At 41.7% G+C, this 72,089-nt stretch overlaps 1 protein-coding gene across 4 annotated transcripts; it reads left to right on the top strand.

The window, feature by feature from the left end:
• Window positions 1-13,643: 13,643 nt before the first annotated feature.
• fmr1 (fragile X messenger ribonucleoprotein 1) lies at window positions 13,644-59,982 on the top strand. Of its 4 annotated transcripts, none has more exons than XM_067997317.1 (16): window positions 13,644-13,967; window positions 19,884-19,936; window positions 23,872-23,965; window positions 24,937-25,008; window positions 27,106-27,254; window positions 27,414-27,507; window positions 27,611-27,727; window positions 34,283-34,354; window positions 34,631-34,801; window positions 40,059-40,137; window positions 40,228-40,337; window positions 44,781-44,867; window positions 52,728-52,923; window positions 53,742-53,942; window positions 54,518-54,597; window positions 58,938-59,025. In XM_067997317.1, the coding sequence occupies exons 1-16, from the start codon at window positions 13,917-13,919 to the stop codon at window positions 58,941-58,943; spliced, it is 1,632 nt and encodes a 543-aa protein (XP_067853418.1). In that variant the 5' UTR covers window positions 13,644-13,916; the 3' UTR covers window positions 58,944-59,025. The 4 variants fall into 4 exon arrangements, with proteins under 4 accessions (XP_067853418.1, XP_067853416.1, XP_067853415.1 ...); XM_067997315.1 differs by having other exon boundaries at window positions 13,653-13,967; window positions 34,286-34,354; window positions 58,933-59,982; XM_067997314.1 differs by having other exon boundaries at window positions 13,654-13,967; window positions 58,933-59,982.
• The last annotated feature ends 12,107 nt before the right edge of the window (window positions 59,983-72,089 follow it).

Genomic DNA, 72,089 nt, shown 5'->3' with positions numbered 1-72,089 from the left:
TGTCTCTTCGATGCTGACATACCTGCTGCGTGTTTTCAATATTTGAGGGCGGATTTTTACTTTTGCATCAGCCACCCGTCATACACCCGATTTTCCTTTCCATTGAAGTCAATGGCGGCTGGGGTTGCTGTATTCCTGGAGGTTTCATCACATAACCTCCCTTCTCCCACTGCTCTGCCTCTACCATTGGTCTACCAATACGTCCATCCTCACGGTGCACCGCCTTCCCAAGCCAATCGAGAACCGAACAGACTCTTCGTTACCTGACGAGGTGATTCTCATCAGTCAAACAGCCCTTTTTCCTATCTTTTTTATAACTAGTAAGCAAAAGTGTTCAAAGAAAATTTTTTAAAAGCACGCAATTTGTTTAATGTCCTGATGATTTTACTCCTGGGTAGCTCGCAGCAGTGCCCTGGAGATTAATCTTCAATTCCTGGAGACTCCAGGAGGGTTGGCAACCCTAAAGGCAGACGATCGACTACAGTCCATTTTCCCTCACCGCTAAAAGTTAAAATCAGCCCTTTGGTGTTTTTGTTTCTGCACGCTCTTATTTGAAATAGAAAATATTTAGAAGGGAATTGTGGGGGGGGGGAGGGTCATTACAAACATCGCAATATTTCGCAAAAGCTGAAGTTGGAGTAAGCTAAGCAGAAAATGACTGAGGGCCTTTGCTCCATGTTAACAGCATTCACTACGATTTAACTGATGTGAAGATCCCATACAATACATATAGCATGACTTTGTCAATTAATACCATAGCTTGGAAATTACTGTTGGCTGTGTTGATGGACAAATGCTCAACAGGTTCACACAACGTTGCTGTTGCTATCTTAATGGAGAGATTAGCATTCGTCTGCTAATTTTGCCAAGGCTAATTTCTAGCCTCATACCTTACTAGTGTTGTCACTTCAAAGCAGCACAGTGAAACCTGTAGTTACAGATGTGGTGCAATGCTGCAATTTTTCATGATGTGGAGATGCCGGTGATGGACTGGGGTTGACAATTGTAAACAATTTTACAACACCAAGTTATAGTCCAACAATTTTATTTGAAATTCACAAGCTTTCGGAGGCTTCCTCCTTCCCCAGGTGAATCTTGTGGAAATGAAATCCTCGAACCCTTCGCATTTATAAATCACAGAACAATACCTGGAGATTACAGATAGTCTTTCCAACTGCCTGTTGCCATGGCAATCACAGTGTGCAGACAGAGAGGTGTTACCTAAAAGGCCACTGAATATACAAACCACCAAAAAAAAACAGAGGCAGAAACATAGAAAAGACAGCAAATGACCCGTTATATTAAAAACAGATAACATATGTTCGCTGGTGGGGTTACGTGTAGCGTGACATGAACCCAAGATCCCGGTTGAGGCCGTCCTCATGGGTGCGGAACTTGGCTATCAATTTCTGCTCGACGATTTTGCGTTGTCGTGTGTCTCGAAGGCCGCCTTGGAGTACGCTTACCCGAAGGTCGGTGGCTGAATGTTCTTGACTGCTGAAGTGTTCCCCGATTGGGAGGGAACCCTCCTGTCTGGCGATTGTTGCGCGGTGTCCGTTCATCCGTTGTCGCAGCGTCTGCATGGTCTCGCCAATGTACCATGCTCTGGGGCATCCTTTCCTGCAACGTATGAGGTAGACAACGTTGGCCGAGTCACAGGAGTATGAACCATGCACCTGGTGGGTGGTGTCCTCTCGTGTGATGGTGGTATCTGTGTCGATGATCTGGCATGTCTTGCAGAGGTTACCGTGGCAGGGTTGTGTGGTGTCGTGGACGCTGTTCTCCTGAAAGCTGGGTAATTTGCTGCGAACGATGGTCTGTTCAAGCAGCACAAATGTTTGGTGCAAGTCATGTACGTACTGCTGTTTTTCGTGTGTGTATATATATATATATAAAAGGAAGTTATTACCTAGTTACAATAAAATTGTTTCATTCTTTGTCATTTCTAGGAGTTATAGGTTGAATTTTACAGGTCAGTGGGAAATGCCCCCAGTTAAAAAAATTCTGAGGGCTTTGTTTTTATCACTTTAGTAAAGCTGCAAAATCAAACTTTGTCAGGCACAAGCAAAAGTGAGATTTTAATGGTGATGTCAAAACTTCATACCGGTTGCCTGCGCTTTGCATTGCAATTGGTATGGTTCAAGCAGGAGAGTGTGCAGTGAGCTGTGGAGATGGGGGTGCAAAAACAAGTTTATATTTACAAAATTACTGGTCTGTGTGCGTACGTGCGTGTGTGTGCGTGTGTGTTTTTTAAAATTTTAATGATTTTTCTTTTCAATGTGGATCTGTCCCTCAACATATAAGATTGCAATCTTTCTCAAGATCATTTATTAGAAAAAAAACAGGAAAATCTCCTTGGGCTTATAGTGTTCACATCTATTCCTCGCTTGAAAACCACTCAAAATGCTGGCTTTGTTGTCTCTCACCGCTGAAAGGTACATTTGCATTTAATTTGCATACGGCACTTGTACCATCAGAATTGAACAGCTAATAATGAAACAATTGCATTTTTAAAAGTACAAGCAATACCTTGGTATAGACAGTGCCAAAATTGTGCCAATGCAAAATATATAAAGGTGGTTCTTTTAGCTCACATCTGCTCCAAGAAGCTTAGTTTCCGCTTCCATGACAAGCACTTCTTTTCCCCTCAACAGTTCATAATTCTTAGTTCCTAGATCCCATTGGCGGAAGGATCAAGGACCAGAGAACATAGATTTAAGGTGATTGACAAAAGAACCAAAGGTGACATGAGGGGAAAACTTTTTTACACAGCGAGTGGTTAGGATCTGGAATGCACTGCCCGAGGGGGTGGTGGAGGCAGATTCAATCATGGCCTTCAAAAGGGAACTGGATAAGTACTTGAAAGGAAAAAAATTGCAGTGTTACAGGAAAGGGCGGGGGAGTGGGACTAGCTGGATTGCCCTTGCATAGAGCCGGCGCGGACTCGATGGGCCAAATGGCCTCCTTCCATGCTGTAACCTTTCTATGATTCTGCATATACCCAAGTCCATGCAAGACTTAAATGCTGCTTCCATATTTGAAGGGGCTCCTGCAGCATGTCTCACACTACTGTACAGAGTACAATTAAAAGCTTGTTTGACAGGGGATCCCTCTCCCTCTTTACCCCAGCACCTCCTCTTTAGAACCTTTGTGCACCCCAAACATAGCCCCCCTCCATGTTAAGAGCAGACAGGTCTTGGTTGGGGGGGGGGGTGCGGGGGGGAACTCTGGGAGTTCCTATGTGACCAGCCTCAGTAGGAACCCGATGTAAGATTGGAGTTAGTATGATTTGAGGCATACCAACTTACAGGAGGGCGCAAGTGTGCCCGACCAGGGGAGTTCCAGGCCAGGACAATACCCTCTCACCCGTTGGATGGTAACAGGCACTGGAGTTTGCGGCTTGTGTGGTCTATCAGGCACCCAATGAACCCATGCAAATGTGGTGCCCTCCCACTGACTCCACATATTCAACAACTTGCATTTATATAGCACCTTTAACATCGTAAAGTGTCCCAAGGCGCTTCACAGGAGCGATTATCAAACAAAATTTGACACCGAGCCATATGAGGAGATATTAGGACAGGTGAGGTAGGTTTTTAAGGAGCGACTTAAAGAAGGAGAGGGGGCTAGAGATGCAGAGAGGTTTAGGGAGCGAAATCCAGAGATTAGTGCCTAGGCAGCTGAAGGAACGGCCGCCAATGGTGGAGCGATTAAAATCGGGGATGCTCAAGAGGTCAGAATTGGAGCAGTGCAGAGATCTTGGAGGGTTGTAGGACTGGAGGAGGTTACAGAGATAGGGAGGAGCGAAGCCATGGAGGGATTTGGAAACAAGGATGAGAATTTTAAAATCGAGGCATTGCTGGACCAGGAGCCAATGTATGTCAGCGAGCACAGGGGTGATGGTGGATGGGACTTGGTGTGAGTTAGGATATGGGAAGCAGAGTTTTGGATGAGCCTCAAGTTTAAGGAGGGTGGAAGATGGGAGGCTAGCCAGGAGAGCATTGGAATAGTCAAGTCTAGAGGAATCAGTGCTGAAAGGCACTGGCGGGAGTGATAGGATACTTTCTTAAATATGAAATCCAGAATTATATGAATATTTTAAAATACTGGAGTTCAGGTGGTTTTAATTGTATCACATTACAAAAAAGTTCCACACAGTGACTCAGACGCTCTTGCAAATTATTTTAATTAGATGCAAAGAAAACAGAATTCTTTAACAACTAAACAAATAGCAAATGACTGGCAATCAGTCAGACAGTGTGGCGTCTTTGACCATCTGGTATTTAAAAGAATACAGTACATAGCACAGATTAAGTTTGTTACATTAGATTTTTTAAATATATGCAAAATTCCAATTACTATCACATGTCAGTGCTTTGTGAACAGTATCTGTGGATCTTCTGACTCAGAGGTGAGAGTGTTATCACTGAGTCAAAGCAGATACCTTGGCTCAGTGGTAGTAATCTCACCCATGAGTCAGAAGGTTGCGGGTTCAAGCCCCAACAAAAGCAAGTTGCATTTATATAATGCCTTTAATGTAGACAATTCCCAAGGCACTTCACAGAGGTGTTATCAGACAAAAATGGATGCTGAGCCAAAGAAGATGGGAATGATCAAAAATCTTGGTCAACGAGGTGGGTTTTAAGGAAGGTCTTGAAACGGAGGGGTAGAGGGGGTGAATTCCAGACTATGTGTCCTAAACAGCCGAAAGCACGGCCGCCAATGGTAGGGTAAAGGGAGGTGAAATGGACAACAGGTCAGAGTTGGCAAAAAGGAGAGCTCTGGGGGGTTGTAGAGCTGGAGGAAGTTACAGAGAGAGGGAGAAGTGAGGCCATGAAATTTGGGGGGCTGGGAGCCAATGTAGGTCAGCAAGGCTATGGGGGACTTGGTGCAGGATAGGACATGGGCAGCAGAGTTTTGGATGAACTGAAGTTCACAGAGCATGGAGGCTGGGTGGCCAGCCAGGAGAGCATTGAAATAGTTGAGTATGGAGGTGACAAATACATGGATCATAGTTTCAGCAGCAATTGGACGCAGGCAAGCAATGTTACAGAAGTGGAAGTTGGCAGTCTTTGTGATGGAGGAGATAAAGGGTCGGAAGTTCAGCTCAGGGTCGATTATGACACCAAGGTTGTGAACAGTCTGGTTCAACCTGAGACAGTGGCCATTTAGAGAGGGATTGAATCAGTGCCATGGGCTTGGAGATTGTGGCAGGAGCCGAAGACGATGGCTTTGGTTTTCCCAATATTTAACTGGAGGAAATTGTGGCTGATCAAAGACTGGAAGTCAGACCAACAGTCTAACAGCACAGAGGCAGTGGAGGATTTGTGAGAGGTGGTGGAGAAGTACAGCTGGGTGCCGTAACGTACCTATAGAAGCTGACCCCATGTCTTTGGATGATGTCGCTAAGGGGAAGCATGTAAATGAGGAAGAGGAGGAGACCGATGATAGATCCTTGGGGAACTCCAGAGGTAATGGTGCAGGAGTTGAAAATCCACTGATGGAGATGTTGTGTTATATTATGACAGTGACTGCAATTCAGAAGTACTTATTGGCTATTATTTGATAGGTAAGAGTAGAATGAAGTGGGGACAGTCCCACCGAGCTGGACAATGGAAGATAGGCATTGGAGGAGGATGATGTGGTCGACTGTGTCAGATGCTGCAGAGAGGTTGAGGAGGGAAAATGCACCATGGTTAGAGTTACAGAGGATGTCATTTGTGACTTTGATTAGGGTTGTTTCAGTGCTGTGACAGAGGCAGAAATCCAATTGGAGAGATTCAAATATGGAGTTTCAGGCACATATTTGGGAGATGACAACACATTCAAGGAAAGGGAGGTTGGAGATGGAGTGGTAGTTTGCAAGGACAAAGGGTTTGTTGAGGAGCTGATAACAGCAGTTTTGAAAGGAGGAGGACAGTACCTGAGTAGAGGGAACCATTTACAGTGGCAGCTAGCATGGGGGCTAGGAAGGGAAATTGGTTGGACAGTAGTTTAGTGGGAATGGAGTCAAGGGATCAGGAGATGGGGCTCATGGACAAGATGAGCTCGGAGAGGGCAAGAGGGACGATCAGAAATTAAAGCCTGGAGTGGCAGCAGGAGAGTAGGAAGACAGAGGGGTAGTGATTCCCCTGATGCAGAGCATTAAACTACATCAATAACCCTCAGTGAGCCTTAAGGGGTAGAGAGCTGAGGAGGAGTCGTCAGAATAAAGGATCAGACAGCTTGAATACATGGTCACCTGCTCGCCAAAGGATTGAGGGAATACCCATCATTTGTATTTACCGCCTTGTTACTATGTGTAACTAGTTGTACTTGATTATTAAAATTGATGATTGCTACCATATTGAATGTCTCTGAATCTGTTTACACAAGGAGACAGTTGTCTGTGGTGGCTATCCCATCAAGAGGGACCCTGCTGGGGAAATTGTTACTGTATCAAAATTCACGCTTGTGACATGAAAGACTTCTTTTGGCATAAAGACCTTTCAATAGTTGTTCATCTTTACTTCACTCAAATTTAACAAATTACTTTGGCAAGACAGAGCTCCATAAGCGTAGACACAAAAAGCATCAAAAGATTCAGTTTTAAAGAAACTCTGAAAAGGGATTAGGAATCTTGTTATGGGAGATTCAGAAAACAATTTTGTACCAATGAAAATTAGTACTGTTTTAATTTTATCTGCTGATTTCATGGAATTTACAGCGCAGAAGAAGCTGTGTCACGCCTGCATCGATCCGAGCTCTTCAATTAGAGCTAAATACTCTAACACCATTACTCTGCCTTTTTCCTGTATCTTTTCCCGTTGAATGTTATAGTCACTTATGCAAAGCAGTCCCTGTTCTAATAACCCTGTATGAAAAAATTATTCTAACTTCTCTCTTTTTCTAGGGATCATCCTGAGTCTATGACTTAACTTGCTTCTCTGTATATTTCTTCCTTGCAATAGACAATTTGTAGTCTAGCCTGCAATATCTGGTCTGCTAGCAAGCTGTTTTCTGCTATCAGAGTTCAGGAGTAAATGGTAGAATTCCAGCATTATGTAGATGTAAAAGCATCGACTGTAGCCCTGAGGTATACTACATTACGTTCATCAGGTTAAGTTTTGGTTTATAAAAAATTCAGGCTTGGCTATGGAAGCTACATTTGTCTGTGAGCACATGTAAAGTGTTGGGAGCAAGTCTGAAATGTAATAAAACTGACCACCTGCTCTCTCCGTCCTTTTTCAACCCAATCTCCCCTTCTTTGCCCAAACTCATTGACAATTGTAAACAATTTTACAACACCAAGTTATAGTCCAGCAATTTTATTTTAAATTCACAAGCTTTCGGAGATTTTCTCCTTCCTCAGGTAAATGTTTCATTGACAAACTCATTGACACAGTCATTGACACAGTCAAACTCTCCCTTTCCCCAGGCACTCTTTAAAAATCCCAACTTTGACCACCTCTATTTCTGCAGACTGACATTCTATCTGCCCTATCTCTGAGGTCCTTGCGTGCTTTATTGCCACCTAACCATGTGTTAACTCCTCCCATCACACCACTTTTAATTTTCCAATCATTTTCCGGTAGCGTGTAGCACTGAGAAAGCCCTGGAGCTCACCAATTAGATCCTGTGTGACTGATCGTAGTTTGCTGTTCCTCATTGGCCTCTCCATGGCATTCGACACTGTTGGATTCGCAGTTGTCAGATACTTTCAGTCATAGATGATACAGTACAGGAGGCCATTCGGCCCATCATGCCTGTGCCAGCTCTTTGAAAGTGCTATCCAATTTGTCCCTTTCCCCATAATGATGCATATTTCCCAAGCTGTGTAACGACATATTTTTAAAGCTACTGAACCATTTGGTGGAAACTCTGCAAGTCACGGAAATTTAAAAAGAGCTGCACATTGTCTTAGGGTTGTTGAAAGCATAAAATTGGAACAAGGAGTTGTAATGGGTTCCCAGGTTATGATTTCTCTCATTTGTAAGAAACACCATCTAACAATATTATTGAACTATATGCTGCTTCTGTCATTTTGAGCGAGTATGGCAATTCTACCTACTGTCTCCTGGGACTAACATGATGATAGCAAGATTGACAATATGCACTGTTGCATTTCTTCTACCCGCTGAAGATTATGTGGATTGGACATACCGTTAATAAACCAGTCTCCCGAAGCAATGAGCAATGATTTGCCTGAAAAATGAGATGTTGCAAAATTGATGGATACGTGAGATTTGCTTGTGTGACATGATGACACGCCATTAGAGAGGGCAATAACTATCCTCTAGCTGAAGGCTGCAAACACCTCTTTTATGACATTGATAGCTGCATTGCCTTTTGACGATTGATTGTAAGTTCTGTTACTCAATTCTACAATTGATCATTACAAACATGGAGTTTCCTCTTTCCATATTGCTTTTCTAGTGCACAACTACTTCAACAGATATAGTTCTATAAAACATTAGCCTCCTGGTGCTGTGGAATCTCTCTAGTTTACATTGCGGGCAGTAGGGTACTTGGCAATTTCACTGAAGTAATACTTACAATGCGGCCTCAACATTGCTGACTCCAGGGGGTACTGGAAAAGGAGCCATCTCATATACCTTACAAGACTGGCATCAAAACGGTGCTGACACAAGCACGATGGGCCGAATGACCTCCTTCTGTGCTGTATGATTCTATGAAAACTGGGGCTATCATTGGTAGCAACACGGTAGGTAAATACACATTTACACTGCTTGGCAGAAAGGATGCTTTATGTAGAATTCCCTCTGTGATGCTGGCATTCTGCTTTGTACTACCACATTTATATTGTGGAAGTGCTTCCAATAGAAGAGGTTCAATAATATTATTAAGTTCCTGTTGTGCTGAATTCGCTCCCTTTATACTATGGGACAGATTTGGCAATGGTGGAACAGCTGCACACACGCAAAATTATATGCAGACACAGGTGGCTGCAAAGTTGTTTTCGTGACGTTCCCCAGTGCTGGGGAAAGGTCCTTACAGGCAAGCAATATTAAAATTGCATTGCTGGCCTGCATGGAGATGGAGAAGGGGGGAGCTATTTATCTTTGTCATCTGTAGCATTTTGCTCAAAGTGATGAACGAGTCCACTTTGCAAGAAGGTGGTCTCTGCCCAGTGGAAGTGGTTCTGTAATTGAACCGACACCTTTGGTGCTGGATCGGTCTGTTCATACGGTAGGGCAGATTTGGTAATAATGGGAAAACCGTGGACATATGCAAAACTGCATTGCCAGCCTGTTTAGGTGAGCTGAGATAGAAGGGGGCAGACTGAATGAAGATGGTGTAGGCAGGAATCATTTAGCATTTCCACCATTGGCACTTTCTGTTGTGACATACCCACCAAAACTTCTGTTTGAAGAGGATCGCTGCCTCCTACACTATTGGCATTAGGTCGTTTACATTACAGGATAACAACTCGAAGTAAATGGAGTATTAGATGGTATCATTTATGTTGATGGATAAGAAACAAATGGTTAGGTAAACATTTGGGAGTGATGTTTATAATATATAGGGCATAGGGAACACAATATTGAAATTTGCTGATCCATAAGTAAACAGTGAGGATGACTGTAAAAGACTTCAGGCTGACATAGGTAGCGGAATGGGCAGACGGGCGGCAGATGCAATTTAATGTGGAAAAGTGTATGGTTACACATTTTGGGAGGAAAAATAAAGAATTGGAATGTGCATTCATTGGAAATACACTGAAGCGTGTGGGTGAACAAAGAGGCCTATGGTTCCAAATACATAACTCTACGAAAGTGTGAGTGCAGGAAGATAAAGCCATCAAAAGGCCAACAGCATCTAGGGTTTTTTTAAACAGTGGCATAAAGGACAAGATCAAAAAAGTAATGATAAATTTGTACAGTTTTGGGTGCCCCTTTCTAGATAGTACATCAAAGTTACAGGGCATGTCTAGTGTAGGTTCCCACAGGATGATGTCAGGGATGGAAAACTATAGTTATGAGGAGATATTTCCACGGGAACAGAGAAGGCTAATGTAAGATTAAAAATTATGAAGGGTTTTGATAAGGTGAACAGGAAAAGAATACTTCCTCCGGTTCAGGAGATAATGACAAGGTGTCACCAATTTTAAACTGTCACTAAAAGAGGGAGGAGAGAGATTAGGAGAAATTTCTTTATCCGAGAGGCTGTTGGAGAATGGAATGCTGTCCACAGAGTATTGTTGAGGCAGAGACCAGTTAATCTAGATTTAATAAATCCATTGCATGCTGGTTGAAAACGTGTGTGTGTGTTCTTTCCATTCAAAAGTCCTGTGTCAACAGCCTCAATTGTGATGCCTGCCTTGTCACGTTTCTAAAAGATCTTCCTTTTAATGACAGCTGTAACTCTGTATCTCCACTCTCTAGTCATTAGGTGACATTGTGGAGCAGATTTGTCAACCATCATCTGATTTTTTTTTTCATCCACTGGGGTATTATTTCCGCAGAGTCCTTCGGCGTCCAGTTCCCAGACCTTGATTTCCAACCCAATGCCTCTAGATCCCCAGACTCCTCTCCTAGTAACCCCAGTTACCAGGGTCTTCCCCCAGTGTTGCTAGAAACTGCCTCTCCAGTATTCCCAGGAGCCCCCTTCCAGTGCTTCCAGACTATGCGAGCTCACCTCAAAGTACTGCCAGACCTTGAAACCCCATCCTGATCTCAGGGCTTCTCGCAATGCTGATAAATCAATGCTCCTGGTAATACTACTTCCCTTGTCTTATAAAACCTGCAACTCACTGGGAGATCTATTACTTTGAAATAAAATCTTTTTCTGCATTTCAACTGGAAATATGATTTAGATGCTGTTTGTATTCATTTACAGCTACTGTATGCAACAGTTCCTCCAATTGTACCATACTAAACTCTTCAAGTGCTGCTAATGAGATTACTTTTGGCAGCATTTGGTTACTTGTGTCGCTACTGACATTTTATTAGGTGCTTGATCAATTTAGGGTTACCAAACATTGCCATTGTTACTCCAAAAATGCATCCAGGTCAGGCCACAGTGTTAAGCCTCCCAACTGACTAAAACAAGAGCCTTCAGAACTATTTTTCAACCAATCACAGACTCTTGTAATATAAAATGAATCCAACATCAGTGTTTAATGGGATAGTGGTAGAAATAGAAAAAAATGTGTAGCAGTGTTATTTAAACTTAAAATAAATATTTTAAAAAATGAAAACAATGTATTTAGGTAACAAATCATGCAAAAAGTTAAACTAAAGAAAGACACGAAGACTTGCATTTATATAGCGCCTTTCATGACCTCAGGACGTCTCAAAGCACTTTACAGCCAAATGAAGTACTTTTGAAGTGTAGTCACTGTTGTAATGTAGAGAAGGCAGCAGCCAATTTCTGCACATCAAGATCCCACAAACAGCAATATGATAATGACCAGATAATCTGTTTTTAGTGTTGTTGGACAAATATTAGCCAGGACACCAGTGAGAACTCCCCTGCTCTTCGAAATAGTGCCATGGGATCTCTTACATCCACTTGAGAGGCCAGATCCTGCCTCGGTTTAATGTCTAATCTGAAAGAAAGCACCTCCGACAGTGCAGCACTCCCTCAGTGCTACACTGGAGTGTCAGTCTAAATGTTGTGCTCAAGTTTCTGTAGTAGGTCTTGAACCCACAACCTTCTGACTCAGAGGTGAGAGTGCTACCAACTGAGCCACGGCTGACAACTTTATAAAGTAGCACATATAGAAGAAAGAAAAATATCAAAGAAGGGAAAATACATGGAAAAAAGGCAGAAGTTTTAAAAATGTTTTACATTTAAGATGTCTAAAAATACTCTTTTAGCAGTATAATGCAATTATAGTTATAAAATTACTGTCATCTGAGTCGGATTATTACCATTGTGTCATGCGATGTTTCAGCATTAGAGTGTGGAAACTTTAAAAAAAACAGCCAAGGGAGTACAGAATTCCCTGGAGTGAGCAACTAGGGGATTCAAAAGTACCTGCCATGGAAACTTTACTTCATACAATATATTAACTTAATAATAGACACCACTCATCTTGAAAAACCACATACTGTACATTTTGGTCATGTCATGCAATACATTGGACTTTAACAGACTTTAAAAAAGTCTATCTGTAACCCCATTCAATGCAATCTGGTAATTAAAATCCAAACAAGTGTTTTACAAACCACTCAGTGCGAATTCATAGGTCTCTTTTGGGGGGAGGGTTTTTTTCCTACTTTTGTTAAACAATTGATTATCACTAGCCAAATGTCTGCTTGGCTCATATCTGTACAGTGGTAAGGAAGTGCTGCATTGTCAGAGGTTTTATCTTCTAGATGAGATGTTCAATCCTCTCTGCCCGGTCAGATGGATGTAAAAGATACTATGAACAAGAGCAGGGAGTTCTCCTGGGGTTTTGGCCAAGGATTGCTCTCTCAACCAAATGTCATTCATTCATTCATTTGCTGTGATTAGTGTCTCTTACCCCTCCCTCTATTTTTAACTTTCATTCTTTTCTCAATCTTACTAAAATGTCTGTTTAAAAAAAAAGGCTTGCATTCACATGGCACCTTTCACCACCTCAGGATGTCCCGAAGTGATTTACAGCCAACAAAGTGCTTTTGAAGTGTTGTAATTTTGACCTTTCAATCTTCTGATGGAGAGTACACGCACTAAACATTACAATCTATCTATTTGCTTTATAGATGCTGGCTGACCTGCTGTGTATTTCCAGCATTTTCTATTTTGATTTCAGATGTTTCCTTTTGGCCATTTGCAGAATCTTGCTGTGCACAAATGTGCCTACATGACAACAATGATCACAATTACAAATGGAATCTATTGGCGATCAAGTACTTTGGGATGATGGGGTAAGATGCGAAAGGATGAAAGCTCCTTCTTCGTTCTAGTTTTTCAAATACACAGTAAAAAAATAAATTGCATTGCATGTAAAAAAAAAAGAAACTATTGAATATTTAGGATAAGTTAGATGCAATCCAATCTTAATATGCTACTAAATATTAGTTTGTGTTAACCTTTCTTGCACTATGTTGCACCTGGACAGATCAGCTTGGTGGGTTTCTGGCGAGAGCAATAACAACAGTGGGCAGGCCCCCGCTCTTTCAAGGCAAATTACAAGCTCCATATATTCCTACGAGATGTGTGAAATCTGGTTTTACTTCCCGCTCACGCCCGTCTCACTCCTTGCCGGACGGACTAAAATGAAGCGCCCAGCAGGCCTCGACTAGGCCCGGCTCCGTCTGTTACAAAGTGGGCGCTAGGCCTCAGACAACAGGACCGGACCCAACCTCAAAACCATGGCAACCCCCAAAACCAACTGGCGGCGGTCCAGCAATGGGGAAGAAACCCCGCCCCTTTTTACTACGCACTGTTTGGGCTGAGGTGGGGAGGGGGGGGGGAGAATGATTTACAGGGAGCGCGATTGGCTAATCCACACGTCAATCTCCCTCAGTACCCCACCCCTTCCCTGCTTCTGCGCACTTGATTGGCTGGATTGGACGCATCGTGAGCGGTTGCGATGACAATTGGCTAACCCTCACGTCAATCTCTCTTGAGTCCCTCCCTCCCTCCTCCTGAGAGAGCTGCCAAGTTCGAAGCGCGTCTGTTTACGGGCGGCGGCGGCGGCGGCTGCTTCTTCGCGTGACCGCGCACGGACGCGCGCGCGCGGTGGTGAAGAAATTCAATGTTTTAAACCCCGCTAAACCGAGCCAATTAATAATTATTTTTTTTTTTGAGGAGGAGGAGAGGTGTGAAAAAAATGCCTTGACACCGGATTTTAAAAATACGGAGCGGCGCGCGAACCCGATTAACGGCGCGGGTTCTGTGGGTCTGGCGGCGCGGCGCCGATCGCGGGATCGCGCCCCCCCCCCCCCCTCTCTCCGGCCCCAGAGTGCATTGCTGCAGCCAAGATGGAGGATTTAATGGTGGAGGTGCGCGGCTCCAATGGAGCGTTTTACAAGGTACTCGGCCGCTGCCTCTGCTCCGCGCTCGGCGTCTGCTTCGCCCGCCCACCCCCTCCCCGTTTCATTTACCCCATCAACCACCGCCCCCCCCCTCTCCCCCCAACTCCACTCCACCACCGGCGCGGTTGGAAGATTTTTTTTTTGTCTATCGGGAGGGTTTTACCTCAGAGCCCAGGGGCGGGCGGGCCTCCTCGGTTGGCCTAAGCTGCTGTTGCTGTTGTCGCCGCCGCCGCCGCTGCTGTTGTTGTTGTTTGCTGCAGCGCTGGTTGTTCTGTGTGATTATAATGGGATGGATTGGGGGGGGGGACCTGAATAGAACTAAATAGAGGCTGGTTGCGTGGAGGCTTGTGAGTCTGCACCTTTCAAGCTTGGCAGTAAACGAATGTTCCCCCTCTCCCTCCCCCCTTTTTAGTGTTTACACTTTTCGTTTCAGGCGCCTTTTTTTATTTGTGGGAATGCTGGCCTGCAAATGGGCAGGCAGAGAGGGAGAGGGGGAGGGGGGGAAACAACTGTTGCTGGTGTCAATTGCTTTTGTTATGGCTTTGTGTGTATGTGTGGATTTATCCACGTTGGCTGTGTTCACGAGCCGATGTTTTGGACTATTGATCCAAGTTACAGTTTAGTGTATAATACACAGTTCAGTAAAATCTGATCCCCACCTCCCCCCCCCCCCCCAATAAAACTTGGTGTTCAAAATAAATTATGCAGTTCCCACTTTAGTCGTGATCATGTTTTAACGTATTGGAATTTAAAGATTTAGTAGTAGGGCATACTGCCCAAACGGTGTCAGTGGAAATGATTTTTCCTGTTTCTTTTTAATTAATTGCCTATGTCACACTAGATAGTAATTTGGAGTGGCTCTGAATTTACTGTAAATGTGAATACTGAGTTAAAAAGTGTTGGATTCTCTTTCCAAACTTTTCTATCATGGGACAATTCATTAACTACAGTTTAGTGATTCTTTTTTCTCTAATTACCCAAATCCTAAAACACTATGACTATCTGAAAATAGTAAAACAAATTTCTTAACTTTACAATGTGGGCCCCCCACACTCTCACGCACTTTTGATTCTTAAATCATGCTGTTCAGTTCCCATTATATATGTATAAAACAGAAAATGCTGGAAATACACAGCAGGTTAGGTAGCATCTGGACAGAAACAGTAAATGTTTTGAGTCAATGACCTTTCATCAGATTATAGGTGTTCTGCATCAGGCATCATATTCCCTGGCAAATGACATGACATTATAGGAAATGGCAGATGTAGGTGAGTGTGTTCCAAGCTGTAAACTAATCAGATGTGCAGTGGATCATAGGGAAGCTTTGCTTTAACATTTATGATGGCCTCTAAATTCTTGTGGGTCCAAGCCCCACTCCATGACCATTTAGGCTGATCCTTCAGTGCTGCATTGTTGGAGGTGCTGTGGCTTTTTTTTTGGATGGGATGCTGAACCAAGTCCTGTCTGCCTGTTCAGGTTGATGAAGATCCCATTGTATTGTTTGAAGAGTGGGGAATTCTCCTGGTACCTTGGTCAATATTCAATTCACAACCAAGTTGTGCAAGGCAGGTTAACTTGTCACTTACTTCATTTGCTGTCTGTGGGACCTTGTGTATAAATTGGCAGCTGTGCTTAGCTACAAAACAATAGTGACTAATTGTCAAAAATAATTAATTGGCTGTGAAATGCTCTGAGACGCTCTGAAAATGTGCTATGTATATCTTAGTAGGTACACTACAAGAGGAGGTCATTCAGCCCATCATGCCTGTGCTGGCTCTATCCAATTAGTCCTATTCCCCTGCTTTTTCCCCAAATGCAAGTTCTTTTTAGCTTCTTTAAAAATATTGTGTGTAGAAGTGCTTGCATGCTTAATCTTTTTATAAATTGGAATAAACATAAAACCAACGTTGTTAATACCTAAAACAAATGAAGTAAACTTTACAGTTAGAAACAGTATAGTATGCCAATAATATTGGACAGGCAATGCTGCTGGGAGCTGTAAGTGCTCTATTCTGTACCTGAATGGAGGTGTACAGTAATACAGGGTTGTTTAATTTTTTTAATAAAAAAGCAGCCATGAGTTAACAATATCAGAACACTCATAGATAAGAATTAGATACTTAGTTGGGACTTTGATAGAGGAAAATATACTTTTAAAGAATGAAAGGAAACAGGACAGAGTCCAGATATTGTGTTGGAGACTTTACTGAAGTGTTATAAAGGTTTGTCCTTTATCTTTGCTTTCTGATATTTGTAGAACTTGGCCCTGTAGGAAATTTTTTGGGACTATTTTCAGACAAATTTTTGTCAAGCTTGTGGGCAACCTCTTCCTGATGAAATTTCTTCCAAAGCTGTTGCTCTTTTTTTTAATTAAAATAAATTCACTGTATACTATCTTGTTTTGGGAAGCTAACTTGCTCCCAGCTTCTCTCAGCGTTGCAGCCCAGGTGAGTTTTTGGGAAATTGCAGTGTGGGCAATTGTGAAAATGAGCCTGTGGCAGTCGCTGAGGTTCAGCACCACCAGGCCAGGTTCAGCATGTCTCTTCAGCTTGATAATACTTGAAATATTTTATGTGGATTTTTAACTTCTTGACTGCAGTATTTAGCCTGATTTTAGTGTTGATGTAACTAGGTTAAAGCTGAAGGAGACCTAGGGGTTTTAATGAGCTTGGACAAAAGTGTCTGACCCGTGCAGGGGCAGCAATCAACCAAGCCAATGAAATGGTAAACTATAGAGCTAAAACAAGAGTACAAGTCAAGAGACTGTTGTGATCAAAGTATACAGTGTTTGGTTCTACTGAGATACTAAGGAGACTTTCAAGTGCTGGAGGCAGTGCAGAGAAGACATACAAGGCTGGTCCCTAGTACTTGAGATCTAAATTATGAGGAAAGACTGGAGAAACTTGGAATCTTCAGGCTGGAAAGGAAATATGAGTGATTTTGTAGAGGTATGCAAGATAAGGATATGGAAAAGGTAAATCCAGAAGATTACTTTAAACTAAATTGTGCGAGTAGGACGAGGACACTGGATCAAACTAGTAAAAAGCAAAAAAAGGATGATCAGGAAATTCTTCTTCACACCGAGTGATAAACAAAGAATGAGCTTCTGGGTAGAGTAGTGGAGATGAAAATAATGTTGGAATCATTTTTTTAAAAAAAACTATTAAGCCTGCAATGGGGGAACTGTTTCGTCCTTTGGATGGATGAATTAAGATGGGCCAAATGACTTCTCATCTGTAATTGTCTTACAAACTTGTAAATTGACCATTCTCTGTACTATTTCAGTCTCAATATTGTTTGGTTTGTGCTGAAAACTCCAGTTGAAATTACCACTGGTGTGGAAGAAGCCAGATATGCTAATGACTGGGTGCGTAACGGTCTGATGCATTGGTGAATGCATACTGTGACTAATTCTATACACCCACCTAGTGCAGGGTTTATTTTATCATTTATTTCCAACAGTCGTGTACGTTACCAGATATACTGCGCATATTGATACCAATACATTATTATAGGAAATATATCTGCTTGAGTTAATGCACAAGTGTGATACTCTTAATCTATCACCTCAAAATGCTCCAACCACTAACAGTCTAATCACTTAATGTTATATGGCTCAAAATGTTCCCTCCAGACACAATCCAAGTTGGGAGTTTTCAGTCCAAGTAGACATAAAATGAAAATTTTGAACATATTATATTGCACTGTACTGGAACGTAGTGATAAAACAAAGTACATTCTATCCCCCTCTTTATGGTATAGATGACATGATAGTCCTGCTGAATTATTCTGTGTACAGTGCCAGATTTTTTTCCAATGACCCGTTTAACAGATGGTAATGGGGTGTGTATTAAGTTAAATACTGTTTAAATGAATTGTTAGATGAAATTGCTACAGTACTGATCTTTTATAATCCAGGACAGTATGGAAGTATAAGAACTGATCACTATAATCAGATTGTTGAGTCAGCCAGTACAGTTTGCACATTTGATCCAGTCACTTAGATCCTGTGTTGCAAAACCTTCCTGCCATCTTTGTTTTATTGCAATCATTGGAATGTATATTTACTTTGCAACTTGGCAATCAACATAATTAGTTTGCTCAATGCAATCTTAGTTGGCTCTACTGAGTACTGCATTCCCGATCCAAGGTTGGAATATTGTGTGCTTGATTGAGTTTTATCAGTACATCATTATTCTTTTCGGTATTTTTTTTTGCCAAGTATCAATTTTTAAGCTGTTATACTGTCCCTTTTTTCTCAGTTTGGTAAAATCAGCTCCAGGGGAATGTCAAGTTTTTGGGATTATCTTGCATCCAAGCTTTGTACTGGTAGTTGCAGCTTCAAATTTTACTTTTCTAGTGGTAATTTTCTTAGTTGCTTCTTTGTAAACCATGCCTTCTGATCTTTTTTCTTCCTGTTGAAGTAATTTTTTTTCCAAATCTGAACTACTCGGAAACAGTATTTTAAAATCCTCTTTAGGATTATGTAGCTGTGCCCATCTGTCTGAATTTTAATGATTTATACAAAATGGTGTACTTGTACTGTGCAATAACCTTGCCACATTTTCTGAAATTTTGTTTGAATGCTTGTTACTGAACTCTGAAATGGAGGTGGGTAAATCTATGGAAACTATTGGAGACATGTTATCCTGGGTCTACATTTACTTAGAAGGTTCTAAATTCTGCCCTTGCCAGTGGTTATGTGGGTTAGAGCTCCAGCTTGCACAAAGTGGATGGAAGCAAAATGGTTCCCAACTACCCCTTCTCCTTCCTGTTCATCTCCATTCTCCTCCCCCACGCCCCCCCCCAAACTCTATCGAGTTCCTGTTCTCAACTACCACAGCATGCGAAGGCCAGGCAGCCTCATGTAAAATGGTTACTTTTCTAGTGCAAATAAATGATGTTGTGGTCAGAATAGGTGATGATCGTACACATGATGGAACTGACCATTCTGTGGATGGCAAGGTTAGAGATGATGCATGAAAGAAAGCTGGTGAAGTATGTTGAACCGTGGGCTCAAAAGTGTAAGGCATGTAGTGGAGGTAAAATGTCGGGGATTAATGGGAGCATGGGCAGGGAAATTCTTAAGGCAGGGAGTAAAAAGAGCTGCGGCTGATGGTGTGGTGAAGAGGATTGAGAGTGCAATGGAGAAAGCACCAGGATGCTAACCTTTTATATGAGAAGGGTTTGGGAGTATGAATTGTTGATGCCAATGTTCGGTGACACTCCAGTAGCTTGCCTCCAAGTTGTGAAATTTGTAGAACCACCAAATGGCATTAATGCCTGTTAACACCTATTTGCCTTGCATAGTTGGAAAGTAATGCTTTTTCCTGTTTGTATTTATGGAGTTGGATTAATGCTAGGTCACTCTTATGCATTTGTAGTCACCAGCTAAGAATGAGAACTGGGAATAAGTTGGCCCACAAGAGGAGGAAGCAAAAAAAAATGTAACAATTACTCCTTTCACAGATCTGTTTGTAAATATTTGCTTCCTTTTTAAACAAGAAACAAAAAGCTTTTTTCCCTCTGTTATAAGTTTGTTTTCATGCTTTGGTAGAGTTCAGGTTAAGTATCAATTGTTTTTGTGCTATTGTGCAAATATTTATCCTCCGAAAGCTTGTGATTTTAAATAAAGCTGTTGGACTATAACCTGGTGTTGTAAGACTCCTTACATTTGTCCACCCCAGTCCATCACCGGCATCTCTACATCATCTTTAATATGATCAATATTGCATTTATTTGCAGTAACCTTTCAGATCACAAAATAATGCTGAGTTGGTATTTGTTTACCTAACATGACTTGAAACGTATATACGTCACAGTAATCTCTACTAACAAGTACATTTTCCACAAACTACGTTTATTTTATCACTTACATTTTTATGTGCTTATTTATCTTTTTATTTCTTGCAGGCATTTGTGAAGGATGTGCATGATGAGGCTTTGACTGTTGCTTTTGAGAACAAGTAAGTCCTTATCTTGCATGGTATTTCCTTTGATACAGGACTGCTTCTTGCTAGTTTTTGAAGGGAACGTAAAGTTTCAATTGAGAGTAGAAATGAAAGCCGCATGATTTCCTTATTTTTATTCATTGTTCAGAGTATTTGTAAACATTTTCTGGATAGAAGTAAATTTGTTTTGTTTCCTAGACATTTTTCTCTTCTATTCTTTTGAAGGAGTACTGTCCTCTAGTATCGTGCCCAAATATTAATTTTCACCTGCGCTCCCGCAATGCTTTTCAGCGTGGCTGATCCCAATCTTATTCTTATCCAATGTCCACACACACTTGCGCTTCCAGCAATGGTCACCAGTTAGCAATAAGGAACTCTGCCAGTTTTTCTCTGCCCTGACCTATGGATGCAGAGGCCAGTTGTAGCAACCCTAATGCCACCCTGGTTTAAATCAGCTAACTCAATACAGGTCAGGGATAAAATCTAGAATTTTTCCATGTCTCAACTGGGTAAACTTGTTGGGTTGCTGGGGGAGCCTTGTGGTGAAGCTTTATGGGTGAACTTGCTTTTAAATAAACTTCAGTTCCTTTATTTGCCAGTAGGTTCTCAGGTAGCACCTGACTGACTTATAGCCAATTAAGGCCTTCTGAGCTGGTTGTAGTGTTTTGAATTTTTGAAGGCTTGTTCTGATGTTGATAACTTGCTGCAAGGACAATTCTTTTTAGCCCTGGAAGTTTTTAAGAAAAATTATGTTCCAAATGCAAGTCACTGGCTCACTGTTATCATTAATTTTGTATTTTCTCTTATAATATGTTTTTTTTAAAGTGAGGAATTTAGTCAACTGCTCCTTTTTAAAGTTTTAGGAATAAAATTTCTCCTTAGTCCTATGATCAGATGAGAGGGTAGGGTGACCCAACACTGACCTAACAAGGAGTGGCCTACATGTGGTATGTGCGTAGTGTCACGGAGGGCTAAGTGGGGTGCCCCAGGAATGTTTTTATTATTTGTTCTCTGGATGTGGGCCACACTGACAATGCAATATTTATTGCTCGTCTCTAGGTGCAAGTCAACTACGTGGTGTGGGGCCAGAATTATCAAGGCTAGAGTAGGTAGGGTGACAGGACCCTCTGTAGATCATAGAATCATAGAAAGTTATGGCACAGAAGGAGGCCATTCGGCCCATCGTGTCCGTTCAGGCTGAAAAAGAGCTATCCAGCTTAATCCAACACTTGGTCCGTAGCCCTGTAGGTTACGTCACCTCAAGTGCTCATCCAAGTACTTTTTAAATGAGTTGAGGGTTTCTGCCTCTACCACCATTTCAGGCAGTGAAAACATTTCTCCTCAGCTCCCCTCTAATCCTTCTACCAATTATTTTAAATCTATAACCCCTGGTCAATGACCTCTCTGCTAAGGAAAATAGGTCCTCCCTCTCCACTCTATATAGTCCTGTCATAATGTATTATACCTCAGTTAAATCTCCCCTCAGCCTCCTTTGTTCCAAAGAAAACCCCAGCCTATCCAATCTTTTCTCATAGTTAAAATTCTCCAGCCCTGGCAACATCCGTAGAAATCTCCTCTGTACCCTCTCTAGTGCAATCACATCTTTCCTATAATATGGTGACCAGAACTGTATGCAGTACTCAAGTTGTGGCCTAACCGATGTTTTATACTGGTGACTTTCAGATCAGTTCAAAAATTAGCAGATTTACTGAATTCATTTTCATACCTTGCCTTGACAGGATCATGGACTCACAATCTCTGGGTTGCTAGTCTATTGCCATGGGGCGATTGCACCCTTCATTGATGTTGGTACCCCCACTTTTTCTAATTTGTGGTCTACATGCGGTATGAGTTATGATGGGGAAGGAAAAGTGCTAAATGGGGTGTCCCAGGGATGTTTTTATTTTTTTTATTCGTTCATGGGATGTGGGCGTTGCCAGCAAGGCCAGCATTTATTGCCCATCCCTAATTGCCCTTGAGAAGGTGGTGGTGAGCCGCCTTCTTGAACCGCTGCAGTCCGTGTGGTGAAGGTTCTCCCACAGTGCTGTTAGGATGGGAGTTCCAGGATTTTGACCCAGTGACGATGAAGGAACGGCGATATATTTCCAAGTCGGGATGGTGTGTGACTTGGAGGGGAACATGCAGGTGGTGGTGTTGCCATGTGCCTGCTGCCCTTGTCCTTCTAGGTGGTAGAGGTTGTGGGTTTGGGAGGAGCTGTCGAAGAAGCCTTAGTGAGTTGCTGCAGTGCATCCTGTGGATGGTACACACTGCAGTCACGGTGCACCGGTGGTGAAGGGAGTGAATGTTTAGGGTGGTGGATGGGGTGCCAATCAAGCGGGCTGCTTTGTCCTGGATGGTGTCGAGCTTCTTGAGTGTTGTTGGAGCTGCACTCATCCAGGCAAGTGGAGAGTATTCCATCACACTCCTGATTTGTGCCTTGTAGATGGTGGAAAGACTCTGGGGAGTCAGGAGGTGAGTCACTCGCCGCAGAATACCCAGCCTCTGACCTGCTCTTGTAGCCACAGTATTAATGTGGCTGGTCCAATTAAGTTTCTGGTCAATGGTGACCCCCAGGATGTTGATGGTGAGGAATTTGCCTATGGTAATGCCGTTGAATGTCAAGGGGAGGTGATTAGACTCTCTCTTGTTGGAGGTAGTCATTGCCTGGCACTTGTCTGACGCGAATGTTACTTGCCACTTATCAGCCCAAGCCTGGATGTTGTCCAGGTCTTGCTGCACGCGGGCACGGACTGCTTAATTATCTGAGGGATTGCGAATGGAACTGAACACTACAATCATCAGCGAACATTCCCATTTCTGACGTTATGATGGAAGGAAGGTCATTGATGAAGCAGCTAAAGATGGTTGGGCCTAGAACACTGCCCTGAGGAACTCCTGCAGCAATGTCCTGGGGCTGAGTTGATTGACCTTCAACAACCACTACCATCTTCCTTTGTGCTAGGTATGACTCCAGCCACTGGAGAGTTTTCCCCCTGATTCCCATTGACTTCAATTTTACTAGGGCTCCTAGTAAAATTGGTCAAATGCTGCCTTGATGTCAAGGGCAGTCATTCTCCCCTCACCTCTGGAATTCAGCTCTTTTGTCCATGTTTGGACCAAGGCTGTAGTGAGGCCTGGAGCTGAGTGGACTCGGCGGAACCCAAACTGAGCATCGGTGAGCAGGTTATTGGTGAGTAAGTGCTGCTTGATAGCACTGTCGACGACACCTTCCATCACTTTGCTGATGATTGAGAGTAGGTTGATGGGGCGGCAATTGGCCGGATTGGATTTGTCCTGCATTTTGTGGACGGGACATACCTGGGTAATTTTCCACATTGTCGGGTAGATGCCAGTGTTGTAGCTGTACTGGCTAGAGCCGCGGCTAGTTCTGGAGCACAAGTCTTCAGCACTACATTATTATTTAGGCGATGTGCTGGGTAGTAGTTTGGAAATCAAGTAGAGATGGTGGGTCTGCGTACAAGAAAAGCTGAAAGGAGAAGTAACAATAAGCAGACGGCTGTAGGAGCTGACAAAGGTTGGAGTGTGATGGTGAGTCAGAATCCCCAAGAAGAGAGAAACTGGTGGAACACTTCACTTGACAGTGGGAAATGTAAACACCTCTTCGTGCAGCCAGCATCAATTCCCATCATTGGTGAGTTTTGATTGAAATTTGGAGAAATTGACAGCAACTTGATGCAAACAAACAGTTGGTTGCACTTTTCATTTAAAACAATATTTCAAATGTTATAGCAACCTAAAAGGTAAGACTAGATATTTTACAGCAGCAACACTAAGCTGACTGGTCATGTGCATTTGGAGCATTATTTTCAGACCAGTACCAGGGCTAAAAACCCGATTCTGTTACAGAAAGAGACCCAAACAGCAACTGTTTTTGCTCCGGTTTCCAACATTTAATTCTCCAAATTGGCTCATTTAAATTCTGGTTTCAGCTGGCAACCCGAACGACAGATTCCATTCCATGATGTTCGATTTCCACCACCAGCAGACTATCACAAAGACATTAATGAAGGTGATGATGTAGAGGTATGTGAATATCCATGAAGGTAACGTGTTGTATAGTCTTGAAGCTTCTACGAGTTATTGAAGGGTGCAACCATAAAGTTAACTTAATGATTATGAACACTAATCCAGCACCTACTTGCCACTTTAAATTACGTCCTGGCTAACTTCAGTGTAAATCTTTTTTCAAAAAACTATTAGGATTATTTGGAACACCCTTAATCTGCAGTATTCTGACCTGCACACTTGGAGCCTCGTACAAAAGAATATATAAGTAGTTAGAGAAGTTCCCGTTTTTAAGCTCACACTTCATGATGAGCGTTTTAAAACTAAACTGATCTTTCCTACTGCTAAATTAATTCTTCAATTTCTCATTACTTAAATGAGATCACCCATGTTCTATGTACTCGATCTATCTTCTGCTGAAGATTACACCAAATAACATGGAATCATAGAAATATCAGCACAAAATTGAGCATAGCACTAAAGGAAAATGTGCATGTGCAATTGAGAGACTCACAGAAAGGAAAGGAAAGACTTGCACAAAGACTAAGTGAGAAAATTTGGAGACAGATGGATAGATACAATAAGAGAATGAAAATCAAAGACTGATAGATTTGGAGAACAAGCGCCAATTGTAGGAAGATTTTTTTTAGTTTTTGAGTGCTAGGAAGTAAAGAGATTAGTTAGTTTTTTTTAAACTGGCTGTTTGACTGACAAGTGAGCCACCTGATTTAGCAATGAGCTAATTATCTTTAGCGTTATTACCACAATACTTTCACAAAATATACTTGTACATAACGAAAGGTGTAGCGCTCACCACCCCCCCCCCCCCCCCCACCCCATGTTTTCTGCATTAAGCATATTTATGACTTTTTGTTTGAGAAATGGAAAGTATAAAATCTAAACTTCATCAACATGGAAAGTCCATCCAGTTTTTGTCCTTTGCTACACTTCTTTGCCTGTCTAAGTAGTAATTGTAAGTCTTTTCTCAGGTGTATTCTCGAGCAAATGAAAAAGAACCTTGCGGCTGGTGGTTGGCAAAAGTTAGAATGATGAAGGGTGAAGTAAGAAATTTGTTATTCTTATATATTCAGGTTTCAGTTTAATATCCAGGTTAATTTCATTGCTCACATTCTAATATTGATGATTATGTTGTGGTTTGATTTTTTGTAAAAATCATTTAAGATTTAAAATTGTATAAAACAAATATTTAATGGCAGTTTATTTTTTTATTCTGAGGATACTGCGTGTTAAGTTTTGCAAAAATGCATGTTTTAAATTAGTTTAATTGTTGTTTCTCTATATTTTGTAAATTTGTGCTCATCCTGCATGTTATTTTCTATGGACTCATGGAATTAAATCTTATTAATGCTACAAGACAGCAGGTGGGAATTGGCACTGGTGGCACCTTTACTGGTGGGGTCGAGGTGAAGAAATGTGGATATATATATTTTAAAGTGCATAAGGGGAGTAACTACTTAAAGGTTTTATTTTGTCCACGTTTCTGCAGGTCATCTCATGCAATGGATAGGTAGGTGGCGGGAACTGCTGTGTGGGTGGACATGCTAGTTACTGAAGAAAGGCAGCAGTGGTCATTTTGTGAGAATTGAGTTAGTGGCATACTGTCTGTCCTCCGTATTATCACTAAAAATTGGTCGAGTTGTCAGACTTGGAGCTGAGGTTTACACTTTAATAAAACCATTCCAATTTCTAATTTGGACTTTGGGAGTTTGCATTGGTTTGTTTACAAAATGTTTGTCTAAAACGTGCATAGAAATTGATCTTTTCTAGAAGTAACCTGAGTAACAGTGAAAAATGATTGTATTGGGGAATGAAGTATCCCAGATTGCTCCTGATGAGCTTTTATCAATCCATTTAGGGCCTGATGGAACACAGATTATAAGAACGTAAGAAATAGGGGCACAAGTAGGCCATACGGCCCCTGAAGCCTGCTCCGCCATTCAATAAGATCATGGCTGATCTTCTACCTCAACTCCACTTTCCCGCCCTATCCCCATTATCCCTTGGTTCCCTTACTGTCCAAATATCCAGCGATCTCAGTCTCGAATATACTCAACAACTGAGCACCCATAGCCCTCTGGGGTAGAGAATTCCAAAGATTCACAACCCTATGAGTGAAGAAATTCCTCCTTATCTCAGTCTTAAATGGCCAACCTCTTATCTTGAGACTAAGACCCCTAGTTCTAGACTCTCTAGCCAAGGGAAACAGCCTCTCATGATTTAACCTGTCAAGCCCTCTAAGAATGTTATACATTTCAATGAGATCACCTCTCATTTTTCTAAATTCTAGAGAGTATAGGCCCATTCTACTCAATCCCCCCTCATAGGACAACCCTCTCATCCCAGGAATCAATCTATAATGAACCTTCGTTGCACCCACTCTAAGGCAAGTATATCCTTCTTTAGGTAAGGAGACCAAAACTGTACACAGCACTCCAGGTGTGGTCTCACCAGAGCCCTAAACAACTGCAGCAACCTCCTTACTCTTATATCCAACCCCCTTGCAATAAAGGCTAACATACTACTTGCCTTCCTAATTGCTTGCTGTACCTGCATGTTAACTTTGTGATTCATGTACAAGGACACCCAAATCCTTCTGACAACCAACATTTCTTAGTGTCTCACCTTTTAAAAAATATTCTGATTTTGTATTCTTCTTACCAAAGTGGATAATTTCACATTTGCCCACATTATGCTCCATCTGCCGCCTTCTTGCTCACTCACTTAATCTGTCTATATCCCTTTGCAGTCTCTTTGCATTGTCCTCACAGCTTACCTTTCCACCGAGCTTTGTATTGTCAGCAAACTTGGATACGTTACACTTGGTCCCCTCATCTAAGACATTGATATATATTGTAAACAGCTGAGGCCCAAGCACCGATCCTTGCGGCACCCCACTAGTTACAACCTGCCAACCCGAAAATGTCTAGTTAGATGGCGTCGATTGTACCAGCAATGCATTCCAAACTTAACCTTGTAATAATGGTCTGTATTGAGCAGTAGAATGTTTCCATTCGCAAATACTATTATTGTGGAATTTTCTATTGTGATCGCTGATGAATTCTGATTTTGGTGGATTAGGTAGAAGTAAAGCACGAATTTAAAGAAATGTTTTTTTTAAAAAGAAAAAAATTATTCAGTTTTATGTTATAGAATACGCTGTCTGTGATGCCACTTTCAATGAAATAGTCACAGTGGAACGACTACGACCTATCAACCCTAATAAGCCTGCAACAAAAAGCACATTTCACAAAATAAAACTTGACGTCCCAGATGACCTGAGACGTGCGTAAGTAAAATTTAAATTTGTTACAAACTAAATATAAGAATTTAATGACTACTACATTAAATCTAGACTCTGTTGAGGTGTTTAATAAGCTGTAGTGTATTTTGTAGTCTTAATAACTCTCATTCAGTATTTCCAATTGTGTATTTCAATTATTTCTAGATGTGCCAACGAATCTGCACATAAGGATTTTAAAAAGGCTATTGGCGCTTATTGTGTTTACTTTGATTCAGAAAGTAATCAACTAGTTGTTTTGGTATGTGTGGGATTTTCTTTCTTGTGCTTTTATCATGTTTTCATTTTTGAGTTTTATTGTACCAACTTGACGCTAATGCCGCACTTCTTTGCAAAAACTCCAGTCCACCAATGAAATGACAGCAAAGCGAGCAAGCATGCTGAGCGACATGCATTTCAGAAGCATTCGGACAAAGTTGACTCTGATGTTGAGGAACGAAGAGGCTAGCAAGCAGCTGGAGGTACGTTCTGATGGTTCAGCTTTTTAAAATGTTTGTTTCTCCTGGTGATCTAATTTGGGGAAAAGTTCAAAGTGAAAGCTTATTGTGAAAGATAGGCACGCTGGGATGCAGTGAAAATTAATTTTCTTCCTTATTGTGGTTAGTTATGTTTTGACCCGCACCCCCCCCAAACCCACATTCTATACAGCCTAGCAAATTATCATGAGAAATTACAAAATGGCTATCAGCAAATAGTAGCTTGTTGATGACATTGGCAGACTTGTATTTCTGAACTGCACAAGGGTAACACATTGTACCTTTTTAAATATTGGGAGTGTGTGGGTGATAAATACACCTCGAGTTGAGGTAAGAAGACCAGCTAGATGAGTTTTTAATTGCATTATAAATCATGTCACTGACAGGCAATTGAAAGCCAGCATTGGTGTTATAAGATGACCTTTTTTTCAGTAATGAAAGGAAACGGGCGCATTTCAGCTTGTGTAGTGCTTGTAATGGTAAAGACAGGAGTTTAAAACTATTCTAATGTTCATGAAACAAATCTGTAAAGGGCATATATTCTGTACAGTTATATATGCCAAGCACTAGAATTCATCAATTTGTAAACCAGAAACAAAACACTACTTGAGTATTTCCTTGCTGCTTTTCATGTGCTGCTACTCAAAATGCTTTTATGTTGCTGTGAAGTATTGGTCCTGAAAAAACATATGTTGAACTACTTTTTAGATGTAATATTCTCTGCTCATTATGTAATATTATGGAATCTGCTCATAAGCTCTAATACAGTACCTTGCATTTTTGCCAGTTCTTCTCTTCCCGCCCCACCCCCCCCAAACACACAATTTTCTCTTCTGAAGGTACTGACACATTCTGAGGTGCAGTATCCAGGGCCCTGGTAGCCCTGCGATACCTCACCCAAGTGGCATTACTTCGCTTATGAACTTTGACAATGATCAACGACAGTTCTGTTTGATCGTGATCACTTACTCATCCAGCGTCCACACGCAGTTTCCGCCAGGAACTTTTGGGAGAGCTTTCGGGAGTGAGGTCCCGCTGCCATCCCAGCTGAGGTCAGCATAGTGCAGACCAGGAATCGAACCCAAGGATCTTCGGTTCCACACTTAGCAACTGAGCAAAAAAAACCACCCTATATAGGAGCTATGATTTCGTCTTTAAAGAGGTTGGTTTCACTGATGCTACGTGTTATGGAACAGACATGTGCTATTGGCTGACGTTTGCTCCACTCTTTACTGAGCTGGTGCTCAGAAGTTGGAAATTTTTGGCAAACCCAGCACCAGTGACACTGCCGTTTGTCCTCTGGAGGCTGGCGGCATCCTTTCAGATGAAGAGCTGGACAAATTGGAATTTTCTCTGCCGAGACAAATAGTCAAATACTGATCTGGCTGATATCTTGTTACAAAACATTTCCATCAAAACAGCATAGTGCCTATAGGAAATATTACACAGTACATTACAGTTACAATAAATCATCCACCTCAGCTGAGGTGCTTGTCGCATAAGCAGCCATATCCAATAGTTAAACTCACTGCTGCCCTTAGCCTGATCAGATATCTATTATTAAGCGAACAAGCAAGCATGCTGATATGAACAAATTTATTGCCGTCTTTGCATAAGTAGAATTTGTGGCCTCTTCTGGCGAACCATGTCTTGCACCGTGTTTGTGGAGAGCTACCTATTGTCTAGTAGGGCACCAGAAGAAATGTGGCCAGGGCTACTTGACGTCAGGGATAGGCCATTGGTTCTATTGTCACTCCTCTATGGTGCCCTCCTTTGCTTACTGGTTCTGGGTGTCTCCTCATGACGGCACTGATTTTACACTAGGACATAACAATTGTGTCTCTATAATGTGAGCAAAACTCACCATATTTTTCCAAGATTTTTTTTATTATTCGTTCTGGGATGTGGGCATCGCTGGCGAGGCCGGCATTTATTGCCCATCCCTAATTGCCCTTGAGAAGGTGGTGGTGAGCCGCCTTCTTGAACCGCTGCAGTCCTTGTGGTGAAGGTTCTCCCACAGTGCTGTTAGGAAGGGAGTTCCAGGATTTTGACCCAGCGACGATGAAGGAACGGCGATATATTTCCAAGTCAGGATGGTGTGTGACTTGGAGGGGAACGTGCAGGTGGTGTTGTTCCCATGTGCTTGCTCCTCTTGTCCTTCTAGGTGGTAGAGGTCGCGGGTTTGGGAGGTGCTGTTGAAGAAGCCTTAGCGAGTTGCTGCAGTGCATCCTGTGGATGGTACACACTGCAGCCACTGTGCGCCGGTGGTGAAGGGAGTGAATGTTTAGGGTGGAGGATGGGGTGCCAATCAAGCGGGCTGCTTTATCTTGGATGGTGTCGAGCTTCTTGAGTGTTGTTGGAGCTGCACTCATCCAGGCAAGTGGAGAGTATTCCATCACACTCCTGACTTGTGCCTTGGAGATGGTGGAAAGGCTTTGGGGAGTCAGGAGGTGAGTCACTCGCCGCAGAATACCCAGCCTCTGACCTGCTCTCGTAGCCACTGTATTTATATGGCTGGTCCAGTTAAGTTTCTGGTCAATGGTGACCCCCAGGATGTTGATGGTGCGGGATTCAGCGATGGTAATGCCGTTGAATGTCATGGGGAGGTGGTTAGACTCTCTCTTGTTGGAGATGGTCATTGCCTGGCACTTACCTGGCGCCCAAGCCTGGATGTTGACCAGGTCTTGCTGCATGCGGGCTCGGACTGCTTCATTATTTGAGGGGTTGCGAATGGAACTGAACACTGCAATCATCAGCGAACATCTCCATTTCTGACCTTATGCTGGAGGGAAGGTCATTGATGAAACAGCTGAGGATGGATGGGCCTAGGACACTGCCCTGAGGAACTCCTGCAGCAATGTCCTGGGGCTGAGATGATTGGCCTCCAACAACCACTACCATCTTCCTTTGTGCTAGGTATGACTCCAGCACTGGAGAGTTTTCCCCCTGATTCCCATTGACTTCAATTTTACTAGGGCTCTTTGGTGCCACACTCGGTCAAATGCTGCCTTGATGTCAAGGGCAGTCACTCTCACCTCACCTCTGGAATTCAACTCTTTTGTCCATGTTTGGACCAAGGCTGTAATGAGGTCTGGAGCTGAGTGGTCCTGGCGGAACCCAAACTGAGCATCGGTGAGCAGGTTATTGGTGAGTAAGTGCCGCTTGATAGCACTGTCGACGACACCTTCCATCACTTTGCTGATGATTGAAAGTAGGCTGATGGGGCGGTAATTGGCCGGATTGGATTTGTCCTGCATTTTGTGGACAGGACATACCTGGGCAATTTTCCACATTGTCGGGTAGATGCCAGTGTTGTAGCTGTACTGGAACAGCTTGGCTAGAGGCGCAGCTAGTTTTGGAGCACAAGTCTTCAGCACTACAGCCGGGATGTTGTTGGGGCCCATAGCCTTTGCTGTATCTATCTAGATTATCTCGTCCAAACCACGTGCTTTCTTGAGTAGCAGACTTGGCATCATGCACAGCAGCGGTCAATGTATTGTAGAGTAATCACCTATTTTATTGAGTCCTTGAATCAGCAAGACTTCTACTTCAGCCAGCTATTGGACCAGGACACTATAAATGTCAAGTGGAAGTCTCCTATCTGAGATACCATTATGTGGGGGTTTCTTGAGATAGTATGTATCCTGCCCAGCCTCTCTCCCATCATAGTGTGCCTGGTACTAGTATTCCAGTACTCTCACTTTGAAGGTAAGCCCACTGATTGCCTCCCACTATGACCCTAGGCTCTAGGATGCTTTTACTGGCCTCTTCATACCACCTTTAACTTGTAGAGATTCTACCTCCTCCATTCTCTTAAATTCTTCTGTGTTGGTGACTCATTAGGTTGTGAAAGTCCAGGTGACTTTGTCTCTGTGTTGGTGCATGGTACAATAGTGGTGGTTATTTGTTACTGTCTTCTGGTGTATTGTAGAGTAATCACCTACTTTATTGAGTCCTTGAATCAGCAAGACTTCTACTTCAGCCAGCTGCTGGGCCAGGACACTGTAACTGTCAAGTGGAAGTCTCCTGTCTGAGATACCATTATGTGGGGGGTCTCTTGAGATAGAAACCTCTGGAATCTAGATGGTCCTTTTCTGTTTCTTGGGACGGAACATAAGGTTAAATAGTTGGTTGCTGTAGAGTATGAAAGTCCGAAGTATTACTTGTGTGTACCTACTGCGTGGCAGGTAATATTGTAGCTATTGTATCTATACCTCTTATCCAGTAAAAGGCTTGGGAAAAGTATAAAGTAAGAAGAAAGGCACCTACTCAAGGCATTGATGTACAGACCCATTTTGACTTCTGTCACCCTATCTATACCCTTTAGACCAAACAAGAGTCGGGATTCCATGACTGCATCAAGTCCACATCTCTATTTCCAGTACCACCCATAATCTTGCTTACCTGTTGATTTGAAAGCTAGATTTTGTTTCTTGATGCTGGTTTGGCATTTGATCGCTTCCCAAGCTTGTGGATTTTTAACATGTGCACCAGAGCCAAATTTTGCTGTCATCCTCGCTAATACTGCTTGTATAATCAAATTTGTTTCTGTCGTGATAAAATGTGTGATTTTTATGGACTTTTTTCTAACCCTGGCTCTAAAGTCTCCATTCAGCACATCTATATTGCTGGAGCAAAGGGGCTCATTTCCTATTTGTGGCAGTAAACTCTTGATCACTGCTAAACTGTAATAGTTACTGCTTATAACCCGCAGAATTTTACTTCTTCGTAATCATTCAAAAAGAGTAACAAGCGATTCAAAAATTGATATTTATTTTATACCTTCTGTTGTTGCGCAAGCACTTTGGCATAATGAACAACGTGGAAGTTACCACTTACAATCTTGGATTGTTTTAGTGTAAAATACTGTTTTTAAAAAAAAATCCAAAGGGCTTTGAAAATGAGCATAAAGAACTTGAAATAGGTCCATTGAAGCTGGGTGAGAATAGAAGTGATGGGTGTCTGAAGAGGACTCTGATCTACAGAGTTCATGATTAGCTGAATTTTTTTTGAAGGGTGGAAGCAAGGAGAGGAGAGCATTGATGAATCATTCCTCAAGATGATGGTGTAGCTGAGGGTTTCAGCAGCTTCGGGAGTGAGGTAGGGGTGTAATGGGCAATTGTTTGAGGTGGAAGAAGACAGTCTTTGAGACTGACTGGACATGAGGTAGAAACCTCAGCGCAGGATCAAAGAGAATGCTGAAATTGCACGCCACCTGTTTCAGCCCAAGTGAGCAGCCAGGGAAATTTGATGGAGTCAGTACCAGAGGTGCGTGGTCCTGCTGAGAGCCAAGTAAGACACCTAGGGTAATTTAACTTTTGGCGATGGTGTAAAACCCAAAGAGTCAACATGCTACCACAAGGACTAGTTGAGACAAATAGCATAGATAAGCACATGAGGGAGAAAGGAATATAAAGTTTTGTTGATAGGGTGAGAAGAAGTAGGGAGGGAGGAGGCTCCTGTGGAGCATTAACCCCAGCATTGTCCATTTGGGCGGAATGGCCTGTTTCAGTGCTGTAGACTCAATGTAAAATGGGCAATATCTGATTAGTCGTCCATTATACACCCCGCCTGATTTTTCCTATGGGATGTGTAACGGGCAGCTCACCTGATAGCGCCCATTTTACACCATTGAAAGTTAAAATTGCTCTCTGTTTTGCCCATTGTTGAGCGGCAATATGTTTTGATTCACCCAGGACTTGATGTTAGGTCGGCATTTGGACATTATAGCAACAGAACCTCTTTACCCAGAGAGTGGTTAGAATGTGGAACTTGTTACCACAAGGAGTAGTTGAGGCAAATAACATAGATGCCTTTAACAGGAAGCTAGATAAACACATGAGGGAGAAAGGAATAGAATAACAAGCTGATATGGTTAGATGAAGTAGGGTGGGAGGAGGCTCGTGTGCAGCATAAACACCAGTGGCTGAGTGGCCAGTTTCTGTGCTGCAAATTCTATGTAATAACTGGAGTCAGAGAAGGTTCTGTGGCCTGTCCCAGAAAATTCTGATTTTTTTTTTTGACTTGTCATTTGGTGCAGTTTGAAGCAGACAACGGTGAACCATGCATATGTGGTAATCTAGTACTTTTTAAAAAAAATCTACTGATTCTTTGACTCTGTTTCCAGTTATTTCATGTCTCTGGTCTCGTTCCACAAATTCCCAATTTCTCTTACTGCTTTGCCTCCCATATGAATCTAATTTGCTTTATTTCTGAGGTACTGGCACTCTCTCCTTTCTAACTATATTCTTGTTTTACTGTTTCTGTCTTGCTACTTGTTTACTTTTTTTACCCTTTCAGACACTTACCTCTAAAATCCCTACTGGCAGTCTTTACTGCTCTGCTAACTACATTCCTTTCTTTTCCTTCCCTCTACTCAACTATTGCAATTTTCTTTTAACTGTTATGATTGATGCTGATACTGATGTAAAAATTGGGATGGAGGGGTGGAGGGGGAGAACTCTCATTTTCCAGTACTGACATCCGTCTTTTGGATAAAGACAAAAAAACTGGCTGTTTACCTTTACTCATAATTTTTAGCAGAACCATACGTTTCCTGACCAGCAGAATAAGATGTCGTTGAGAAAAGATTACTATTTAATGGAGAGAAAAGTGAGTAAAGTAGTAAAATAAATGCACTATGTAAAGTTAGCTTCTAGTTAAAAGTTTTTCCTTTGCAACTTGTAGCTGGAGAGTGGATTCAAAACCAAATCTTTGTTGCTACTTGCTACTGTTGGCAGCTTACTTCAACTGAAAAGTTGGGGATAAAGGGAAGTTTCCTTTATTTGTTTTGTCATAACAATTTGTCGTGGTGAATGTTGTAAGATTATGCAGTAGTTGCATTACTGTTAGTGATACTGTATTTGCTGTGCTCATTTTAATTTTTAGAGCTCCAGGCAGCTTGCATCACGATTCCATGAACAGTTCATTGTACGGGAAGACCTCATGGGCCTCGCCATCGGTACACACGGAGCCAACATCCAGCAAGCTAGGAAAGTGCCAGGCGTCACTGCTATCGAACTGGATGAAGAGACTTGCACTTTCCACATCTACGGTGAGGTGGGTTCCTTTAGAATGCTGTTATAAATGGAAGTGTGTGTGTTTAATATTAAACACGGGCATAACTGCTGAGTTTCATTTATTTTAATGAATTCAACACATCAGTTTCAATTGAAGAATATGTTGTAAAGAATGAAGCCATTTTTCAATAGTGCCAAATATATTATAGTTTTAATAGTGTTATAGCTGGGGGTTTCTGAGCTTTTTGTTTTTACGAGCCTCATTGGTGCATGTCATGGATCCTCAGGCGCCATGCATAACATTTAAATCCATATTCCCATTAATTTATATGCATGTCAAGATACTGATATGAACAGATTTTCTTGTTCGGAATTAGAGTTTATTCAACAATGAGGCAACTGTGTTGGGAGCAAACTTTTCCAACCTCCAGGCCAAAAAATTCCAACAGGACAAATGAAATAAGTGCAAATAGCACCGAGTTGCCTGGGCTATTTAAGCTTGATTGCAGGCCTCGGGGCTGCATGTCATCCACAGGTTACAATTTGAGCACCTCTGATCTATAGGAAAATTTGTTGGATGCTTAAGAGTAGCCTTGTGGTGTGTAGCATCTAATAATTCTCATAATTCAAATTGGCCTCAGAGGAAGGGAGTTTTATTCAAAGTACTTCTAACCTACCCCAGCTCTATCTAGAAAATGTTTTTCCTATGGGGGCCATCAATTTTGATTGGTCTTCTCTTCAATTGACTATTTTAACTGACATTGCTGTTTTGTGTTAATATGACCTGATGAACAGATGGAGGTTGGGGAAGTACTGTGAATAGAAAGTTGATTATATCAGTGTTTTATATTTGAATTTGCCTGCCTTCATTGGTCATATTTTCACAGCTCTTGTTTGCATTGCTAATTTTTTATTTGTTCATGGGATGTGTGTGATGCCGACAAGGCTACCTTTATTGTCTCTGCCTAGTTTCCCCACAAAGTTAGTGGTGGGCCTTCGTCAACCACTGCGATCCTTGTGGTGATGCTGCTTCCATGATGGTAGGGAATTAAGGATTTTAACCCAGTGATGGTCAAAAGGAATGAAGATGTAAGTCCAAGTCAGGGTGGTGTGTCATTCATAGGGGATTTTGGATGTGATTGCATTCCCACTGATATTGCTGCTCTTGTCCTTCTTGGTGGTAAAGATCGCAGCAGAGGGAGATGCTGTTGAAGTAAACTTGATGTAGCAGTGCAGGGCTCCATGTCAGGGAAATAGGGAAAAGACTGATGAGACTACTCTAGTGCAACAGCACGAAGCCTTAGGGGATCGTCAGATCAGCTATACAGAAGTCTACAACCCTTCGACCTTTTGACTGAAGATGGCAGGAAGTAACTTGGATTTTGTGGGATTTCTTTTCAAAGCACTTACTGTTGTGTTGCTTGATGCAATTTTTAAGCAATGCAGTGGTTGGAAAAACTACAAGTAGAATGCTTCATGAAAACTGAAGATTGTGGAAATACACAACAGATCAGTCAGCATTTGAAAAGATAAGCTAACATTTGGGCTATAGACCCTTTTGTCAGAATCTTTCGGTTACCATCTGACATGAAAACAAAAGATTGGAGCTTATAGAGGAACGGATTTTGAAGTTAATAACATTAGTATAGGAATACATTTCATGACCTACAGTTTAACATGTAGATGTTTCCAAAATCATCAGCATAGTAAATAAATACAATCTGTATTTATATGAGGAGGAGTGGCCTAAGGAACAAACGTGAAAGCATTGGGCACAACTAGAAATGAGGTAATGTAAAAGTGGATATTGCAGTTTGGTTCAGTTAGGACTAATTGTTTTTCTAGCTAAGTTTCAGGTTATTGATTTCATTTCTTGTCTGGTCAAGACCATGTGAATGTGAGCAGGCACCAGATAAAGCCTTAAATTCTTTCATCATTGGCACGTCGTGAGATAAATTGCCTTTCAGTTTTGTGTTGCTGTGCATTATATACAATGTATAAAAGGCAGATATCATTGGCTGAATTGATGGCACCCTTGCCCCTGAGTCAGAAGGTTGTGGATTCAAATCCAACTCCAGAGACTTGAGCACAAAGTCTAGGCTGACACTGAGGCTGCACTGTCAGAGGTGCCGTCTTTCGGATGCTACATTAAACAGAGGCCCCATCTGCCCTCAAGTGGACATAATCTAGGTTGTCATTTCATTGTCGGACTGAGTGAGTGCAGCATTATCAGAGATGCTGTCCATCAGATGAAACATTTAACCAAGATCTGGTCTTGCCTGTTCAAGTCGATGTTGAAGATTCCATGGTACTATTTGAAAACAAGCAGGAGGTTCTCGAAGTGTCTTAGGTAACATTCAGTCAATGCTACCAAAAACTGATCATTTATCCCATTGCTATTTTGGGATCCAAAATGGCAATAGTGTTGCCTGCAACACCCCCACTACCTTGATATGTTTCAGAGAGATGTGATATTGCACTATATAAATGCAAGTCTTTTATTTGTCTATTTTGTCCATTGTTCACTTTTCTTTCTGTGTACCAATATATTGCTCCAATGGTGCATGTAAATTGCCATGGATGTGCAAATTGAGGTCAGTAGACTTTTCTAGTTATTTGTGGGTGCAACACATGCATTAGGGGGGAGGGAAAAAGAAATGGAAAAAAATAGCAATTTAATAACTATGCACACAGGGACACTCTTAAAAAGTTATCTCCCCAGTGGTTGATTTTGAACTTGGACTTTTGGACTCCTTCAATACCTTGCACATTGTTGACTCAATCTTTTGGAACTCAGTTTTGTCGGGGAGCATAATGCAGCCGTTACAGTTTTTATGCACCATTTAATGTTGCTTCCCTTGAGGAATAGTCTCTGGATCTATTTCTTGAAAAGAACATTGACATTCAATCCGATTTGATTCCCTGTTGGATTAAATTTGGTTTGTAATTTTGTATATTCCTCCATTTAAACCATTGTGCTCTTGTAAAATGAAGTTATTTGTATGGAGAAGTATGATCCTAGTTTCCTTGATCTTGCTTAAGAGCATTGATAATCTACAGGCAGTTGTGGTTGGTGAGCTCTACTTCATTTGCATTAGGCTATGAAAATACTTTGCTTCAGGTTCCTACCTAAGCTAGCCTCCCAACAGAAAGTTACTGTTTACCCATCTCCGCATGAATTGGCAGTGATGAATTGGCAATGGAGTGTATATACCATTATGTGGGTACTGAAAGGTCTTTATCCATTTACATTTTTAAGTTTAAATCAGTTTATAAATGTAGCCTTTTTGGGACATGTGCACAGGGGCTGTAGTCTCCTGGAAACTACTGGACAAATGGTTGAATTAATATATTTTATTTGGCTAAACTCTAGATATGAAACAGGGAGTAGGGGTTAAGGGTACATACTCAGGCTGACAAAAGGTGGGAAGTGGTGTTCCACAGGGATCGGTGCTGGGACCACTGTTCATCATATACATAAAGAATTTGGAATCTGAAGTGCAATTTCAAAATTTGCAGACAACACCAAATTGGGGGTTATAGTTAATACTGAGAAGGACTGTGACAAAATACAGGAGGACATTAATAAACTTGCAGAATGGGCATGTAATTGGCAAATTAATTTCAGTATAGATAAATGTGAGGTGGTACATTTTGGTAGGAATAATGAGGCCACGTACTCCTTGGAAAATAAGGGGTTGAGGAGCAGAGGGATTATGGGGTACAGATACACAAATCACTAAAAATAGCAACACATGTTATTAAGTCTTTTTTAAAAGGCAAGCTAAGCACAGGGGTTCATTTCTAGAGGTATAGAATTGAAAAGTGGAGACGTTAGGCTAAATTTGTACAGAACCTTGGGTTTAAACCACACTTGGAGTTCTGCGAACAGTTCGGGTCTCCACACTGTCAAAGGCATATGGAGGCACTGGAGAAGGTGCAAAAAAGACGTACTAAGATGATACCAGAAATGAGAGGTTATACCTATCAGGAAAGATTGAATAGGCTGGGGCTCTTTTCTCCAGAAAAAAAGGACTGAGGGGTGACCTGGTAGAGGTCTTTAAGGTTATGAAAGGGTTTGATAGGGTAGACGTAGAGATGTTTACTCTTGCAGGGGAGTCCAGAACTAGGGGCCATAAATATAAGATAGTCACTAACAAATTCAATGTGGAATTCAGGAGAAATTTCTTCACCCAGAGAGTGGTAAGAGTGTGGAACCTACTGCCACAAGGAGTAGTTGAGACGACTAGCACAGACGCATTTAAGGGGAAGCTTGATAAACACGTGGGGGAAAAGGGAATAGAAGGATATGTTGATAGGGTTAGATGAAGGGTGGGAGGAGGCTCACATGGAGCATAAACACCGGCATGGACCTGTTGAGCTGAATGTACAGCGCAAATGGGCCATTCTTTGTAATTCTTTGTTTAAAAAAACAGTATTATTCCATTCGGTCTTGAACCTGATGTTTTGTTAATCTAAGGAGTTTATAGGCAACATTTGTCCATTTGGTACTCTCTTGCACCATGGATGTTTTCCTACTTGGCAATCGGTTTTGATTGCAGGCGTTTTGTCTAGATTAGAATGTCTGCTCTTTTCGCCCCCCCCCCCAATACGGCTGGTTTAGAATTGTACACTATTGGAGGAAGAAAGGGAGTCTTGCCCACTTTGCAAGTTCTCCCCTGTTCTGTGAATGAAAGCATTCCCCATGTAGTGACACTGCACTACCACTTAATCCCTCTCCTATATTTATATCTGTACATAGATAAATTTAATATATTTTTCATCTTTCTCCTCTGGGAAAGAGCTGATGCACCTTTAAGCAGCACAGGAAGGGAGAGTCTTTGGCAGCGTCTTGGCATCATAACGTCCTTGACGTCAAAACTGTCTTAAAGGTACTTTATTCATGTTGATCTTCCCATTGGGGTTTGCTCCTTTATTTTGTGGAAGATGGTTTTATTTGAAAAATGAAGAAGCCCCTTCAAGGTAGGTAATTTACCTTCTGTATCTGCATGAGTATGTCCCATTTTCTACTAGCTCTGAGGTTTTATGATTTTCATGTCTGCCTACCTGTCTCTCCTTAAACAAGGTATTGGAAGGCGATCCTTAGCACCTTACACAGCAAGGAATCAATGCTTTCAGTAGAGGAGAAAGGACAAAATTGGCAACAAAAAAAAACAGTACAAGTAGCATTGCAGTGTAACTTTATAAGGAAATGGTAACATTAATGTCATTAATTTAGTTGAAATTAATGTTTTCTCTAGGCGACATTCTTCCTTTAATATCAATCTGATTTATAGGACCAGGAGGCAGTCAAGCAGGCCAGGAATTATCTCGAATTTACAGAAGACTCTGTACAAGTACCGAGGAATCTAGTAGGTAAGCCCATCGTAAGAAATGCCTTTAAGTAAATATTATTTATTATTAAACTTATAAAATGAATATCTGTGTAATCCATTCCTTCTCCAGGAAAAGTAATAGGCAAAAACGGGAAGCTCATACAAGAAATTGTAGACAAATCTGGAGTTGTCCGAGTGAGAATTGAAGGAGATGGTGATAAAAAGATTCCACGAGAAGAGGTGTGTTGTGCTTTTGTTATTGTATTTGGATGCACTGTATACTTAGCTTGCTATTGAGGAAAATGTATCTGATCCAAGTATGATGCACCAGTCCAAGTCCTGCAGAATTCTGCTGATCAATTCACATGTATCATCCCTGTCCTCCAGATCCCAGACTTATTCCCCCTTCCAAGATCTGATACACTTGAGGACTACCCCTCTGTGCTTCAGAGACGAGCACCTTCACCAGCGCTGCCCATACTGCAACTCCTCCCCCCCCCCTCCCCCCCCCTCCCTGTTAAACCCCGGGGATCACCTAGTAAACTAACCCCCCCTCCCTGTTAAACCCCGGGGATCACCTAGTAAACTAACCCCCCCTCCCCCACCCTTCCACTCTGAGTATTATCAAGTTCCAGGTTTTCCCTTCCTAGTACTGCTAAAACCAGGACCACTTTCTAATGCTATCAAAGCCCAGCCCCTTATATCTGGTACTAAACCCAGCAGAAGTATTGCTAAACCCAACATACCTGTCCCCAATCTGCTACTTGTTACCTACCACCATCTGTGTATCTGGGGTTTTTGTTAGTGAGAGTGGTCAATTTTCAGGTAAATAAATATATTAATAATCAAGGCTACTTGTGTACAGGTTTCTCAAAAATAGAAGGAGTTGTGGAATTCGATCTCCAAAACATCAATAAAAATTGCAAAATACCACATCATAAAAATAGAATTTGACTTTTTTTAGTTGTCAAAAATCATTGGCCCTGATAATGCATGGCATAACATCTCTGTCAGTCTAAAACCGCATATCCTAATTACTTTAAGCAATGCCGCAGGAAATACTCTAGTGATAAACCTCCAATGCATATTTTCCTCTCTGGCGCACACCTTTGGTGAACTGAAATTTCTGAGTCAAACTTAAACCATGAAGAAACAAAGGAACGCTGTATGAACACCAAATATCAGAACCGGAATGTCTGCAGTCTCTTCATTGACTTGTGTGAATTCACCCAGGGTTTACTTAACAGTAATTAGATGTTGCATTCTTGGAGATGTACACCTACACTTTAAGCAGAAGATTAATGCATTATATTTTACGTGGCATAGTGTTTCTGTCCTTACAAAGCAGCGCTATCTCTGACTTACTGTGAGCAATGCCACGAGATTTTCAGCATAAAATTATAAGGTTTGAGCTGGCACATGTTCGCTGTGTCACACCTTAGAAAGGCACCATACCTGAAAGTGTGGACCCAGAGGTGTTGCATCTCAAGTGTCAAGCCTCAGAGATCACACTTCCAAAGCATTTCATGCCCATAGAGCAAGACAATCATAAATGGCTCAAGTAACCACTTTTCTTTCAAGTTATCAATTAAATGTCTAACTAAATAAACAAATCAAAAAGTCCCAATGACTGGCAAGTAACGAACAGAAAACCGTACAAACCTTTTTCTTTCCCCCTAGGCTTTTACTCTTGAACCAGCAAGTACCACAAAACCAATCAATAATAACATGGGACCTAAATGGAAGGGCTTTTTGGGGACATTCTGGCCAATAACTAATGGAGATTGTTGGAACTGGTTGTACGACTGCACTGAATAAACTGATTTTTAAAAAAATATTTATTGCTCTGGTGTGTTATGCGTTTTTTTAAAGTTAATAATCACCAGAGGACAATCTAATGATCACAGTTTTTTGAGTTTGTTTATTTCAGCAGTGATCTCACTGGCTCCCAGCTTCCTAGCCACAAAATTCTTGCAGAATCACCTCAATTCCTAGAGTTTGTCCTTCCAGGCAACTTTTTTTTTTAAAAATGAAATTAGAATGAGGAAACACACTGTCTATCTCTTTTCTCTTTTCCTGTCTCATAGGTATTAGAAATTAGAACCTCTGTCTTGTAGCCAGTTAGCTTTCTCTAACACAACAAAACACAGATAAGATAAAAGGTGGCTCCAAATTCAACTTTTATATATAAAAAAAATTGAACTAAAATTAGCATAAGGAAAGTTTTTTTTTCTACTCTGCGGTTAATATATTTCATGAAATTTATAGAACACAAAAAGCTGTAACGGATGAGTAGTTATTTTTATCACCCTTAGACACACCTACAGCCTCTTTTTAAAAAAAACTACTCAATATAAATTTGCCTTAAGTTTTTGAAATTTATCCTCTAGTTTTTCTTCAAATAATTTTGGAAAGTAACTGAGCAGAAACTGTTAGAATCTAAAGAAAAGTATTCCACCAGTACAGCTTATTCAACGGTACTAGTGCATTCTAGGAAATTAGGTATGGTGCACATGCTTAGTGTGCAAACCAAATTCATTTAAAAAAAATTACACACCATCCACCATGTGGCTGTCACACTAGCACTTGTTTTGATTCAAATGTCATATTCATAGAACAGTCACAAATCACAACTAAGCGATTCAGGAACCTACCAATAAGCAAGTAACAAATGGAATGAAATCTGCTGATTTATAAATCAGCAGATAGCTACCAAGAGTTTAAAACAGAATGCAAAACCAATGAACTAATTCTTGTGTTCTTAAAAAAAATATATATCTTTTTAGATTGTATTCTCAATAAACTGAGTACCCAATACTAAAAGTAAGGTTTCTAAACTTAGTTACAAAATTAACAAGGAATTGATTAAACTTAGCTATGCGGTTGCCTTTTGTGCCTTGGATCAACATTTTCCATCGAAGGGCTGTCCCTCGAAGGAACCTAAGGCTTGAGTTCGTGAAGCTTCCCAGAACTATCACTCTGCCAGCTAAATGAAGGAACTAAACTATTTATCAAACTAAACTCCAATAATGCCCTATAAATCTGTGCATTGCACCTCTTAGAATGCTGCTTCGGGCTGCCTCTTTTCCAGTCAAACAAACGCCACCATGTTTTGAAGTTAGCGGTGCATAAGACACCAGGACTTTTGACAGTAAGGTAAGCCAGTCACAGAGGTGCCTGAACTTCTTTCCTAAGCCCTTGCCTATGACCAATTTGATGAGTCTGTGCCTGAAACATGAACAAATTTTTCACCTTTGCCTTTGAGTTGGAAGTTGTGAGTTTGATCCCACTGAAGGACTTGAATACATCATCTGAGCCGACACTTCAGTACTGAGTGGGTGCTGCTTTGTCATAGGTGGTGCTGCTATTCAGATGAGATATTAAGCCACGGCACTGTCGGCGTCATCAGGTAGATGTATAAGATCACATGACACTATTCAAAGACCACCAGGGAGTTCTAGTATCCTGGCCAAAATTCCTTCCTCAACCAATATGACCAAAAACAGATTAACATAATTTATCTGTGGCACCTTGCAGTGTGCAAATTGGCTACCATGTTTTAACTACATAACGAGTGACTGCACTTTGAAAATAGTGAAAACACTGTGCACAAAGTGCTTTGGGATGCCCTGAGGACACTAGAATTGGTTACGCTATTTGAAGGCCGCTGGTAACCACGGAATTAAACCATTCCATGAGTCACTATTCAAGAGATAACGTGAAGAAATTGGGGGGCAACTCAAACATTTCTGATAAATGTTGTTAAAGAAATTATAAATGTTAGACAAAAACTTTTCTGCCCTTTTGATTGACCTTCTGTGCTGGATGAAAATTTACAAGCCACGACTTTGCAAGCAGGGCTTTATTTGCTTCGAAGATTCCCTTATGAAGAGTTTACCGTTTTCTTTTTATTGACCGAGAAAGCTGAAAATATTTCAGCATTAACAAAAGATGTCAGCTCTATAAATCAATCTGGTGAAAAACGATCTTCTGAAGTTTCAGTCTATTCTATTTGTTTTCATTTGATGGAAATAGAATGAAGTGTTCCAAGGACTACTTCACAAAAATAACCATGGCCACTGACTTCACAGGCGGAAAAAAAGTCAATGAAATCACTGAATCTGATCTCCAAAACATCAGCGGAACATCCTGGAATTTCACATAATAAAAAAAAAGAAACTAACTTCCTCAGTCGTCATAACCAATGGCTGCTGAAAGTAATACTCAAGTGTAGATGGTTAGGTATTAATAAAGGGTTGTGGAGGCAGGAACCCTCACAACATTCAAGAAGCATTTGGATGAGCACTTGAAATGCCATAGCATACAAGGCTACGGACCAAATGCTGGAATATGGGATTAGAGTAGACAGGGCTGATGGCCGGCGCGGACACGATGGGCCGAAGGGCCTCTATCCGTGCTGTATGACTCTATGACTCTCTATGACTTTGTTCTTCATGGATTAAGGAAGCTTCTTAAATGTAACAGGACTACGAGTGTTAAAGGATGAACCATATGTAAAATAGGACTAAGATTGGTTTATAGTATATCTTGCAATTTGGTCATGAGTATTTAAATGTTTGTTTATTATGTTATGAGTTCACCCAAAAAGAACTTTTTATCTGAGTGGTTGTTTATATTAGACTGATGCTTAAATCTGACATCTAATCCAAAAATCACTTGCAGGGCATGGTTCCTTTTGTGTTTGTTGGAACAAAGGAAAGCATAAGCAATGCACGTGTTCTATTAGACTACCATCTGAACTATTTAAAGGTAAGGGCTGAAATTTCTCTAACAAGACTGCTGATCTTTTGAATCCTGTTGAAATTTTTTTGTGTCAAAAAGAACTGTAAAGTAGGTCAGGATTAACCTATTGTAGCCAAATATGATTTAACTTTTTTCCTCCTTTCCATTTCAGTGTTCTACTGGCATGGATAAACAATGCAAAAGGAGTTTCCTTCCCACTCCTACTCTGACCCCTCTGTTCTTGGCCTCCTACACTGTTCCAATGAAGCTCAATGCAAGCTTGAGGAACAGCATCTCAACTTTCTACTAGGCACTTTACAGCCTTCTGGCCTTAACATTGAATTTAACAACTTTAGACCTTAACCACCACTCCCACTTTCTCTGGTCCAGCAGCTGCTGGTATTGGAGGATGGCTGCATCAGAGCTACTGGGAGAGGCAGAGGAGTGGGCTGGTGTTTGGGGTGAGGATTCACGATCAATACACTGCCGGCGGGGTGGTCCGCACCCTGGGGTCGACCTGCCTTTCTTCTGCCACGTTCCCAGGCCACGGGAGCCTTCTCCTCTTTGCCAGATTTTCCATGATTCTCTCCCCCTCTGCTATTCTGCTTTAACCATTTACACCTCCTCTGGACCTATCTTTTGTTTTAGCACTTGCCTCATCGCCTCTTGCCTCACACGATCATCACTTTTGTCATTAAATCACTCCTGCCCTCCACCATTGCACAGGCCACTCCCTTTTTGTTTCTTTCCTGACCCCTTTTCCCTAGCTCTGTAATTGCTTAAAAGCTGTTCATCTCTTTTTTTTAAAAAATCTTCCAGTTCTGATGAAAGGCCATCGACCTGAACTGTTAACTCTGTTTCTCTCCACAGATGCTGCCTGACCTGAATGTTTCCAGCATTTTCTGTTTTTATTTCAGATTTCCAGCATCCTCAATACCTTGCTTTTGTTAAAGGATGTAACATTTGTTGTGTATTTTTCCACTGTTTTTCTGGTATTTGGGTCATGTGTCGCACTTGCATTGAAACCTAACCTCAGAAAATTACCCGTTTTTGCACCTAGCAGGAGGGTCGGTAACAGAAGATAATTGGCAAAAAACGCCTGGGGGGAGATGAGGAGAAATTTATTGACTCATTGAGTAATGATCTGAAATACATTGCCTAAAAGGATGGTGGAAGCGGATTCAATACCGACTTTCAAATGGTGGAGGGGGGGGTGCGATTATATACCTAAAGGAAAATATTGCAGGAATACAGGGAAAGAGCATGGGAATGGGACTAATTGGATAGCTCTTTCAAAGATCCAGCACAGGCACGATGGTCCGAATGGCCTCCTGTGCTGTGTGATTCTATGTAACTTCTGTTTCCTAACCTTAATTACCAAAAGTTAAAATGTGTTGTACATTAAGAAGCCAAGGTGGTCACATTACTTGTAACACCTTTTACATCGGTAGGTGGCGCTGTGATAAGGCATTGTAAACTTAAAATGTAACATTAACTTTTTAAAAAAATTATAACGAAGTGAAATCTCCTTGGTGCTCGCCAATGGTTTTAACACTGTCCTCTAAGTGGCTCTGGATTAGGAAATGCAGTAATTAAAAACCAAGTACAAACTAGATTGCTGTTGTCTTTTAAGAGACGCATCTTTCTGACTGCACCCTTATCCCCTGCAGTAATGATCCACTGGCCAATGCACCACCCCCAATCTGCTGAGCATGTTCTTGGGCGCCCTGTTCTTGGCCTGCAAATGCCCTGCTTCCACCCACCCTTGAGTGTGTTTTCAGTCCTGTGGACTGATCCTAGTTTTCCCCCACCCACTAGGTGTGCTCACGGGCCTGTAAACCCAATTTTAGCTCAAGTTTTGGGATTTGGCCATTCTCAGGGAAAGTTTTTGAATTTGCAACCCATTACCCCTCTGGAAGAGATTTGAAAGGCTGACCTAAATCCCATTACTCTATTGGGAGAATGTAACCAGGCCCACTCCCACCCTCTGCTGTGAGAGTTTATTGCCCACTCCCTGCTGAGGTAGTTGCCTTATCTGTACTGCTCCCACTTCTCTCCCCATCTCCTTTCCCATGACCACATCGCCTCTTCCCCTCCCGCTCCAATCGTCCAACCCCTCTTCTTTCACCCACCTATCTTCCCCCTCCCTACTTCCATTTCTCTATGTCCCCATCCCTCTGTTGTCATCTCCACCCCCTTCCCCATGCTCCTCCTTTTCTCCTTCCCCATTTCCCTCCGCTTCCATCCTCTTTCTTCCTCCTCTCCCCCATTACCACTCATCCTTACCCTTGCCCTCTTCACTTCTCGCGCCCAAGTCCTCATCTCCCCCATTCTTCCCTCTTCCTCCTTCCTACTTTCATACCCTCTCTTTCCACATCTCTCTTGCACCTTCTCTCTTCCCCCTCTGTTCTTCCTTTTCTTCCCTCTCTTCCCCTTCTCTCATCCAGCTCTCATCTCTCCATTTTTTCTCTCTGCAACTCGCTCGCCTCTGCCTCGCTCGCCCTCGCGCAATTATCCCCTGCTTGACCTGAATACTACACTTGCCCTTCACTCCCAATGTGCAAAGCCACAGGACGCCGACTAGTTACCCAGAATAAAAAAAAGGTGATGTTAACTGGTGCTGCCAGTATTTATTTGACTTGGCAATTTCACGTCTTTTCACAGATGTAAATGTGAATTTAATTTTTTTTCTGAGGAAACATTGCACCTTCCCTGAATGTCAAACATCTGAATATTATTTTGTGTGTTATTTGCTGTTATTTGCATGCAAGTCCATGATGTGCAAGTTTGCATTAAAATAATGAATAAACAAACTACTTGAGGACTACAGCAGCACTTCTCTATGCAAAAGTAAAACTGTCCGATTTAAATTTTGTTTCTTCTCCAGTCTAGACTTTGCATTGGGCTTCCTGCATCCCTACTTACAAGCAGAGACCTGTAAGACCCCCCAAGCCACTGCCACTCCTTAAAAACCTGGATCCTCCTGGTAATCGTGTGGTTGCAGTGACTGAGGCTTCCCTTTGCTATTCTGCATTTTCCCAGATCGGTTAGGGTATTCTTTTGCATAAGTTTTGTTAGCTGAACATCTAAATTGAAGCGAGTTCACAAGAAGAGTTTGTGCTCCTGTTCGAATTCTTCTGATGAGCAAGAGAAAACATCGATACATCACGTTCACAATGTGGACCACAATTCCGTCACTTGTCCGTCCCGTGACTGTAGAGCAGGCTCCAATAAGAGGACATAGACCAAGAAAAAGGTTCCTCCTAATTTTTTTTTTAATCCTCCTTTCCTGCAGTTTTCTCCCCTCCTTTCCTGTACCTCCTCGCTACTCACCGTTCTTTGTGTGATGATGGCGAGCATCAGCTGTCTATGCTACCACAGGGGGCATCACAGCCGAGGCCAGTCCTGTCCTCCCCCCAACATCTACACGCTCATTTCAGGCTGGGTAATGATCAGCACAGGGAACACTAACCAATTTTATTTATTTTATTTATTTTCTTCCCCTTCCACGCACCCCGCCCCCTAAACTTACAGATGCTGAAACCTGTTGTAATACTATGGATGGGCAATATCTTGCCAGTCGTCCACAGCACAAACACAAATTTAAAATAAGACCTTTCTGCTGGCCTGACTCAGAGTAGTTGACTGTCGAACCTGGGAATTTCCTAGTTTGTGGAACTCAGCTACTTACTGCCTTAACTAGCTGAATCATTGGGGAGCCGCCTCATTCTCTGGGGAAAAAACGTTTGGACATTTCTCTGTTAATGTGCAAGCAAGGAAGACTAGCAACATCTTTCAGCTTCAGATAGCATCAGTAAAGCTGCTGAAGTTACCTTATGCCCCTTTTGCACCACGTGTACGCCACAATAAACTACAAATAGTAAGGCTGATGGATACTAAGGCTGACAATGCCCACTACAACCTATAGGTTTCTCGGAGAAAAATGGCTCATCACATGAACTTTCTGCACCAGTTACAGTTCCATGCTGCTTTAAGTGCCCAGAACTATTTGAAAGGTACTGATGCTGAAGGATCAGGCATGGGGTTCACCATGTGGGATGTCACATTCTGCTAGATTTATGTTGGGTAAGGGTATCCAGGGATATAGAACAATGGCAAGTAGATGGAGTTAAGATACAGATCAGCATGATCTAATTGAATGGTGCAGAACAGACTTGAGGGGCTGAATGGCCCACTCATGGGAACAGGAGTAGGCCATTCAGCCCCTCGTGCCTGCTCCACCATTTGATAAGATCATGGCTGATCTATGATCTAACTCCATATACCCGCCTTTGGCCCATAGCCCTTAATACCTTTGATTGCCAAAAAGCTATCTATCTCAGATTTAAATTTAGCAGTTGAGCTAGTATCAATTGCAGTTTGCGGAAGAGAGTTCCAAACTTCTACCACCCTTTGTGTGTAGAAATGTTTTCTAATCTCGCTCCTGAAAGGTCTGGCTCTAATTTTTAGACTGTGCCCCCTACTCCTAAAATCCCCAACCAGCGGAAATAGTTTCTCTCTATCCATCCTATCTGTTCCCCTTAATATCTTATAAACTTCGATCAGATCACCCCTTAACCTTCTAAACTCTAGAGAATACAACCCCAATTTGTGTAATCTCTCCTCGTAACTTAACCCTTGAAGTCCGGGTATCATTCCAGTAAACCTACGCTGCACTCCCTCCAAGGCCAATATGTCCTTCCGAAGGTGCGGTGCCCAGAACTGCTCTCAGTACTCCAGGTGCGGTCTAACCAGGGTTTTGTATAGCTGCAGTATAACTTCTGCCTCCTTGTACTCTAGCCCTCTAGATATAAAGGCCAACATTCCATTTGCCTTCTTGATTATTTTCTGCACCTGTTCATGACGCTTCAATGATCTATGTACCTGAACCCCTAAGTCCCTTTGGACATCCACTGTTTTTAATTTTTTACCATTTAGAAAGTACCCTGTTCTATCCTTTTTTGATCCACTCCTGCTCCTTTGTTCCTAAAGAAAACATGCCTAACTTTCTTAAACCTTGCTCATAATTTTGATCAATTTATGGCACCTGGAATTGTCGCTCAAGGACAATAATATATTTTCTATGATTAGTTGACTAGTACCGCCCACAGTACTTGCATATGAGGTCGTATACAGCGACCATACCACCTCTTTTGATCTGTGCTTTATCCCTCAACCTACTAGCCTTATTTGATTTTTTTTTAACTGGGCGAACACTGGACTGACAGCTTAATAGATTTATCCACCATAACCTCTAGATCTCCTTGCTGATCACAGTATTGTATGACTGTTCTGTTTAATACATATCCCTTCTTTTGGTTCCTTGTCCCACTTATCCACACTGAGCTGCATTTGACACAACTGAAAGATCCAAATCCTTCTGAACTGGCTGCATTGTTCCTCCTTATTTGGTCTGCTTCCAATTTTGGTATCATCTGCCAACTTGGAGCTTTTGCTTACAATGCATGCATTCAACAGCAAAGACCCAAGACTTACTTCCTCCTCTCCAGGTTACTTCATTTGTAACCCTTTTCAAGCTTGAGAAGTTCCTATTCATGGCTATAGCCTGTTTCCTATTTTTAAGCCAATCCTCTATACAGCAATTATACTTCACCTCTTGTTCCATAATTCCTTTGCTTAGTCACCAATATAGGACCTGTTGAAAGCTTCTGAAATCCAAGTACAAACAGTTGCATTTTCCTTGCCCACTGTATATCTTCAAAAAAAAGTGTTGGGTTACTTCAGCATAATTTCTGCTTCCTAAATTTGTTAACCAGTTAATGTTTCTGAAATGTTCATGTAGGTTTTCTCAACAACCTATATTAAAATTACTGATAGTCTCTTGTCTCTTAAATAATGGAGGTTTGATAGCCACTTTCCAGCCTCAGTCTCTCCTGAATTTTATTTACAAAATGGTCAGTTAAAAATTCACTCCTTTCAATGCTCATCATCTTTTTAAGGATTGCATTTTGTGAGGACCATGTATTAAGAGCCACTGTCCTTTTATAATCATACTATGTAATAGCAATCACTGCACTCCAATAGTATTAATTGTATGATGTGTTTTGAGACATGTAAAAGTGATCAACTGCTTCATATTGATATATTCTTTGTTGTTTTGCATATTATCTAGTTCCTCCTCTGTCATTCCTGGTAATCTGATTTCCGACTTGGGTTATTTTTCCCCCTTACTCCTGAAAGAAGACGGTTGTCAAGTTCACTATTGAATACTGTTCCTTTGTCGCACAAATTCCAGGTTCTCATTAATTATTTAACTAATTTTCTCTCTTCTTGCTGGTTAATGAGTGAGGTAACAGAGATGAGGCTACACAATTGTAGCCTAATTTTCCATCCTGCGCTCACTAGGAACGGAGACTTACAAAATTAGTCACATTGACTTTACCAATAACCAGTGGGGTGTTCCACCATCATCTCTAAGTGCTCCAATACTTTTACCTTTTGCTTACTGTTCAGATTTAAGGTGAGAGGGGAGAGATACAAAAGGGTCCAGAGGGGCAATTTTTTCACTCAAAGGGTGGTGAGTGTCTGGAACGAGCTGCCAGAGGCAGTAGTAGAGGCGGGTACAATTTTGTCTTTTAAAAAGCATTTGGACAGTTACATGGGTAAAATGGGTATAGATGGATACGGGCCAAGTGCAGGCAATTGGGACTAGCTTAGTGGTATAAACTGGGCGACATGGACATGTTGGGCCGAAGGGCCTGTTTCCATGTTGTAAACTTCTATGATTCTATATATTTGGGGAAAAAATTCTTGCGTTGCCCGAGATGTTCTGAGCAATTTTGCTTTGTGTTCTTGACTTTATTTTCCCCTTTACTTTTCATCTGTTATCTAGAGATCAGGGGGTGCAATTGTAATGATCTCAAATGGCAAAATGCTGTGCAGAGTGTAGAAACTCTGCACTCTACACAACAATAGAGCAACACTGAAACAGAATTTTGCCAAGTCTTGTCTGGGTGTGAACGTGTATGTCCACAAGCATATTTTCTCTTCTCTTCTCTTCCCCCCCCCCCCCCCCCCCCCAAAAAATCTGTATGGCTTCATCTCATTGACTTCTGTTGTATTAATTGTATCCCTCATCAAGTGAACTGTGTTGCCTGAAATTGGAACGGTATTTTCATTTTTCCAGCTGCTTGAAAGGAAAACCCGCAATGACAATGTAAACAGTATGTATTGGCAAACAATTTTCTTTTCTATATACACTGCTGGACGACAGCCAGGAAGACCAGATGTAAATCCGTAGGTATTTTTCGACATGCCATTCTGTTGCTTCCCACTACTGTTCCGGCTCTCAGTAGACTTGGGGAATCCCAGTTTAAGTGGGAACCTGGCATGAAAATTCTAATCTGCTTTGGGCAAAAGTGAAAAAAGTTATAAACTATTGCTCATTTGCAGTAGCTTCATTACCAAAATGGCTGTTAAGATTACTGCTAAGACTCAATGCGTTATCTGGTCAAAGAAAGGGGAAAGTTCGATGCTATTGTTTGATGTTCATTATGAAACCTGGCACACATACATCGGTTGCACTGGCTCCATATAGTGCCAACCTGGAGAACGTTATTCTGTATATTACACTTTAAGCTGCTGCATTTTTTAATTCTAAATCTCCTTTGAACTGATTTGCAATGGGTTGGGTCCTGTAGATCCATTTGCATAGGATGGTGCTGAAATCTGTTGTTCAATCGATAAGTGCATGGATGCATTTCTCTTTCACCCCCAATTCAGATGGCGTGTATTATTATTAAATTTAGAGAGTCAACAGTCCGGCGAACACTGGTCAAGTCCCGATTTGTAGGTTCTGCAGATTCTAATGCAATAATAATTCTGGTGAATTTGGCCGTGGTTAAGGTCTTTGTGCTTTCTGTACAGGAAGTTGACCAGCTGCGCATGGAACGTTTACAAATAGACGAGCAACTTCGACAGATGGGTGCAGGTTTGAGGACCCCTGCAAACCGCCCCGATAAAGAAAGGGGCTACTCGACCGATGAGAGTACAAGTTATTTGCGTGGGGGCAGACCCTACAGTAGTCGAGGACGTGGCAGACGAGGCCCAGGCTATGCATCAGGTTTAATATTCTTAATTTAAATAGAACCAGTTTGGGAGAACAAACATTATTTTAAACAACAAAGTTTGTGTTACAGAACTTCGCAATATTTAACATGCATTTCTTGCTGTCCGTTGACAACATTTTTACTTTTTCAAATTCTAGTAACTTTTTTTTAGCTTGCCCCTAAGTTGCCCAGTTTAAAAACTCATGTGGCTAAAGAATTTTGATTCTCCACCAGAGTATTGTGATTTTTGAATCCCAGCCTCAATAGTGATCCCACCTACCAATCCTTATTATCACAAGATAATTACGGATGAGGAGTGGCATTCAGCCCATCTTAATTCATCCACCCAGAAAGACCCCATAGTCCCACCGTTGTAATGTCAAGTTTCCCACCTGATGATTGGATGGCAGCAGCTGTGTTTATACAGTAGATGGAACGGTCCACTTATGGCTGCAGCCTGGACATCCCATCTTTCTGGCTGGAGAGATTGTGGTGACTGAAATTGGGAAAAATGGTCACGTGGGGGAAAATTTATTATGTGGATATCGATGTTATGTAGCTATCACTGTTGTATAGTTTAAGGAAAACTGGATCAGGCCAACAAAATATATCAAAGGATGAACTTGGCCTTAATATCAATATTGAATTTTTAGAAGGCTGCAGAGCTGCATTTAAGCGCTGAGTTATGATTTTCTTCCAAGTAAAAAAAAATTTCCAAAATATAGGACATTGTGCTTATTACACATTTGCTTACATAAAGTACCATTAAATAGCTTCTGTTGAGCAAGGTTTTACAATCCCACAGTTGACGTTTTTTCTTCTCGCTGCTAAGGTAATAACTCTGAAGCATCCAATGCCTCTGAAACTGAATCTGAGCATAGAGATGAGCTAAGTGATTGGTCACTGGCTCCAACAGATGAAGAAAGGGAACCTTATTCTCGCAGGGGTGACAGTCGCAGGCGCGGCAGTGCTGGACGTGGCCGTGGTGGTGGGCGTGGCCGTGGAAGTAACAAAAATCCGTCGGCAACTTCAGGTAAATGGCCAGAGCACCAGTTCCGTTATTGTTACTAACTGCACGTATTTCAACTTTTCAAGAGATTACAGGTTTTTTTTGCCAGTTGCTTTTCGTCAAAGGAAGTGGATTGTTAACTATATTATATAAGTGTTTATGTCGCTGTTTTGTCAGTTTGTAGTTTTGTGTAATTTAAGCCACCATTTAACATTTCAAACCAAATGACATAAATTTGTAAAGTGGATTCTAAATAAGTGTGCAGACTGCAATATTCATTGTGTGTGTGTAGATAACAGTGCTACTTTCTGACAACTGGGTAGATGACGATATTCTTTGTGTGCGCGCATGTGGCTGGATAATACTGTCACGTTCTGCGAACTGGACAGATTACAATATTGTGTGTGTTTATATAGCTGGATAACAGTATCATTTTGAGAACTGGACAGATTAAAGTTAATTGTTTGTGTGTAGGTTTATATCATTAGATAACTGCCACATTCTGACAACTGGACAGATTGCTGGAATAATTTAATTGTACTCTGCAGTCCTGATTCCCAGTCTAAGATGACTTCAGTTTTTTTTGTTTGGCATTTTAGATGAATTCTTGAGGGCAGACATCCGTAAACGCAATTCATCAAGAGACTCAAAAACTAGGACGGCAGACGGCTCGTTGCAGGTAGCCTTTCAGTTGTGGTTTTGGATTGCACAGTTCAGATTGATCTATTCTGACGTACAGTTTGGGAAGATTATATTGTATTTAAGGGGGTCTGGAGTAGAATATCAAATTGTTTGTGTGAAGATTGGGCTTTTTGACAACAAAAAAACCTCCTAACGTGCAGTAAAACTGGTTACGGTTTATTTTCTTATGCAAATATTAAATAAAATATATTAACTAAACAGACCAGAAGTTAGGATTCTCGCATTTTAGATCTTATAGCAGTGGTTTTCAAACTTCACATTCCTTTCTGATCCACCTATCCTATCTTCAGATATACTGTCAACAACCCAAAGGAAATCACAGCTGTCATTGCATAAAATATAAATTTATTTCCACGAAGTGAAAGACCTGGAGTACGAATAACGTCATCTTGTAAAAGAGGCAGGAAAGTTGTGTGTCGTTGATGGGGAGTGGGGTGGGTTGTGAGAATTTGAGGAAAAAGAGCATAGAAGACAGAGAACACAACAGTTCAGTTGAGTATTGAATAAGTATAGTAAGCTTATTAATCACCTACTTTGACCCAGCCCAGTACTTTCACCACCAATTCCCATACTGACTTACACACAAGTTTCAATTTACATTACTTCATATCAAAAAATAACTTTTTTAAAAAGTTTTTTTGTTTCCCTTTACGTGAACGCATGCAGATTTGATTGCCTAAAATTTCTACTTTTTCAGATGTGATGAATAAATCAATTATTGTTTTAATTTATTTTAAATCATTTGATTCTCAACCAGTATCTAGTCTCTTTCTCCCCCCATTCCCCCCCACCATGTGTCACAAGCACCGTTCGGAGCGAGTGGGGCATTGCCATTCCACTCCCTGATTTGTTTTGGCTGCTGAACCTAGCTTCCCAACCGATTATGGCTGCTGGTCTTGATTCCTTGATGGGTTCTGACTGCCTGTAGGAATTTAACACAACTGCCACTCTGCCTGGCATAAAACTTGGCGCTCAGTGGATTTCAACAACCAAGTATTGGTCAGACTTTCTATCTGGAGTCTGGTGTTTTGCTGAACCATTGTTAGGTTGAGGTATGCATTGATGAGCTTAAATTCAACGCATTACATTACAAAATCTGACACGGGCATGATGAGCTGAATGGCCGCCTCCTGTGCCGTATCATTTTTACAGGCAGTCTTCCTTATTCTTCAAATGTATTCCTTTGTTTACACCTAATTTGTTTATTAACAGTACCCGGTTTCCTTCTAACTTCCACATGAACATCTGATAGCGCAGTGTTTTCTGTCCTTCCTTATGCACTTGTTCACAGCTGTGGGAATATTCATCCCATCTGTGTATTGGAGGGGGTAGGGGGGGGTTTGTTAGCGATTAAAGACAGATGGCATCAACAGCTGATCTAATTCCTGAATCTTATGGCAGAGCGATCAGACCCGGTTGATGGGATTTATTTGTACTAATGCATTCAAGGAAATGTTTTTTCGCCCATCTGGTTTCTGTTGAAGATGGCAACTGATGCTGGGGTCCAGACCCATGATCTGGAGCCCCTCTGGCACTCGCCCAAATGGTAGTCTTCATGTTTGAGCCTGAACATTGAGCTCTGGCAAACCATTTGACCACTGAGATCAATGTGGTTGAATGTGATTTGTGTCATCAGCCAGTATCTGTACATGTGCACTTCCAGGAATGGCATTTCTAGAGGTTGCTGCCAAATACTGTTACAGACGAGAACCCGGGCTCCTTTTTTTTCTCTCTCTCTGCAGCCTGAGGCTACATTCCAGTTATAGTGCCCCTGTTGCTGCGGTTAATGCATGCAATGCTACAATTAGTATGCAAAAGAAAGTTAGTTTGGATGGCAATTTACTGAATCCTGTGTCCTTGCAGAATACTAAATAACTCCCAAACTCAGCCATTGTGCCTCTGTACTCTATTTGACAAAGTCTCGCCTGAATCATTAGTCTCATTTCTAAAGTGACTGGCACCCACTTGTACTACAAGTGTTCTTTAGAACTGGTGAGTATGGAGGTGTCCGATTCAGAAGTTAATTTGTCCTTTCCGATGGTAAGGAGGATCTGTTTCCATGTGAATTGTTTGATTGGAAATGTAATTTTATTGTGGCTGCCGTTGGTGATTAGCAATGCTCTTCTGCAAAATAGAAGCTACTAATCATTGTGGATAAATTCATTTCCCAAAATGCTCATCAACTTCAAGTCTAAATTGATCTGTTCCTTTTATTCATTCATGGGATGTGGGCATCGCTGGCAAGGCCAGCATTTATTGCCCATCCCTGATTGCCCTTGAGAAGATGTTAATTGCCAAAACTTTTGAACAATTGCGTGTTCTTTTTAAACTCGCAGTAGTTCTTGTTTTTTTTTTAAAATCAACTTAGTTGGCCTCTCCCTAACATTATTGTGATTGACATTTTGGTATGTGTCTCCAAACTAGGCAATCTCAGTAGGTGGGACTGTAGGGGTTTTTTTAAATCGTAATTTACAAAGTTCATGAAAGCTAGATCATGTGGTAAAAATACGCGACATGTAAACAATACAGTATTCTAGTGATAGTTTAACCATTTCTAGCTCCTGTAAACAGGTTTGATATCTGCAGATCCACAAGAGACTAACTGGATCCAGGAATTTACAGACAGATTAAAAATAGGACAAAACTTTTAATAACAGTATACTGTATAATCCATTTTTTCATTTTTATATCATGTAGATTATGATGCCTTACCAAAAAATTTTTTAAAGGTTCTATTAGACATTTTAACAGAAGATGGGAATCCTTTACACCCAGTAACTGAAGCATTTCTCTTTACTTACTGTGTACACTTTTACTAAAATATTCACTTGTGAATGATGTAATCATTTTGGGACACTGACATTTAACTTGCCTTCAAATTAGTTCTTTTGCTTATTTTTTTCTGAATATGAAGATTTGGGTATGTAAAGTGTGATATTACTAGCAAGGCAATACATACGTGTTCTTCAAATTTCTACATCCTTAACCTTGTGCTTAGGAGATCTCCTAGAAAGTACACCTGACACTTGTTTGAACTTTTGTCCCAGCAAGTTTTAAAACATCATTGTACTTTTCTCCCTTTTTTTTTGCTGGCACTACCAAGATTGGGAAGCCACTATATGGGGAATCACAGGTATGAATGAACCGGCATCCTACCACATCATGGCACAGCACATCAAAACAACCGTGCCACAAGAACTTGCACTTATATAGTATCGTTGATGTAATCCAGTAAATCCTCCCGAGGTGCTTCACACTAAATGGATGGTACACTTTAGTACAGGAGTTGGGAGAGGTGACTAAATGCATGGTTTTTGAGGAGGCTTTTAAATGTGAGGAAAGAAGTAATACGGTGGAGGGAGCTCAGCTGAAGGCTTGGTCACTGATGATGGAGGGTTGGGGGGGAAGGGGGCGTGCACAGGTTGTGGGGGGAAGGGGGCGTGCACAGGTTGTGGGGGGAAGGGGGCGTGCACAGGTTGGGGGGGGAAGGGGGCGTGCACAGGTTGGGGGGGGAAGGGGGCGTGCACAGGTTTGGGGGGGAAGGGGGCGTGCACAGGTTTGGGGGGGGGGAAGGGGGCGTGCACAGGTTTGGGGGGGGGGAAGGGGGCGTGCACAGGTTTGGGGGGGGAAGGGGGCGTGCACAGGTTTGGGGGGGGAAGGGGGCGTGCACAGGTCGGGGGGGAAGGTGGCGTGCAAAAACGGCTCAAATGTAAGGACCAAAGAGCAGGGACTGGGATGTTAGGCTGTCAGAGATTGGAAAGGTAGACGGGGAATCTGTGAACAAGGTCAAGGTGAGAGCCATAGGAGATCATCAGGGACGAGGGTGATGGATGAACATAGCTTAGTGTGGGACAGGATGTGTGTGGCAGAGAGGGTACAGAAGGCCAACGAGGAGGGCACTGGAGAAGCTGAAGGCACTAACCTGATGAAATATGTTTGACCAAGGTGGCAAACGATGGCTAATAAGTTAGGTATCTCCATCAGTCGAAAACAAGGATGGGTATGTGACTGTCAACATCACCAGTTTTTGCTCCATTGGCTGTGGGTTTGATCTGTTCATCTGTGTCAGGCCAGGGGCTGTGAGACTGTCAAGAATATGTATGGAAAAATCTATCTATTCAAGTAGTATTCTGTTGGGTGTGCTGAAATCTTTAAAGTTATGCAACCAGTTTAATACAGTTCTAATTTTATCAACTGTTTTACTTTTTTCTGCAAAGTCCCCCTAAGTTCCAATATTAAGACTTGTCTCTGAAGTACAATTAATGTTATGGATTCAGCATTTAGTTTCTGAACACTTGCTGATTTGTTTCAGATCAGAATTGACAGCAATAATGAAAGGAGTGTCATGACGAAAGCTTCACACAGCCCAAATGTCTTTGGTGAGAGCACTCGACAGCGCGTCGGCAAGGAGCATGCTCAAAAGAAAGAGAAGCCCGAGAGCCCTACAGACAACCAGCAAGTGCTGGTGAACGGAGTATCTTAAAGCGCGTACCTGTAGAGTGATGTGTTCTCTTAATTTCCTTTCATTAACCATACAAACCAGATGCTTACATGTCATTTAGAGAAACCTATTAGGCCAAAGACATAAAACTCATTTGTGCATAATTGATGCACATGGTCCACTTTGTCTTTTGGTGGACAGGTGGAACATTTGTGATGTAACAGTTTTCATTTCACTTAGCAAAACTCCTTTTTTAAAAAAAAAGTATATTGTTTGATCTGTGCCTTCAATATAACTTGCCAGAAGGGGGTAACCTTACTATAGTTGCAGAAATCAGGGAAGCTAAACGAGCAGAAGACAGTAACATTGTATTATACATGTATGTAGATAAAGTGTGGTTAAATATCGGGGAACCTTTACAGAAGAATGCATGCTTTTCATGATTTTCCTTATATATGCATCTAGCTGAACAGTAAAGGATCAGAAATCCTTGCACTGAAGTTTGTATGGCATTGATCGGTCAATGTGGGAGGGCACTTTTTTCTTTACACCTCTGCATTTAATGTACAAGGGTAAACGTAAAGAATTAAATAGTGTATTGTTTGAAAGGCATAAAATGCCTGAAGATTGTTGCCAAACTGATGATTTGTAGTTATTTATTTTTGGGAATGTACAGTATTTGGGGAGGAAAAAAGCTTTGTTTATGTACCTGTCCACTATGGGCTATTGTGTTAACTTAGTATAGATGATTAACAAAGGTAGATTGACCTTACAGTGTATGAATCTGCAACAGGGGCAATATTTTTCTCTGTACATAGTAGTGAAAACAAATAATTTGGTTTTATGTTGATATTGTTCGGTTGAAGTGCAATATATTTTGTATGCCAGCAGTTTCAATTAATAAAGTTTGATCTTCCTCTGCTGACTGTAGGACAAAAGTTACTTTCTGCTAATTTACTACAAAGTCACAATTTAAATCAGTTTTAAATATTTTTCAATTGGCTAAATTAATCCAACAAAGATTTCTTAGGCAGCCAGTAACTGACTTGTTGGATTTACCTAGTAAAATGATGGAATGTTCTGTATGTGGTTACCATGGTTATAAAAATGGTGGCTGATATGATGTCACAGTGTACAAAATTCAAGATTTGCAATGCTTTCTATTCCATTTTTTCCCCCCCATTGTTTCTTAATTTTGTTGCTTGTGCATCAGCATATTGAGAGGAATTATATTATTGTTGGTGCTGACTTAATGAATGGAAATTGCCGTTGGCTTTTCCAGATTGGGACAGTTGGGAATGAGTTAGTGTATGCAATTGTTAGCTTATGTGAGTAAATGTAGATATTGAGTCTATGCACACAATTCAAACTGATGCAAGGTAAAATACGACAAAAGGCACATCATACCAGCATAATTCAAACCAAGTGAAAGTTAAATGATTTCATGCTGGACACATGGAGAAGGATGGAAATTGTTGGCATGTTGCATTGTCTTGTTACTTTTTGGGAAAATGGCAAAAATAGTCTCGCTTGCCAATGATAAAATGTCCTCCAATCAATGCAACCATCCTTGGATTTAGATGTGCATTTCCTGTTACAAATGCTTTTTTAAAAAAAATCATAAGACCAAATAAAGGGTAATATCTTAGATGATGTGAAAACAGCAACAAAGATAGATACCTTTTATTCTCATGGCAACGTATGCCAGAGGTAGTGGAGCGAGCTTTTGACTTGACTTATGAACACATTAAGGAAAAAATGATATGAAATTTTCTATCCAGTACATGCACTGCCTTGAACATAAGCAAGAAGTGCTTGTGTTTTAGAAAAATAGATAAATCGCACGCTGTGAGTTGAAACCAAGTTATTGGTACAGTAAATGGTATGCCAAGCCAACACATAACTGAAAACAAATAATCAATCATTATTGTGAATCCAGGCGTGTAAAAATGTCTACTGTCCGTAAAATATTTTGTTCAACCTAACTGAAAGTATACCCAATATAGCATTCAGAAATCTCATTGCAAAATTTCTCACAAGGTCTGTATAATTTGACCTCAATGACCACTGGTAGAGGGGGACGTTGACTGCAAAACTCATCCAACCATGCACCAGCACAATGAGCTACTTGTTCGGGTTTTTACGGTGTTTGCACATGTGATCCAAGAATACCTTTATTTTCCACCTGCTGAAATCTTCATCCCTCTTGATTTGTAACGATCTGGAATGCACTGCCAGAAAGGGTGGTGAAAGCAGATTAAATAGTAACTTTCAAAAAGGAATCAGATAAATACTTGAAGGGAAAAAAATTTACAGGGCTATGGGGAAAGAGCAAAGGGAATGGGACGAATTGGCTAGCTCTTTCAAAGAGCCGGCACAGGCACGATGGGCAGAATGGCCTCCTCTTGTGCTGTACAAGACTCTCTTTTGAAAATTAGATTAATTGGGTTTTTTTTTTAAACTATAATTGACATTACACTCCCATAGAGTATTTATACAATCTATCAGTTGAAATAGATGCAGAAATCAACAATTGAAATGAATTCTTAATTATCCATTGGTCACACAGCTCACTGTGGCAAATTGTAATTGGCCCAGAATTTGCTGCCAAAATAATGCTGAGTTTAATAGTGCTCACCGTTATTAATGTATAAATCATCCAGCAATTTGTGAGGAAGCGATACCCCCTGAATTACAAATCTCCACGAGTGTGTTTCATGAATCTAAATAAAGGAAATTACAAAAGTATGAGGTGCGAGTTGGCTATGATAGATTGGGGAACTTTACTAAAAGGGATGACAGTGGATAGGCAATGGCTAATATTTAAAAGACGTGTGCAGGAATTACAACAATTATTCATTCCTGTCTGGCACAAAAATAAAACAGGAAAGGTGGCTCAACCGTGGCTTACAAAAGAAATTAGGGATAGTATTAGATCCAAAGAGGAGACATATAAAATTGCCAGAAAAAGCGGCAAGCCTGAGGATTGGGAGCAGTTCAGAATTCAGCAAAGGTGGACAAAGAGATTGATTAAGAGGGGAAAAATATAGTCTGAGAGTAAACTAGCAGGGAATGTTAAAAACTGACTGTACAAGCTTCTATAAATATGTCAAGAGAAAAAGATTAGTGAAGACAAATGCAGGTCCCTTACAGTCAGAAATGGGGAACAAAGAACTGGCAGAACAATTAAACACATACTTTAGTTCTGTCTTCACAAAGGAGGACACAAATAACCTGCCAGAAATGTTAGGGAACCAAGGGTCTAGTGAGAGGGAGGAACTGAAGGAAACCAGTATTAGTAAAAAAAATAGTGCTGGGGAAATTAATGGGGCTAAAGGCTGACAAATCCCCAGGGCCTGATAATCTACATCCCAGAGTACTAAAGGAAGTGGCCTTGGAAATAGTGGATGCATTGGTGATCATCTTCCAAAATTCTATAGACTCTGGAACAGTTCCTACAGATTGGAGGGTAGCAAATGTAACCCCACTATTTAAAAAAGGAGGGGGAGGAAAAAACACGGAATTACGGGCCAGTTAGCCTAACATCAGTAGTGGGGAAAATGCTAGTCTATTATAAAAGATGTGATAACAGAACACTTGGAGGGCATTAACGGGATTGGACAATGTCAGCATGGGTTTATGAAAGGGAAATCATACTTAACAAATATACTGGAGTTTTTTGAGGATGTAACTAGTAGAATAGATAGGGGAGAACCAGTGGATGTTGTGTATTTGGATTTTCAGAAGGCTTTTGATAAGGTCCCACACAAGAGGTTAGTATGCAAAATTAAAGCACATGGGATTGGGGGGAATATACTGGCATGGATTGAGAATTGGTTGACAGACAGGAAACAGAGTAGGAATAAATGGGTCTTTTTCCAGGTGGCAGGCAGTGACTAGTGGGGTACCGCAGGGATCAGTGCTTGGGCCCCAGCTATTCACAATATATATCAATGATTTGGATGGAGGAACTAGATGTAACATTTCCAAGTTTGTAGACGACACAAAGCTGGGGTGGAATGTGAGCTGTGAGGAGGATGCAAAGAGGCTCCAATGTGATTTAGACAAGTTGGGTGAGTGGCAAGAGCATAGCAGATGCAGTATAACGTGGATAAATGTGAGGTTATCCACTTTGGTTGTAAAAACAGAAAGACATTATCTGAATGGTGATAGATTGGGAAAAGGGGAGGTGCAACAAGACCTGGGTGTCCTTGTACACCAGTCGCTGAAAGCGAGCATTCAGGTGCAGCAAGCAGTTAGGAAGGCAAATGGTATGTTGGCCTTCATTGCAAGAGGATTTGAGTACAGGAGCAGGGATGTCTTACTGCAGTTATACAGGGCCTTGGTGAGACCACATCTGGAGTATTATGTGCAGTTTTGGTCTCCTTATCTGAGGAAGGATGTCCTTGCCATGGAGGGAGTGCAACGAAGGTTTACCAGACTGATTCCTGGAATGGCAGGACTGACGTATGAGGAGAGATTGGGTCGACTAGGCCTATATTCACTCGAGTCTAGAAGAATAAGAGGTGATCTCATCGAAACATATAAAATTCTAACAGCACTGCACAGACTAGATGCAGGGAGGATGTTCCCGATGGCTGGGGAGTCCAGAACCAGGGGTCACAGTGTCAGGGGATACCATTTAGAACTGAGATGAGGAGAAATTTCTTCACTCAGGGTGGTGAACCTGTGGAATTCTCTACCACAGAAGGCAGTGGAGGCCAAGTCATTAGATGTATTCAAGAAGGAGATAGATATATTTCTTAATGGCAAAGAGATCAAGGGGTATGGGGAAAAAGCGGGAAAAGGGTATTGAGTTAGACGATCAGCCATGATCATTTTGAATGGCGGAGCAGACCCGAAGGGCCGAATGGCCAATTCTTGCTCCTATTTTGCTACATTTGCACGTTAATTGCCCATTGAACTCGCCATAGAAAGTTAATGCTGGTAATTGACAGCATAAGTACCTTTTTAATGAGATGTACCTTCCTGCAATACCAATCAACCTCTCCAGCACAGAAAGGGAACAATTTAAATGGTGAAGTCTCATTCCTACAGGTAATAAATTGTTGTTAGAGATTTTTTAAATCTTTTCTTACTGTTCCCTTCTGTCTCCTTTTCTCCCAATCTTTCGTTCCCTCTTTTCAATTCTCTAATTCACCTCCTCCGTCGTTCCTCTGTTTCTTTCTCAATCCTTAATTTTCATTGTAAACAATTTTACAACACCAAGTTATAGTCCAACAATTTTTATTTGAAATCTACAAGCTTTCGGAGGCTTCCTCCTTCGTCAGGTAAATTTACCTGACGAAGGAGGAAGCCTCCGAAAGCTTGTAGATTTCAAATAAAAATTGTTGGACTATAACTTGGTGTTGTAAAATTGTTTACAATTGTCAACCCCAGTCCATCACCGGCATCTCCACATAATTCTCATTGGTTAAGCAGATAGACAGTTGGTCCCATCGTACAGTAAAGTCCCAGATGCACCGTTGCTCTTGCTGCGCCGTTATCAGCTCGCACTTCCAGCAAGCTACAGGGCAAAAGATTTTCAAGCTGAAGAGTGAGGGAAAATAATGTAACTAACGGGGCATGCCGTGAGATGCCACACTTCAGCAAATTCTGGGCCATTATTTTTCCAGTGAATTCTGGTGTAAATGCGCCATTGGAGGATCGGGGAGCACAACGGGCCATTTTGGATTTGGTAATGGGTAACAAAACAGGATTAATTAATGATTTCAAAGTAAAGGATCCCTTGGGAAGCAGTGATCATAACATGATAGAATTTCACATCCAGTTTGAGAGTGAGGATCTTGGGTCTGAAACTACTGTGTTAAACTTAAATAAGGGCAATTATAAAGGAATGAGGGCGGAATTGGCTAAAGTGGACTGGGTAAACAGATTAGATGGTATGATGGTGGATAAGCAGTGGCAAACATTTAAAAAGATATTTTATGACTCGCAACAAAAATATATCCCTGTGAGGAGGAAAGATTCCACAAAAAGGGTGAACCAACCATGGCTAACTAAGGAAGTCAAGGATGGTATCAGGTTAAAAGAAAAAGCATACAACATGGCAAAGCCTGAAGATTGGGAAAACTTTTAAAAACCAGCAAAGGATGACTAAAAGAATAATAAAGAGGGAGAAAATAAATTATGAGAGTAAACTAGCAAGAAATATAAAAACTGAAAGTAAAAGCTTCTACAAGTATATAAAAAGGAAGAGGGTAGCTAAAGTAAACATTGGTCCCTTAGAGGATGAGACTGGGGAAATAATAATGGAAAATAAGGAAATGGCAGAGAAATTGAACAGATATTTTGTATCTGTCTTCACAGTGGAAGACACTAATAACATAACAATAATAGTAGAAAATCAAGGGGCAAAGGGGAGGGAGGAACTAAAAACAATCACTATCACTAGAGAAAAAGTACTAGGTAAACTAATGGGTCTAAAGGCTGACAAGTCCCCTGGACCTGATGGCTTGCATCTGAGGGTCTTAAAGGAAGTGGTTACAGAGATAGTGGATGCATTGGTTGTAATCTTCCAGAATACACTAAATTCTGGAAAGGTCACAGCAGATTGGAAAACCGCAAATGTAACACCCCTATTCAAGAAGGGAGTGAGACAGAAAACGGGTAACTATAGACCAGTTAGCCTAACATCTGTCATTGGGAAAATGCTAGAATCCATTATTAAGGAAGTAGTAGCAGGACATTTGGAGACTCATAATACAATCAAGCAGAGTCAACATAGTTTTATGAAGGGGAAATCATGTCTGACAAATTTATTAGAGTTGTTTGAGGAAGTAACGGGCAGGGTGGATAAAGGGGAAGCAATGATGCAGTATATTTGGATTTGCAAAAGACATTCGATAAGGTGCCACATAAAAGATTATTGCACATGATAAGAGCTCATGGTGTTGGGGGTAATATACTGGCATGGATAGAGGATTGACTAACAAAAAACAAAGAGTCGGGATAAAAGGGTCATTTTCAAAATGGCAATTTGTAACTAGTGGGGTGCCGCAGGGCTCAGTGCTGAGGCCTCAACTATTTACAATATACATCAATGACTTGGATGAAGGAACAGAGTGTCTTGTGGCCAAATTTGCTGATGATACAAAGATAGGTGGAAAAGCAAGTTGCGATGAGGAACAAAGTGTCTGTGAGGGGATATTGACAGGTTAAGTGAATGGGCAAAAATTTGGCAGATGGAATATAATGTGGGAAAATGTGAAGTCATCCACTTTGGGAGGAAAAATAAAAAAGCAAAATATTATTTGAATGGAGAAATACTACAAAATGCTGCGGTACAGAGGGATCTGGGTGTCCTCGTACATGAAACACAAAAAGTCAACATACATGTGCAGCAGGTAATCCGGAAGGCAAACGGAATATTGGCCTTTATTTCTAGGGGGATGGAGTATAAAAGCAGGGAAGTCATGCTACAACTGTACAGGGTGCTGGTGAGACCACACCTGGAGTACTGCGTACAGTTCTGGTGCCCTTATTTAAGGAAGGACATACTTGCATTGGAGGCAGTTCAGAGAAGGTTCACTAGATTGATTCCGGGTATGGAAGGGTTGCCTTATGAGGAATGATTGAACAGGTTGGGTCTATACTCATTGGAGTTTAGAAGAATGAGAGGAGATCTTATTGAAACATGTAAGATTCTGAAGGGACTCGATAGGGTAGATGCTGAGAGGATGTTACCCCTTATGGGGGAATCTAAAACTAGGGGGCATAGTCTCAGAATAAGGGGTCGCCCGTTTAAGACGGAAATGAGGAGGAATTTCTTCTCCCAGAGGGTCATGAATCTTTGGAATTCTTTACCCCAAAAAGCTGTGAAGGCTGAGTCATTGAATACATTCAAGGCTGAGTTAGACAAATTTTTGATCAGCAAGGGAGTCAAAGGATATGGGGAAAAGGTGGGAAAGTAGAGTTGAGGTAAAAATTAGATCAGCCATGATGTCATTAAATGGCGGAGCAGTCTCGAGGGGCCGAATGGCCTACTCCTGCTCCTATCTCTTATGGTCTAACTTACAGTGAATTTAACTCACTAATGGATAAGAGTGACATACTTTATTGTTTTTGATGCTAGGATGAGCAAGAAAAATTAGATTGAATTTCACTGAAACTATATTCTGTTTGTTTATACATTACATCAAAATACCTTGGAAACCCAGCAGCCAATTTGCACACAGCAAGATCCCACAAACAGCAATGTGATAATGACCAGATCATTTGTTTTAATAATGTTGGTTAAGGGATAAATGTCGGCCAGAACACCGGGGACAACTCCCCTGTTCATGTTTGAAATAGTGCCATGGGATCTTTTACGTCCACTTGAGAGGGCAGAAGGAGCCGTGGTTTAACGTCTCATCTGATTGACAGCAACTCCAACAATTCAGCACTCCCTCAGTACTGCACTGGATGTGTCAGCCTAGATTATGTGCTCAAGTCGCTGGAGTGGGACTTGAACCCACAACCTTCTGACACAGAGGCAAGACTGCTGCCACGTCTGACATGCCATTGGAGGAAAAGGCAGCAATTGGAAGAACACTAGAGGAAAATAACATGAGTTCAGAGTTCACTGGAGTGATTGAGAAAGCATCAGGAGTAACAGGAAAAGAGGATAGTGTTATTGAGAAAGAAAAATAAAATGATAGTGTGATAGAATCATAGAAAGGTTACAGCAGCAAGGAGGCCATTTGGCCCATCAAGTCCATGCCAGCTCTATGCAAGAGCAATTCAGCTAGTCCCACTCCCCCGCCCTATCCCCGTAGCCCTACAAATTTTTTCCTTTCAAGTACTTATCCAGTTCCCTTTTGAAAGCTACAATTGAATCTGCCTCCACCACCCCCTCGGGCAGTGTATTCCAGATACTAACCACTCGCTGCATAAAAAAGTTTCTCCTCATGTCACCTTTGGTTCTTTTGCCAATCACCCTTAAATCTATGTCCTCTGGTTCTCGACCCTTCCACCAATGGGAACAGTTTCTATCTATTCTGTCTAGACCCTTCATGACACCTCTATGAAATCTCCTCTCAACCTTCTCTGTTCCAAGGAGAACAACCCCAGTTTCTCCAGTCTATCCACGTAACTAAAGTCCCTCATCCCTGGAATCATTCTAGTGAATCTTTTCCGCACCCTCGCTAAGGCCTTCACATCTTTTCTAAAGCGCAGTGCCCAGAACTGGACACAATACTGCAGTTGTGGTCGAACCTGCGTTTTATAAAGGCTCATCATGACATCCACAATAACAGCTAGGTTTTCACCCATTCATAGACAATGGGCTAAAATGTAGCCAACAGAGATAGACAAGGAATAACAGAGAGGGGAAGAAAGGAGCTGACATTTCCTCTCATTGCTGTATCCTCTTTATCTATATTTTGGCTAATAGCAAAACAGGAATTTCATCCACAGAAACGCACCAGCAGAAAAAGAAACTTTGAGAGGAAAGCACAGATAAAGTTGTATCAAACAGTTTTATTGACTCCATAAAAACCAGGATTGCAGTATTGAACCATCTGAATCTCATTGGGATCGAGGGATGAGGTAAGTGGACTTGTCTGGATATAATTGGAACATTTCCTTTGAGTGTATTAAACAACAATAAATAGAATAAGGAAATGCACCAGACAGATTGCATCATTTTCGCGTAAATTTCTGAATTTTCCAGGGAATTACATGCCCAGATCGCCTAGAATAATAGTCCGGTGCGACAGTTCAGCGGAAGGAGAGGGGTCACAGATCAGCTCTTGCAGGGGACCCTCAAATCTTGACAGATTATGAAAAGAAATTAGCAAAAAATATAAAAACAGATAGCAAGAGTTTCTATAGTTATATAAAAAGAAAAAGGGTGGCTAAGGCAAACGTAGGTCCCTTCGAGGATGAGACCGGGAAATTAATGGTGGGAAACATGGAGATGGCAAAAATGCTGAACAAATATTTTGTTTCAGTCTTTACAGTAGAGGACACTAAGAATATCCCAACACTGGACAAACAGGGGACTCTCGGGGGGGAGGAGCTAAATACGATTAAAATCACTCAGGAGATGGTACTCAGTAAAATAATGGGACTCAAGGCGGATAAATCCCCTGGACCTGATGGCTTCCATCCTAGGGTCTTGAGGGAAGTGGCAGTAGGGATTGTGGATGCTTTGGTGATAGTTTTCCAAAATTCCCTGGACTCAGGAGAGGTCCCGGCAGATTGGAAAACTGCTAATGTAACACCGTTATTTAAAAAGGGTAGTAGGCAGAAGGCTGGAAATTATAGGCCAGTTAGCTTAACATCTGTGGTGGGTAAAATTTTGGAGTCTATTATTAAGGAGACAGTAACGGAACATTTAGATAAGCATAATTTAATAGGACAAAGTCAGCATGGCTTTATGAAGGGGAAGTCATGTCTGACAAATTTGCTTGAGTTCTTCGAGGATATAACGTATAGGGTGGATAAAGGGGAACCAGTGGACATAGTGTATTTAGACTTCCAGAAGGCATTCGACAAGGTGCCACATAAAAGATTATTACTTAAGATAAAAAATCACGGGATTGGGGGTAATATTCTGGCATGGGTGGAGGATTGGTTATCGAACAGGAAGCAGAGAGTTGGGATAAATGGTTCATTTTCGGACTGGCAACCAGTAACCAGTGGTGTTCCACAGGGGTCGGTGCTGGGTCCCCAACTCTTTACAATCTATATTAACGATTTGGAGGAGGGGACCGAGTGCAACATATCAAAATTTGCAGATGATACAAAGATGGGAGGGAAAGTAGAGAGTGAGGAGGACATAAAAAACCTGCAAGGGGATATAGACAGGCTGGGTGAGTGGGCGGAGATTTGGCAGATGCAATATAATATTGGAAAATGTGAGGTTATGCACTTTGGCAGGAAAAATCAGAGAGCAAGTTATTTTCTTAATGGCGAGAGACTGGAAAGTACTGCAGTACAAAGGGATCTGGGGGTCCTAGTGCAAGAAAATCAAAAAGTTGGTATGCAGGTGCAGCAGGTGATCAAGAAAGCCAACGGAATGTTGGCTTTTATTGCTAGGGGGATAGAATATAAAAACAAGGAGGTATTGCTGCAGTTATATAAGGTATTGGTGAGACCGCACCTGGAATACTGCATACAGTTTTGGTCTCCACACTTAAGAAAAGACATACTTGCTCTCGAGGCAGTACAAAGAAGGTTCACTCGGTTAATCCCGGGGATGAGGGGGCGGACATATGAGGAGAGGTTGAGTAGATTGGGACTCTACTCATTGGAGTTCAGAAGAATGAGAGGCGATCTTATTGAAACATATAAGATTGTGAAGGGTCTTGATCGGGTGGATGCAGTAAGGATGTTCCCAAAGATGGGTGAAACTAGAACTAGGGGGCATAATCTTAGAATAAGGGGCTGCTCTTTCAAAACTGAGATGAGGAGAAACTTCTTCACTCAGAGGGTGGTAGGTCTGTGGAATTTGCTGCCCCAGGAAGCTGTGGAAGCTACATCATTAGATAAATTTAAAACAGAAATAGACAGTTTCCTAGAAGTAAAGGGAATTAGGGGTTATGGGGAGCGGGCAGGAAATTGGACATGAAGCTGAGTTCGGATCGGTCAATGCCCTGTGGGTGGCGGAGTGGGCCCAGGGGCTGTGTGGCCGGGTCCTGCTCCGACTTCTTGTGTTCTTTAGATTTGTGGTTGGGATCAGATCAGCCATGATCTTATTGAATGGCGGAGCAGGCTCGAGGGGCCGATTGGCCTACTCCTGCTCCAATTTCTTATGTTCTTATGTTCTTATGAAAGCTACGCCACTTAATAGAACAAACTTATATAGTGCCTCATGACCTCCCCAAGTGCTTTACAGCCAATGAAGTATTCATAAAGTGTAGTCACTATTGCAATGTAGGAAAGGCGGCAGCCAATTTTTTTTTATTCGTTCATGAGATGTGGGTGTTACTGGCATAGCCAGCATTTATTGCCCATCCCTTGAGAAGGTGGTGGTGAGCCGCCTTCTTGAACCGCTGCAGCCTGTGTGGTGAAGGTTTTCCCACAGTGCTGTTAGGGAGTTCCTAGCGACGATGAAGGAACGGCGATGTATTTCCAAGTCGGAATGGTGTGTGACTTGGAGGGGAACGTGCAGGTGGTGTTGTTCCCATCTGCCTGCTGCTGTTGTCCTTCTAGGTGGTAGAGGTCGCGGGTTTGGGAGGTGCTGTCGAAGAAGCCTTGGCGAGTTGCTGCAGTGCATCCTGTGGATGGTACACACTGCAGCCACAGTGCGCCGGTGGTGAAGGGAGTGAATGTTTAGGGTGGTGGATGGGGTGCCAATCAAGCGGGCTGCTTTGTCCTGGATGGTGAAAAGCTTCTTGAGTGTTGTTGGAGCTGCACTCATCCAGGAAAGTGGAGAATACTCCATCACACACCTGACTTGTGCCTTGTAGCTGGTGGAAAGGCTTTGGGGAGTCAGGAGGTGAGTCACTCGCCGCAGAATACCCAGCCTCTGACCTGCTCTTGTAGCCACAGTATTTATATGGCTGGTCCAGTTAAGTTTCTGGTCAATGGTGACCCCCAGGATGTTGATGGTGGGGGATTTGAGCTGCTGGATCTGTTCTGAATCTATCCCATTTAACACGGCGATAGTGCCACACAACACGTTGGATGGTGTCCTCAGTGCAAAGACGGGATTTCATCTCCACGAGGACTGTGCGGTGGTCACGCCTACCAATACTGTCATGGACAAATGCATTTGCGACAGGTAGATTGGTGAGGACGAGGTCAAGTAAGTTTTTCCCTCGTGTTGGTTCGCTCACCACCTGCCGCAGGCCCAGTCTGGCAGCTGTGTCCTTCAGGGCTCGGCCGGCTCGGTCAGTAGTGGTGTTACCAAGCCACTCTTGGTGATGGACATTGAAGTCTCCCACCCAGGGTACATTCTGTGCCCTTGCTACCCTCAGTGCTTCCTCCAAGTGGTGTTCAACATGGAGGAGGACTGATTCATCAGCTGAGGGAGGACGGTAGGTGGTAATCAGCAGGAGGTTTCCTTGCCCATGTTT

This window comes from Heptranchias perlo, chromosome 15 (genome assembly GCF_035084215.1).
Source record: "Heptranchias perlo isolate sHepPer1 chromosome 15, sHepPer1.hap1, whole genome shotgun sequence".
NCBI classification, from domain to species: Eukaryota; Metazoa; Chordata; class Chondrichthyes; order Hexanchiformes; family Hexanchidae; genus Heptranchias; species Heptranchias perlo.
The sequence above is the reverse complement of the archived record's forward strand: the minus strand, read 5'-3'. Positions and strand labels throughout refer to the sequence as shown.

Coding starts and splice junctions, on each gene's coding strand:
- fmr1 (XM_067997314.1), top strand. CDS start 13,917: ATGGAGGATTTAATGGTGGAGGTGCGCGGCTCCAATGGAGCGTTTTAC. Junction 34,802..40,058: donor CTTTCCACATCTACGGTGAG/GTGGGTTCCTTT, acceptor TCTGATTTATAG/GACCAGGAGGCAGTCAAGCA. Junction 44,868..52,727: donor ACCATCTGAACTATTTAAAG/GTAAGGGCTGAA, acceptor CTTTCTGTACAG/GAAGTTGACCAGCTGCGCAT.